Here is a 72,089-nt window from a genome sequence, read left to right as displayed (position 1 = left end):
ATAGTGTTCGGAGGCAACAGAACATGCCTCTGCATGTCAGGATCATACCATATCTGGAGAGAGCAGGTTTGTACCACTTGGCGAGGCTCAACGCCAGATGGTTCTGGTTGGACGAGCCCTTAGTCAGTGCTTTCATTGAGTGGCGGCTTCCTGATACGCATACCTTTTATATGCTCTTTGGAGAGTGCACTATCATGCTGCAGAGAGGCTCTTTGGTTTCTGTCGCCAGATTCCTTGATTACCGATCCTAGGGCCGAGCCGATCTCACAGGATGTTGTTCAGAGAGGGTTGTCACAGGCTCCTCCGAGGGTACCCATGCCAGACGTGCCAGATAACAGGCGCGTCGAGTGTCGACGACGCGTTGGTACCCGTGCTACAGACCAGAAATGGCGATGGCTGGATGACATGATTCAGGATGACAGATCCGGTGGCGACGGCGGCAGACATGCCGATCACCGTGTCCGCCGTGGCCGTCCTCAGCATCAGGGTCATTCATTAGGGAGCACATCTGCTGGTCCTAGTGATACACCCACTGGGCATGCAGTGGCGGAGTCCCAGGAGGTTCCTCTTACACATGTTTCCAGCTTCCAGATATACCACGACATCGATAGCCAAATGTATGATGATCCGGCGGGTCCGACTTTCACGATGGATATGGACCACAAGGTTGGGAGTTCACAGTTCTATTCTGACTTTGCAGATCTCATCCAGGATGATGGCCCTCCAGATTTTCATCAGCAGACCCCACAGGATCAGGTGCCTGAGACCCAGCCCCAGATGGACGTTGTGCAATGCTACCGCCCAGACATGGATGATTTGCAGCGGTACTAGCCACAGATGTCTGACCCTTATGGATTCCAGCCCCAACTACATGTAGACCTGAATGAGCCTGCTGCAGCCCGTATGACAGTTGGTTGGGCATGGGTGGGACGCCTGCATCTGCATATGGGACAGGGTCGCATCTCCTGGGCGCATTTGGATATGACTCTGCTGATGAGGATGAGGATAGGTAGGGGCCGTAGCTTACTATTTTATGTTTCCATTGATGATACCTATGTGTGTCGGATTTACCATGTACTTTTGTATTATATGTGTTTGTACTTAGTTTATTTCTATTGAATTAGGTGTATGTAATGTATGTTTTTTGTTAACCTCATACTTTGTTTTATGTTTAACATAAATAATTATAGTAATGCATAAACCGCTACACCCCCTATTGCGATTTATGCACAATTCACGCATACACGTAAACCGCGACACCTCTATCGCGGTTTATGACCAGTTCTGCTTGCACATAATCTGCGACACCCCTATAGCAGATTACGTGTATTCTCTAAACCGCGAGACCCCTATTGCGATTTATATTAATTATGCAAAAAATGCATTTTGGTATCCATTTTTTATTTTGTGCATTCTGGTAAAATTGATTTGTATTTTATTTATTATAGTAAATTGTACTAAAATCTTACATGATTATAACTCCTACATATAATCATATAATAATAAATTAATAATAAAATATTTAAAATTTAATACCTTTTTCTTCACTATAAAGGAACTCCTTCGAGTTTGGAAATAAGTAATAAATGTGTTTAATAATTCAATTTTTTAAAATATTATTATTTTAATTGAAAAATAAAATTAGAGTAATACTAAAAAGCTAACACTTTAATAGTCAATTTCAATTAATATTATAACAAATTGTTAAATAAATATTTGTTAAATTTTAAATGTTCTAAATTTTAAAAATGTAAAAATTTTAATATTAAATATTGACTGTCATGTTAGTTGTGTAATGTTTATTCTACATATTTTGTAACAGGTCTGCTACACATACAAGTCTTTTTGGCTTACAAGCTATACAAGTTGGTCCAAGTCTAAGAAAAAACACGCACACCACTCTTTTAGAATCGAGCGTCCAACACACGCGCCTTAATCACCATTCCACAACACGTTCACTCTTCCTCTTCTTCCTCAATCAAAACGCAAACTATCAAGATTCAAGCGATATTTGAAACAAACTACGATTCTGCAGAAACGTTTCAACTCCTCGTGAAGAGTAGAAGAAATCAAGAAGAAAAGATACAAATTTCCATAAAAAATCACCAGAAAAAACGAAGAAACATTATTCAAGGTACTGTTTTACTGTTCTTCTAGGTTTTTTTGCTAGATTGTCTCTGCCATGTGCCTCATCCTTAACCAGCAAAACATTAAAAGATTTCAAAAAGAAATATACTGTCTCCCCCATATTTTGGGTGTATTTCTTAAATCCTTTGGGTGTATTTCTGTAACCGTTTGGGTGTATTTCTGTAATCCTTTCTGTAACTATTTGGGTGTATTTTTGTAATCGTTTGGGTGTATTTCTGAAGTTCTATTATCTTCAAAACGATTTCAAAGCTTGATTTCAGAAATCATGAAAATAAAAAAATGAAGCAAGAATATAGAGAGAGAAAAAGCACGTAAATGACGAAGAAGAAACCAGTGATAAACGCAGGTAAAATAACGAATGAAAAGGCAAAGAGAGAACGCACGAAGGAGATCTAACAAATTTGACAAGAAACTCGAAAAAAGAAATGAAATCTTTTGAAAAATGGAAGTTATATATTGGCGCGTTAATTGATTTGAATTAATTTAAAAGTCTGTTAAATAGGCACGTAACATAAGCAGCACGTTTAATGGGTTTCGTTTTCTTCATGCTTGTAAAGCTTGTAATCGCAAAACACTTGTATGTAGAGATTTTCTCATTTTGTAAATCTCATTCTCTTATAAATAAATCACAAACCAATTAATCTTCTTTGAATAAACATAGTAATCATTGATAATACTGAGATCGCAACAGTAATTAATAGACCGAAGTGCCTAAAGATTCCTTAAACCTCAATAAAATAAACTGCAAAAGAAATGACAGGAACTGACTCACAGGGAGTGAATCTTCTCACTTTTTTCTTTAATTGTTTAATAAAATATACTTTTTTATTATTTAATATTTTTAATATATTTTTTATTTAAAAATAAAAAATAAAAAATGATATTTTATTAAATAATTAAAAAATTGAGAAGATGTATTCATCTTAAGACAAACGGTATAGGCCTATAGGCCAAGACCAACAATGAGGATCCGCCATACCTATATGTCAGTGTGGGTCCCAATATCACAGATCTTCAACTTCTTGCGTCTTACATGTCATGATCTCATTGGCTAAGAGCCACAGGCCCCACATCACTAACCGTGCGCCGCCCTGCACCCACCCCCTCAGCAAACCGTGACGTTCATATATTTGCTACTACTATAGTTATCAAACCCGGCTCGACCCGGCCGGTTCGACCGGAAACCCAGTCACTCGGTCACCTGGCTGGACCGAGTCACACGTTGAACCGGCCATGCAATAGACCCGGTGAAACCCGGTTCAACCCGACGGGTTTTGATGAAAATCGGTGGTCCGGCCGGGTGATTTGATCCGGTCCGGGTGGTGCAATATTTTTTTTAATCCTATATGGCGTCGTTCTAATGATTCCCCCCTTCGTTGAAACTGAAATGAAACCCTAGCCTATCCCCCCTTCCCCCATTGCCTCACATCTCCCTAATGGCATCTGAGACAGATCTCTTGAGAGTTGAGTGTCTCAGACTCTGAGTTCATCAATCTGCCTCACCAGTCACCGCCGAACCCTCACCAGTCTCTGCCGATACCCCGCTCCCCCAGCTAACCTTGTCTCTCCGTCGGTAGTCCCTCACCCTCACCCTCACGGCCTCACCGTCGTCACTCTGTCGTCACCCAATCTCGGCCTCACGTCGTCGTCTCGGCCTCACATCGTCGTCACTCTCAGTCTCGAGTGGTCCTCGTCAGCGGTAGAAAGTGTTCATCAAAAAGCTCAGAAAGCTCATAACGCTTCTGCGGCCTCACCTCTCCGTCACTCTCAGTCTCTGCTCCCTCGGGTCATTTGGTGGAAGTGGTGATCGTCAGAAAGCTCAGAAAGTACTCATCTTCTGCCTCAGTGCCTCTGCTCCCTCAGGTCAGTGCCTTTGCTATTGATCTATTGTTATGGAATCTGTTGATAAATTTGATTTTTAGAGTAGTTGTTGAAGCTGGTCAAATTTTAGTTAAAATTGTTCTTGAATTGTATTGTTGCTGGTTGCTGGTTGGTATATTAGTTAAAATCTGTTGTATTGTTGCTGGTTAAAATCTGTTGAATTGTTGCTGGTTGCTGTATTTTCCTTGTTTGTTGCTAGTTGCTGCTATTGCTGGTTGCTGTGTTGGTAATTTGGTATATAGTTTTTTAGTTGCTGGTTGCTGCTATTGTATTTTACTGTGGTTTTTTTAGAGCTGTTGTTGTTTATTGCTGGTTTGTTTAGAGTTTCTGTTAGTTGAATCAGGGAACTTTGGTGAAATGGTGGTGGTTGTTGTGTTGCTTAAAAACTGATTTAAGCAAATCCTTTGTTGCTGAAAATATTTTTGTTTTCTTTGCTAGAATTTTAAAAATGGCTTCATCTCAAACACCATCAGAAACGCCACCATCTCAAGAACAAGCATCATCAGCAACTCCTACCCCTGATCTTACCACTAAAAGAGTTTATAATAATAGAGGAAAGATTGATCCAGCTTAGGGTCATTGTAAACAAATTTTGGAAAAAACAGGAAAAATTACTATGATGTGCATATATTGTGACAAACCTGTTAGGAGAGGTGGATTAATCGATTTAAGTATCACTTGGCTGGAAAAGGAGGAGATGTTGAGAAGTGCAAAAAGGTTCCACCTGCTGTTGCCCATCAATTTGGGCAAAATATTGAAGAATTTATGAATAAGAAAAGGAAAACTCAAGAAAATTATGTAGAAAGTTATGGAGCATGTGATGATGTTGAAAGAGAATTTGATAGAATGGAAGAGCTTGAAGCACGACAGCAACAAAAAACTAGGAAAGGGAAAAAAACTACTGGAATAGAGACTTTTTTCCCATCTTCAACAACACCTGGAGCCCAACCAACGATAAAAAGTGTATTACAAAGTAAAGAAATTGTGAAAAAATGTGACATTGCCATTGCAAAGTGGATGGTTGATGCTTCTGTGCCATTTAATGCAGTTAATTCAGCATATTACCAACCAATGATTGATGCTATTGCAAACTTGGGTGCATGATATAAAGGTCCAAACTTTGGTAGAGTTCGTGGGTATTTGTTGAGTAAGTTGGTGGAGGATGTGAAAAAGATGATTGAACAGTATCGTGAAATTCGGAAGCGAACTGGATGTACTATCATGGCTGATGGATGGACTGATCGTTGTAGGCGCACTTTAATTAACTTCTTGGTTTATTGTCCTAAAGGAACTATCTTCCTAGAGTCTGTTGATGCTTCTCATGCCTCCAAGACTACTGAATTATTGTTTAAGCTTTTTAAGGATGTTGTCAACTTTGTCGGTCCTGAAAATGTTGTTCATATAGTGACGGACAATGCTGCAAATTATGTTGCTGCAAATTATGTTGCTGCTGGAAGGTTGTTGGAAGCTGAATTCCCTAAGTTGTATTGGTCTCCTTGTGCTGTGCATTGTATTAATTTGATGTTGCAAGATATTGGAAAGTTGAATGAAGTCAGTGAGACAGTTTCACATGCTTCAAAGATTACTAAATACATATATAATCATTGTCATCCACTGTATCTTATGAGGAAGTTTACCAGTGGACGAGAAATACTTCGTCCAGCTCCAACTTGCTTTGCTACCAATTTCATAGCTTTACAGAGTATTCTGGCTCAAAAAGATGCATTAAGAGCTATGGTAACTTCTAAAGAATGGACAATCTCAGCCTACTCCAAAGAAGCTAAAGCTAAAGCATTTGTGGATCAAGTTTTAGACTCTAAGTTTTGGAATCAATGTACAGATGTTGTCAAGCTTACTGAGCCACTTGTTCGTGTGCTTCGTATTGTGGATAGTGAAGATAAAGCTGCAATGGGTTTTCTTTATCAAGCTTTTAATATGGCTAGAGAAGAGATGGTGAAGAGGTTTCGACGAAGAAAGAAGATTGTGGAGCCTTACTTGAAGATTTTGGATACTCGTTGGGATTCACAACTTAAAAAAAATCTTCATGTTGCTGGCTATTGGTTAAACCTTGCTTTTCGATTCAACGCTGCTAAATTTGAAAAACATAAGCAAACCACTTCTGGCCTACTAGATGTAATTGAGAAATATTCATATGATGATCCAGAATTGAATACTAAGTTGACAAGTGAGAAGAGAATATATTCTAATGCTGAAGATGATTTTGGAAGACAATATGCACTGCGTGAACGAAGCATAGTGATGCCAGGTAAATATTTTATTTAGTTTTATCTTTCTTTAGCTTTTTTAAATAAATAAACGAATAAAGAAAGATAAAACTAAATAAAATATTTACCTGGCATCACTGTGCTTTGTTCACACAATGCAGATTGTCTTCCAAAATCATCTTCAGCATTAGAATATATTCTCTTTACTTGGCATCACTGATGATGCTTGTTCTTGAGATGGTGACCTTTCTGATGGTGTTTAAGATGAAGCCATTTTTAAAATTCTAGCAAAGAAAATAAAAATATTTTCAACAACAAAGGATTTTCTTAAATCAGTTTTTAAGCAACACAACAACCACCACCATTTCACCAAAGTTTCCTAATTCAGCTAACAACAACTCTAAACAAACCAGCAATAAACAACAACAACTCTAAAAAAACCACAGTAAAATACAATAGCAGCAACCAACAACTAAAAAATTATATACCAAATTACCAACACAGCAACCAGCAATAGCAGCAACCAGCAACAAACAGGGAAAATACAGCAACCAGCAACAATTCAACAGATTTTAACTAGCAACAATACAACAGATTTTAACTAATATACCAACCAGCTACTAGCAACAATACAATTCAAGAACAATTTTAACTAAAATTCGACCAGCTTCAACAACTACTCTAAAAAATCAAATTTATCAACAGATGAGGCACTAACCTGAGGGAGCAGAGGCACTGAGGCAGAAGATGAGTGCTTTCTGAGCTTTCTAACAACCACCACTTCCACCCAAATGACCCGAGGGAACAGAGACTGAGAGTGACGGAGAGGTGAGGCCGCAGAAGCGTTATGAGCTTTCTGAGCTTTTTGATGAACACTTTCTGCCGCTGACGAGGACCACCTGAGACTGAGAGTGACGACGAGGTGAGGCCGAGACGACGACGTGAGGCTGAGATTGGGTGACAATAGAGTGACGATGGTGAGGCCGTGAGGGTGAGGGTGAGGGACTACCGACAGAGAGACAAGGTTGGCTGGGGGGCGGGGTATCGGCGGTGACTGGTGAGGGTTCGACGGTGACTGGTGAGGCCGATTGATGAACTCAGAGTCTGAGACACTCAACTCTCAAGAGATCTATCTCAGATGCCATTAGGGAGATGTGAGGCAATAGAGGAAGGGGGGATAGGCTAGGGTTACATTTCATTTTCAACGAAGGGGTGGGGAATGATTAGAATGACGCCGTATAGGATTAAAAAAAAATTGCACTACCCGGACCGAGTCAAATCACCCGGCTGGGTCACTGATTTTCATCAAAACCCGTCGGATTGAACCGGGTTCCACCGGGTCCATTGCATGGCCGGTTCAATGTGTGGCTCGGCCTGGCCAGGTGACCGGGTGACCGGATTTTCGGTCAAACCAGCCAGATCGAGCCGGAATTGATAACTATGGATTAGTTAATGAAGCCAGGTATTGAAAATATTTACTTAGCTGGATGCCTGGATGTGATGCTCTATTTTTATAATTTTCTTAGAATGGATTTGGGAATTTTTTATTTAAATAAATATTTTTAAAAATTATTACAAAAAATGTAGGATAACTTATATAAACGAGATAAATTTATACATATTTTGTTTATACTATAAACGAGATAAAACAATGCAAGTGACATGTGTGTGTAAACGAGATACGTGTAAACTTATTTTATTTACACTGTAAACAAGATAAGATTAGGTGAGATATATATATATATATATATATATATATATATATATATATATATATATATATATATATATTTGGTTCCATTTCTAACATTTTCACCACATTTTTCTCTCTTCTATCCTTTTCTAACCATATTATTGAATAAGATGAAGATGGCGCGCGTAGATGTACGTAATCCGAAAATTAATTGATTGAACGCGACATGGCATGTTGTCGGAACAGCTAACTTTACGGTTAGTTTTGTTATCTTGATGTTTATGTTATCTCATATATCTATAACCATAGTTAAGATACTTGTGAAGAACTAGAATATAATTTATGGTTTAGGTGGCTAAATGTATCGTTAGTAACAGATTACTGATAGGGTATAATTTCAAGAATGTAGTTCTGATTTTTTTGTAATTAAATTTTTAAATACATAATTATTAATTTAGATATTAAATGTCAGAATAGATGTTTTTCATCCCTTGCAGTTAATTTGTTAGTTTTATATTTCTTAATTTATTAATTTAGTTATTAATTATCCAAGTTAAGTGAACAATTATATAATTTTGTGTTTACCTAAATTAAATTATTAAGTAAAAATTTATTAATTAGATTATTAATTACTTTAGTCAATATTTTTATTTTAAGTAACGTATTAAGAAAATTTTTATTAATTAACGAAGTAAATATTAACGTAGAAAGTTTTATTTACATAAATTCAGTTAGTACATATGTGTAAATTCCTGTTAAATAAATATATATAACAGTTAATTCAGTTTGTTATGTCAATGCACGTATACAATATTTTTTTAATTGTGATCATTTATTTTTTTTGTCAGAGGTCTTGCTTACTTCTGCCTCGACGAGTAAGGCACACACTTCCACCACCGGTAGGGGTGGCAACGGGGCGGGTAAGGTCAGATTTTTGCTCTACCCGACCCTGCCCCGCCGTACAACAACCCGCATAGAACCGGCCCCGCTTCTACCTGCGAGTAGTAAAACGTTGAACCCTAACCCGCCTCGCCCCTACTCCCCCTATAATTATTAAAATCCAATAAATAAAATAAAATTTCAAAATTTATATAACCATCATCACATACATAATATAAATTAAAGTAAAAATTTAAATATGATACAAAATTATTAATCATTTACTAATTATTTTACATATATTATACATATTATATATTAAAATTATATATATTATATATATAGCGGGGCGGGTAGGGGCAGGTATTACCTAAACCCGACCCGCCCCGCCCCCCCAAGAACCCGCCCTGAGTGGGTAGGGGAGGGGTGGGTACCCGCGGGTTCGGGTGGTATTGCCATCCCTAACCACCGGATGCCATCGTCCCATATTTGAGGGAGGCTGTGTAATAATCTTACTATCAGAATGCCACGCTTTCGGCTGCACCACTCTAATAGTGAGAATGTTACAACGACTCTCATATATATAATAATAATAAGATATGAGCCTTTAAATTAAAATCGTATCGCTGTTCTCTTTGAAAAATCAAAAATACTTTTTCTTTCAATCAAACAAGCATATATAACCCAATTTAAATCACCATTCTCATATATATACAAAACTATTCTTATACAAGTAACTTACAAATATACATACATACATATCATTACAACTCCTATCCCTCTTACAAATATAATAATAAAGGCAAAGAAAAACTATAACTGTATATACAATAATATAGAATACAGTCAAATGCTCTAAAGAACTCATTAAACTCGTCGTCCATCCTGAAAAGATAATTCTGTAGGGGTGAAAATATCGTCCTCGCTGATTCTCAGTACAAGGTTTTTAAAAATGGTCATAAGAGGATACGTATAAGAAAAGAATTTATTTCACTACAGTGATTATAGCTCATCTTATGAATCTATTCAAAACGTTAATAATTAATAATCCAAAAATTTAAAATTCACTTCTTTAGTTAAAAGAATTTCAAAAATCAATTAATATTTCATAACATAATCAATTTCAAACTTCGACTCAACATATAATCAAATCTCGTTACGATTTTTGGCCCAAATTAAATCAACTCGGCCTCCAGACCAAATTATAAATAGTCACAATACGGCCTTCGGCCCAACTCAAATCAAATCACCATTGGTGCGAGAATTTAGTACTCGCACAACTGAACTGGCAAGTGCACCGAGTCGTCTAAGTAATACTTCAGGTGAGTAAGGGTCGAATCTCACAAGGATTGCTGGATTGTGCAAGCTGTGGTTATCCTGCAGGTCTTAGTCAGGCGAATAGAAAGTTAATTGTTTGTTGTAGGCGCATAAACAAGCAATAACAAAAGCGATAAATAATTAAGATAGAGATAGTAACGAGAAGTAGGGGTGGCAAAGCGGGCCGGTCCGCCCCAACCCGCCCCGCCCCGCCTAGGCCCGCTCCATAAATGGGGCGGGCCGGTCCGCCCTGCCAACTAAGATGGGTTCAAAATGCTAGCCCTCCCCGCTTCAGGTGAGTAAGGGTCGAATCTCACAAGGATTGCTGGATTGTGCAAGCTGTGGTTATCCTGCAGGTCTTAGTCAGGCGAATAGAAAGTTAATTGTTTGTTGTAGGCGCATAAACAAGCAATAACAAAAGCGATAAATAATTAAGATAGAGATAGTAACGAGAAGTAGGGGTGGCAAAGCGGGCCGGTCCGCCCCAACCCGCCCCGCCCCGCCTAGGCCCGCTCCATAAATGGGGCGGGCCGGTCCGCCCTGCCAACTAAGATGGGTTCAAAATGCTAGCCCTCCCCGCTTTATGGCGGATTAGCGGGTCGGCGGGTTAGCGGCGCTTAACTCTTTTTTTTTTTTTGAAAATAAAATTCATTAAAATTAACCAAAAAATAATAATTAAAAAATTAAATACAAATAAAAAATAGTCAAATTATAATCTAGTTTTTTTATTATTTTTTTAATTTTTAACTTCAATAAAATTGTTCAAAATAATATTTGTCAAGAAAAGTATAGAACCATGTTTATTTTAAAAAATAAGTAAAATAATTTGAGTATATATACGAAATTATAAAATAAAATAAATAAAGTTAATAACTAAAAGAAGAATAAAAACAAAAAATGAAAAGAAAATATTTGAAAATTCTATAATTATTAATTTTATAATAGTAATCACTCTTTTATTTAATAAAAAAAGAAAAATAAAAACCTTTGACCTGGCAGATCGGCCCGCCCCACCCCGCCAATTTGACAGTGCGGGTTTGGCGAATTTTTTTAATTTGGCGGACTCCAAATCCTAGCCTGACCCGCCCTTTTTAGTGGGTTAAGCGGATCGGCCCAACAGGTTCGAAGAGTTTTGCCACCCCTAATGAGAAGTTAGTTAAGGCTTCGAAGATGCTTCTTCTTCTAGATTAACACGTCATACTCACTACTTCAATGATGAATGATTCCTTCAATGGCAAAGCTGTAAGTGATTAAGCCATTGGTCGTGGTTATTAATCTCCTCAGGTCCAGACCAAATATCCGAACGGACTAGATCAATCTGGAAGAGGGTGAAGCGCGCGCAATTCAATCTCTTTGATGATCCTACTCAAAACGCTACAAATAAGGTCAAATCTTTCGGATCAGAGACTGATGCTCTTATGGTTCTAGCCCTTAGAGACACAGGAACCTCAATTACCCTTGACTAACGAGGTTTTATGTTACATACCACAATTAGCCCAGATAACTTGTTGGAACCTGTGATGCATTCTCAAGCTGTAGCTCAATACTATCTGGGTCAGGACTCATAAGAAACTCATGTAGAATCGAGATTCATATGGATGAAGAATGACAATGCATCATAGAATAGAATCAAACATAGATTGAAGTAGAAAAGTAATTGTATTAATCCATAGGAATCAACAGAGCTCCTAACCTTAACCTAGGAGGTTTAGTTGCTCATACTGTACAGAGAATAAAGTGTAATGTTCGAATGTGGTGAAGGAGATCCTAACATGAGTGATATTCCTTCTATATATACTAATTCTAAAACTAGAATAATAATAAGAATTACAAAAGTGAAATGAACTAAGCAGAAAGGTGCAAAAATCTACTTCTGGGCCCACTTGGTGAGTGTTTGGGCTGAGCTTGGCTTCTGACTTGAAGGAGTGAGCATTGGACGCCCACTAGGGAGTGTCCATGCTGCTTCCGTGCTCCATTGGTGGCTTTGAACGCCATGTTTGGGCGTTCAATGCTGGCTTCAGTCCTCTTGGAGCGTTGAAGCCCCCACTAGAGGGTAGTTTGGGAGTTCAACACCCGTTTTGGGCTGTCCAATCCAAAGAAAAGTATAAACCATTATATATTGCTAGAAATCTCTGGAAGTTAGATTTCCAACACCGTTGAGAACCCGTCATTTGGATCATTGTAGCTCCAGAAATGCTCTTTTGAATGCACGGAGGTCAGAATCTGACAGCATCTGTTATGCTTTTCTTGCCTCTGAATCAGACTTTGCCAAAACTTGCCAAATTCACCCAAAATTCACCTAAAATCATAAGAAAAACACAAAAGCTTAAAGTAGCATCCAAAAGTAAATTTTTCATTAAAACCTACTAAAACATAATAAAACTTAACAAAACATACTGAAAACACTAAGAAAATAGCATAAAAAAGCGTATAAAATATCCGCTCATCAGAACACCAAATTTAAACTGTTGCTTGTCCTCAAGCAACCAAAAACAAGTAGGACTAAAAAGAAGAGAAAGATGCAATAAGTCTTAAAGTTTTCAATGAAGCTTAGTTCCAAATGATGAGCGGGGCTAAAAGCTCTTTACTTCTGAACAGTTTTGGCATCTCACTTTCCCTTGAAGTTCAGAAATATTGACATCTCTTGGAACTAGAATCCGGATGATATTATTGATTTTCTTAGTTTAGTTCTTCTTGATTCTTGAACACAGCTTCTTTTGGTGCTTTGCACCTTTTTGAGCCTAGCTGTGACTCTAAGCGTTTTTTTCCCGTATTACCACCGGATACACAAATGCCACATGCACTTAACTGGGGAAATCCTTTGGATTCAAATTTAGCTTTGCTTAAATTCCCAGTTAGTGGTGCCCAGAGTTCTTAAGTATACTCTTTTGCTTTGGATCACGACTTTAACTGCTCAGTTTCAAGCTTTTCACTTGACACCTTCACACCACAAGCATTTAGTTAGGATAGCAACTCATTTGAGCCTTTTAGGCTGATTTTTGGCCCTCCTAACCATTGATGCTCAAAGCCTTGGATCCTTGCTCTTTTGATTTTTTCTTCGCTTTTTTTAAGAGCATTCTTTTTTTTTTCTTTTTCTGTTGCTTTTTCTTGCTTCAAGAATCAATATTTTTAATTTTTTAGAGAGTCAATAATACTTTTCTAAATCCTTTGTTCTTTGAAGAGCCAATATTCTCAATTCTAATGTCAATTATGCACTGTTAATTTCATACATTGAGAAAGTAAATGCAAGGCCAGCACATCAAAATAATTGGAATAACTCATGATGTACTTAAAACTTATGTGTCTCACTGTTTCTTTTTCTTTTAAGCATGGTGATGATATAATGGATATCTTATAACCAAATTAAAACAAGACATAAAACTAGAAAAAGGCAAAGGACTACTTGTGATCATGAACTTAGAAAAGAAAATAGACAACAACTTAAAAGTACCGTGAAAATAGAATAAAACAGAGATGGGGATAATGGGACTCAACAACCTCAATGATGGCGACTGCTGCTTCTCCTTGAGAATCCAATGGACCATTTGAGCTCCTCTATATCACGCCCTTACCTCAGCTGCTCCTTTATCATCCTTCTCTGATCTTCTCTCATTCCAAGGAGGGTGGTGGCGTGCTCAGTGTGTTCCTCCCTCAGTTGCTCCACGTTTGAGCTCAGCTCTCCTATTGAGGTATTCAATTGAATTAATATTGCCTTATGTTTTGTTGGATTGTTTTGAACGGTCGATTCAGTTTATGCTAGAAGGAGAAAATGGAGCAGTGATAGCTGAGGGGTATTACCTGAACTCTGTAATGGTGCACTGTAGTGGGGAGGAGTGTCAGGGTTATATCTTGTTAACTGCTAATGCTAATGCGTTGGGCGATGCCCAGAACTTAGATCAGATTCCGGTGGTTAGAGACTTTTCGGAGGTATTCCCAGAAGATATCCCTGAGTTTCCACCTCAAAGGGAGATTGAATTTGCAATTGAATTGGTGCCGGGAGCCGGACCAGTGTCGATTGTGCCGTATAGGATGGCTCCGATAGAGCTGGCTGAATTAAAGGCTCAGTTGGAGGAGCTTCTGAACAAGAGGTTCATTCGACTGAGTGTATCACCGTGGGGAGCGCCAATTTTATTGGTAAAGAAGAAGGATGGAGGAATGCGATTGTGTGTGGATTACCGACAGTTGAACAAAGTGACTATGAAGAATAAGTACCCGCTGCCAAGGATAGATGACTTGATGGATTAACTACAAGGAGCTGGAGTATTTTCCAAGATCGATTTGAGATCCGGTTACCATCAAATAAGGGTGGAAGAGGATGATATCCCTAAAACTACATTTAGGACGCGCTATGGACACTACGAGTTTGCGGTGATGTCCTTTGGGTTAACGAATGTACCTGCTATTTTCATGGATTACATGAACAGAGTCTTTCGTCCCTTTTTGGACAAATTCATGGTGGTTTTCATAGACGACATCTTGGTCTACTCTAAGACGGTGGAGGAGCATGAGGAACACTTGAGGATTTTGTTGCAAATCTTAAAGGAGCGGAAGTTGTACACTAAGTTGTTGAAGTGTGAGTTCTGGAAGGAGGAAGTAAAGTTCCTAGGTCACGTGGTGAGCAAGGGAGGAATAGCGGTAGATCCTTCTAAAGTAGAAGCGGTGATGGAATGGAAAAGACCAACGACGGTGACGGAAGTCCGAAGTTTCTTGGGTTTAGACGGATATTACCGGAGATTTATTGAAGAATTTTCCCAGATTGCGCTACCGATGATGAAATTAACAAGGAAAAAGGTGCCGTTTGTGTGGATGTCGCAGTGTGAAGAGAGTTTTCAAAATTTGAAGCAAAAGTTAACTTCAGCACATGTTCTAATCTTATTGGAACCTCATGAACCGTTTGAAGTATATTGTGATGCGTCACTGAAGGGTTTAGGTTGCGTGTTGATGCAACACCGGAATGTGGTGGCTTACGCATTGTGTCAGTTGAGACCGCATGAGGTAAGTTACCCAACTTATGACTTGGAATTAGCGGCAATTGTGTTTGTCCTGAAGATTTAGAGACACCACTTGTACAGAGTGAGGTTTAGCATCTTTTCTGATCATAAGAGTCATAAGTACATCTTTGATCAGAAAGAGCTTAATATGCATCAGAGGAGATGGATGGAGTTGCTTAAGGACTACGATTTTGAACCGAGTTATCACCCTGGAAAGGCAAATGTGGTAGCAGATGCTTTGAGTCGGAAGTCCTTGACAATAGCTTAGATGAGGATTAAGGAAGAAGAGCTAGTGGATAAGTTTGTGGATCTTAAGCTAGATATTAGTGAAGTTGCCAGAAGAGCTTGCTTGAATCAGTTGCAGATCTCGAGTACCTTTAAAACAGAAATTTAGAAGGCTCAGCAAGATGAGCAGAAGCTTCAGCAATTGTTTCAACTAGTTGGTGATAAGAAGCGTGAAGAATTCACTAAAGATGATGAAGGATTGTGGAGGTATAAGGGGAGAATTTGTATATCGGATGTTGGGAGTTTGAGACAAGACTTATTATCGGAAGCTCATCACAGTAGGTTTTCTATTCATCTCAAAAGTACAAAGATGTACTATGACTTAAAGAAGATGTTCTGGTGGCCCGGGATGAAAGGTGTACAGTAGTATCCAAGTGCCTGACATGTCAGAAGGTGAAGATAGAGCATTAGAAACCGTCGGGAATGCTACAGCCACTCAAAATTCCTCAGTGGAAGTGGGAAGGAATTGCGATGGACTTTGTGACTGGTTTACCGAGGACTAGGTCGAGATTTGATGCGATTTGGGTGATCGTGGATCGTTTAACCAAATTCACTCATTTTCTGCCTATTCGAGTGAATTGTTCTATGGAGGAGTTAGCAAGGTTGTACATAAAGGAGATGTAAGGTTGCACGGTGTGTCATCGAGCATAGTGTCGGACTAAGATCCCTGATTCACATCAAGGTTTTGGCGAGCTTTCCAAAGAGCCTTCGGTACGAAGCTGTGTCTTAGTACCGTATATCATCCACAAACGGATGGACAGTCAAAAAGGACTATTCAGACGTTAGAAGATATGCTAAGGGCATGTGTGTTGGATCAACCCGGAAGCTGGGATCGCTACATGCCACTGGTGGAGTTTGCGTACAACAATAGCTTCCATACGAGCATTGGGATGGCTCCGTATGAGGCCTTGTATGAATCGGGTGAAGTAAGTGTTTTGGGTCCTGATTTGATAGCCGAGACTACTGAGAAGATCAAGAAGATTTGGGAGAGAATTTTAATTGCTCAGAGTCGACAGAAAAGTTACGCAGATCAGAGAAGAAAATCGTTAGAGTTTGAAGTGGGAGAACATATATTTTTGAGAGTTACACCAACAACTGGGATTGGAAGAGCGATTAAGACCAAGAAGTTGAATCCGAGGTATATAGGACTGTTTGAGATTCTGAGGCGATTCGAGCCGGTGGCGTATCAAGTGGCTTTGCCACCTCACTTGTCTAACTTGCATGACATTCCACGTGTCACAGTTCCACAAGTACACGTCGGATGCGACTCATGTGTTAGAGCCTGAGTCAGTCGAGTTGAGAGAGAACTTAACATTTCAAGTAACATCAGTGAGAATCGATGACACTAGTGTGAAGAAGCTATGAGGAAAAGAAGTTCAGCTGGTTAAAATTGCTCGGAAGCGAGCAGGAGTTGAAGAGCATACTTAGGAATTGGAGTCTGAGATGCGGAAGGATTATCCCGAGCTTTGTTGGGGGGTAGGGTTTGTAAGAACTGCAACTAATCAACCGGTTAATTAAGTAATTAATATTGCCCAAATTAGAATCCAAAAAGTTAGAACAAGAATAAGAGGATTTAAATATGATTTTTGCACTCAGTAGGTCTTTCTGAGTCAAAAAATGTGTTTTCTGCGAAAAACCGTAAAAAATTGCGAACCGATAGTCGAACCGGTTCAAGTCTGCTCGGTGTTGTGCGAGAAAAAGTGAAAACTGTCAAAAACCTTAGAAAAATGTTAGAAATGGAAAACTAGGAGTTAATTTTAAAGATTTGGCGCGAAGTTAGGCCAAACGGGCTAAAAACGCTAACGGGTTGGACCGGGCTCAAGTTGGACCCAAGCTCAACATATATAAAGGTTCATTAATGAACCCTTCACCTCATAAACACACACCCAGCAGAAAAGAAGAAGAGGGAAAGGAGAAGAGAGAAACACTATTCACTATTCACTTCAATCTACGATATCTCGAGTTACGGTGCTCCGATTTGCGTGCCGTCAGTGGTTACGCGAAGCTCTCGCCGAGGCCGTCCTTTCTATCTAAGTATTGTGGTAAGTGAAGAAGTTTCCCTACCTAGTTTTCGTGCCTTTGAGAAATTCAAGTTTGAGGGTTTGGTTTTGAGTGAAATCTTGTGTTTTGGATGTTTAGGTACATTCTAGCACTTGATTGCTTGTGGTTTTGGCTTCCAAAACTTTTGGTTAAGGTAAGTTACTCTTGAACCCTTGTGAAATTTCAATTTTTATGAGCCATAGGTTGATTTGTGATGATTTATGCATATATAGCTTGATTATTATGAGTTTGAAGGCTTTTGGTGATTGTTAGAGCTTGTTGGAGTTACTTTGGAAACTTGGATTGTGTTGGAAAGCTTGTTGGCGATTATTGTGTGCTCAATTTGGGTTAAGGACATATTGGGAATCGGCCAAGGTATGGTTTTGGTTTCCTCTATGTAGTATATAATATTCATGGACACTTAGGCTAGTGACCTATAAGATAGGTTTGATTTGATGTGGTTGTTGATGTTGATTGGTTGAATGAGATTTGATGAATTAATATTGGTAATGTTGTTAATTAATGATGTTGAGATATGATGTATTATGAGTTTGGATGAATAAATATTATTGAGTATTAATATAAAGCATGAATGAATTTGATGATGGAGATTGATAGTGATATAATGAGGGTGGATGCATGTGATGGTGGGAAAATTATTTGTGATATATATGTTTGATAACTGAGATTGAAAATGATGAAGTGTGGTGAAAAATTTGATATGAATGGTAAATTGTAACCCAAGAGGGTAGACTGTGTTGAAAATGGGAGTTTGCTATTGTTTTGGTTGGATGTGGTTTGAGAATTTTGGAAAATTTGGTAAATTGTAATTTTTGGTAAAAGTTAGTTTTTGGTGAACTTTGTGTGATCATAACTTATGCATCGGTTTTCAAAATTGGTCAAAAATTGTATGAAATTAAAGCTTATTGAAAACTCTTCAAATCGATATAAAGATTGTAAGATTTGGATTTTTATAGAGGAAGTTATGATCATTCAAAGATTGGTGTAAAAATCTGAAATTCTGCAAAGTTGCAGAATTTTGTGATTTCTGGTATGTGCGCACGCACAACTCTGCAAAAATTTTAACCTGTGCGCACGCACACGCAGAGGCAGGCAGTCTGCTCACAGCATTAGCACAACTTGTGCGCGCACATACCCAAGGAGGAATTGCAACCTGTTCGTACGCACAGCCCTGTGCGCGCGCACAAGTAGGAAAGTGGAGTTTGTTGAGGGCGTTAGCACACCCTGTGCGAGTGAACAGACCTTGTAAATTTTGGTACCTGTGCGTACGCACACCCTTATGCGTACGCACACTTTTAAAAATCTTCCTAGGCATGCGCACGCACACCCCTGTGTGTACGCACACGCCCTGTTTCTCAAATTTAAAATTGTTTTCAACTATTTCACCTTCCCAACAAGGTTATAAGCTTCTATGACACAATTTTGAGACTTTTGGGCTAAATTTTGGGCATGAGAACATGGGAAATAACCTAAGGAATTTAGTTGATGATTATTATGAAAAATTAGAAAAACGGAGGTTTAGATTTCGGGTGTACGAAGGATGTGTGACGGTATGTGAAGAATGATTGATATATGAGATGAGAACTGATGAGTCGAGGACTTGGAATTGGAAATGTGAATTGACAGTAGTTGTGATGAGTCGAGGACTCGGAAATGGAAATATTAATGTGACAGTGGTTGAGATGAGTCGAGGACTCGAATGTGCAATGATGAATCATTGTTGTATTGAAAATGTTTTATGAAAAACCACTGAACTACTATTTTAAATTGAGATTATGAGACGCTATGCGCCCGGCAGGAACGGTGGTTAGATCCTGCATGTCGAGGTAGCGGCAGCGGCAACGGCGTAAGGACGATGGTTAAATCCCGCTTACGTTGAGATGTGAGGTCTGAGGCAAGAGTATCCCGCTCGCATCTCTTCGGATCAATAGAGCGTGCATGCGCAAAACCCTGGACAGTGATCCGAGCACTATATCTCAGGGGTTCCCATTGATGATTCCAAAGGGAAACGTCTCCATGGAGATGTGTCGGGTTGGCAGTTGAACCAACAATGTGATATCACAGCCAATAGGGCACGCATTCATCATATGCATTTTTTTATCTGTTTGTTTGCTTTGCCGACTTGTAATTGTATACCTATTTGTATAACATGTCTAATTGCTACTTGAGTTACTTGCTTTATATGCTTCTACTTGTGATTTACTTGCATTGTATATAACTGTGATTTCTACTGGGATTGAGGAGGTTCGGAAGGCGGTGGCAATGAGATCGCATGGAGGGTAGGTTGGTGAAGGCTGTGGGACAGCAGTGTTTGGCTAGAATAGAAATCCCTTAAGATAGAATACCATGTTTATTTATATTAATATTTATATAATCATGCTTATCTATTTTAGTATGCCTTAAGATTGAATCTTGTGATGGATATGAATTCTAGGATTGCCTTTGGCGTCTCGGGGTCTTATATCCTACCTCTGGTTCTCATACCATATTTCTGTTGTGTTTTTCAGATGCAGGTCGCAACCCACCTTGGTGAGTTGCTTGGATGGTGATAGAAGCGGAGGATCCGGATACCTTTTGGAGTCTTTTTTGTTTATTTTGTTTATACACCTCTCATTTTGTATTTTGCTTTGGCCTAGAGGCATATATTGAGAGAACAAAACTTGTATAAGCTGTTTTTACTGTCTGGTTCTGTATATCTGTATATGGCTAGCTGGCTTAAACTCCGCGAGCCGTGGCTTGATTCTTATGAAACTATACTATTACATTTTGATATATTTGTATCTATTTCTTGTGCTTTAAGTGGTAGCTTCGTTAGTACGTTTTGCGCTTTTTAAATCTTGTTTTTGAGCTATATTCTTCATCGGGCTTTTAGATTATATTAATTCTTTCTATATATATTATATGTATGAGCTTAGAACTATCGTAACCTTTGGTTAACCCTTGCTTTACAATGCGAGGTAAAGCTTAGGCTAATTAGGGTGTTACAGGGTTCGGTTGGATGGGAGGGAAAAATGGGTGGGAATGGTTTGAATTTGAAATGAGTGGGGTTGATGGGAATTGAATGATGGAAATTATGATGAGGGGTTTTGGGAAAAGAAAAAGGTGATGTGGATGTGATTGGTGAGTTTGTATAGGAAAAAGGGAAAGTGGGGTGTGAGTTTCAAGGTTTAGAAAGTAGGAGAGAGAAAGAAAAGGTGGGGTAGGTAGAGATTCTGTGGGACCCACTTAGCTGAGAAAGTTGTAGAACTCAAGCTGCCTGCCCCCTACCTAGCATTTAACGCCAGGAATGGGCGTTGAACTCCCATATGGGGGTAAATGGTTAGGGCTGGCTGCCCCCTGTAGGGCATTGAACCCCCAGCCTTACTCTCTAGCTGGCGTTCAACGCCAAGACATGCTCCCTTTTGGGGGTTGAACACCCAGGATGCTCCCTTCCTGGCGTTCAACGCCAGCTCCATACTCCATAAGGGGCGTTGAATGCGCATCTTCCTCCTTGTCTGGTGTTCAACACCAGCAAGGGGGTTTCCCCAGGGTGTTCTGTTTTTAGTTTTGCATGCTTCTGTTACTGTTCTAAGTGTTGTACATAATCACAAATATAAAAAGGCAAGAGAAAAATGAAACGGAATAAACTAAAACAAAATCAAATGAGAATAAAGAAAACAACATTACTCTAACCATGGTTGGGTTGCCTCCCGACAAGCTCTTCTTTACCGTTATTAGCTTGACAGACAGCTCTATTACGGAGGTAAGTATGGGCTCAGATCTTCACCCTTTACAGTGAATTTTCATCCTGTGCTCTCATGGACGAGCTCTACATGTTCTAGAGATAGGATTCTACTCACTGTGTGTGAAAGGACTGGACTTTTGGTGAGGACAACTCCCATGCCAGGTGAGAGGCCTTCAGTGGGGATCTTCTTATCCCTCCAGCCTTTAGGTACCTTCTTCTTAGTACATTCCTTCTCAGTGCTTGATGATAGTTGCCCAACACCAACTTTGTCAGAAGGAGACTGAGGATTGGATATCTTGAACAAGATACAATCCTCATATAGTCTTATGACTAGCTCTCCTCTTTCCACATCAATAATGGCCTTAGCAGTGGCTAGGAAAGGCCTTCCAAGGATGATGGATTCATCTCTGTCCTCTCTAGTATCTAGGATCATGAAATCTACAGGGATGTAAAAGTCCTCAACCTTTACTAGGACATCCTCCACCATACCATACGCCCTTTTTAGGGTCTTGTCTACCATCTCTAATGAGATTTTGGCACTCTACACCTCTAGAATTCCTAGCTTCCTCATCACAGACAGAGGCATCAAATTGATACTTGAGCCAAGGTCACATAGTGCATTCTCAAAAGTGATGGTCCCTATAGTACAGGGAATCATGGTCCCTATAGTACAGGAAATCAGGAAGCTGCATCTTTTGAGGGAGCTTCTTCTAAACTAAGGCACTGCATTTCTTGGCCAGTACCACAGGCTCATCTTCCTCCTCTAACTCCTCTGTGTGAGAGGAGTTGGCTTTCAGTTTCCTGAGGATTGCCAGATACCAAGCAATTGCTCTTCCTTGGACTCCTTATCATCTTCTGAAGAAGATTATTCTTTAGATTTCTCTCCCAGCAAAGGAACGTGTATGGTGACATTATCTGTCTCCTTATGAGCTCTGATTTTCTTGAGCTCATCAACAACAGGCTCCTCTTTAGGTTCAGTCACAACCTCTACCATGAGGGCCTTGCACTCTTCCTTTGGATTCACATCTGTGTTGCTTGGAAGAGTGTTAGATAGGATATCTCGGATCCTTTTGCTTAGCTGGCCAACCTGTATCTCCAAGTAATACCTTACGTGAGTAAGGGTCGATCCCACGGAGATTGTTGGCTTGAAGCAATCTATGGTTATCTTATACCTCTTAGTCAGGAAGACAATAAAATAATTCACTTATCAAATATGATTGCAAGGAGAAAAAGGGCAGAACACAAATTATACTTGTATGCAATAATGGAGAATATGTTGGAGTTTTGGAGATGCTTTGTCTTCTGAAATTCTGCTTTCCTCTGTTTTCTGATTCACGCATGCACGTCCTCCTATGGCAAGCTGTGTGTAGGTGGATCACCGTTGTCAATGGCTACCATCCATCCTTCCAGTGAAAAGGGTCCAAATGCGCTGTCACCGCACGACTAATCATCTGCAGGTTCTCAATCGTACCGGAATAGGATTTACTATCCTTTTGCGGCTGTCACTACGCCCAGCACTCGTGAGTTTGAAGTTCGTCACAGCCATTCAATCCCAGAATCCTACTCGGAATACCACAGACAAGGTTTAGACTTTTCGGATTCTCATGAATGCTGCCATCAATCTAGCTTATACCACGGAGATTCTGATTAAGGAATCTAAGAGATATTCATTCAATCTGATGTAGAACACAGGTGATTGTCAGACACACGTTCATGGAGTGAGGAAGGTGATGAGTGTCACTGATCATCACCTTCTCCATAGTTAGGCGCGAATGGATATCTTAGATAGGAACACGCATGTTTGAATAGAAAACAGAATTACTTGCATTAATTCATCAGGACACAGCAGAGCTCCTCACCCCCAACAATGGAGTTTAGAGACTCATGCCGTCAAAGAGTACAAAATTCAGATCTAAAATGTCATGAGATACAAAGTAAGTCCCTAAAAGTTGTTTTTATACTAAACTAGTAACCTAGGTTTACAGAAAATGAATAAACTATAACAGATAGTGCAGAAATATACTTATGGGGCCCACTTGGTGTGTGCTGGGGCTGAGACTAAAGCTTTCACGTGCCTAGGGCTGTTTTGGGTGTTCAACGCCAGCTTTGGATGCTTTTCTGGCGTTGAACTCCAACTTGCAACTTGTTTCTGGCGCTGGACGCCAGAATTGGGCAGAGAGCTGGCGTTGAATGCCAGTTTATGTCGTCTATCCTTGAGCAAAGTATGGATTATTATATATTGCTGGAAAGCCCTGGATGTCTACTTTCCAACGCAATTGGAAGCACGCTATTTGGAGTTCTGTAGCTCCAGAAAATCCATTTTGAGTGCAGGGAGGTTAGAATCCAACAGCATCAGCAGTCCTTTTTCAGCCTGAATCAGATTTTTGCTCAGCTCACTCAATTTCAGCCAGAAAATACCTGAGATTACATAAAAATACAAAAACTCATAGTAAAGTCCAGAAATATGAATTTTGCCTAGAAACTAATGAAAATAAACTAAAAACCAACTAAAACATACTAAAATCTATATGAAATTGACCCCAAAAAGCGTATAAAATATCCGCTCATCACAACACCAAACTTGAACTGTTGCTTGTCCTCAAGCAACTAGACAAATAAAATAGAAGACTAATAAGTCAAGAAGCAATAATATCTCAGAGTTTTTGAGTGAAGCTCAGATTCTAATTAGATGAGCGGGACTAGTAACTTTTTGCTTCCGAACAGTTTTGGCATCTCACTTTATCCATTGAAGCTCAGAGTGATTGGCATCTATAGGAACTTAGAATTCAGATAGTGTTATTGATTCTCCTATTTTAGTATGATGATTCTTGAACACAGCTACTTTATGTGTCTTGGCCGTGACCCTAAGCACTTTGTTTTCCAGTATTACCACCGGATACATAAATGCCACAGACACATAATTGGGTGAACCCTTATAGATTGTGACTCAGCTTTGCTAAAATCCCCAATTAGAGGTGTCCAGGGTTCTTAAGCACACTCTTCTTTTTGCTTTGGACCTTGACTTTAACCGCTCAGTCTCAAGTTTTCACTTGACACCTTCACGCCACAAGCACATGGCTAGGGACAGCCTGGTTTAGCCGCTTAGGCCAGGATTTTATTCCTTTAGGCCCTCCTATAAACTTGGTGCACGAAAATTACTTCACAATGTAATTTCGCACAACTAACCAGCAAGTGCACTGGGTCGTCCAAGTAATACCTTACGTGAGTAAGGGTCGATCCCACGGAGATTGTTGGCTTGAAGAAATCTATGGTTATCTTATACATCTTAGTCAGAAAGACAATAAAATAATTCACTTATCAAATATGATTGCAAGGAGAAAAAGGGCAGAACATAAATTATACTTGTATGCAATAATAGAGAATATGTTGGAGTTTTGGAGATGATTTGTCTTCTGAAATTCTGCTTTCCTCTGTTTTCTGATTCACGCACGCACGTCCTCCTATGGCAAGCTGTGTGTAGGTGGATCACCGTTGTCAATGGCTACCATCCATCCTTCCAGTGAAAAGGGTCCAAATGCGCTGTCACCACACGGCTAATCATCTGCAGGTTCTCAATCGTACATGAATAGGATTTACTATCCCTTTGCGGCTGTCACTACGCCCAGCACTCGTGAGTTTGAAGTTCAAATATATACGAGTAATATAATAATTTTATAAAATATTTGTGATAGAATAACAATTTAGAATTCAAATATAATACTGTAAACATTAATTCTGGAACACGTATAATTTTATTTACTAATTTATCAATGAGTTCAAATAATTATTTTGTAATTTAAATTATAAAATGAACGTATTAATCACAACTTATAAAATACAGTTTAAACTCGAAAGTATCAATTATTCAGATTATATGATATAACTTTTCATTGTTTTTCTATTACCAAAACTTTAATTTCAATTCGTATAAAATAACCAATTATAATAAAAATTGTACTTAAACATTAATTAACTTAAACTTAAAGTATTTATAAAAATCAATTTAATTATTCCTAATAAATTAATCTCTAAGAGCTCAATTTAATAAAATACACCATAATTTATTCATAATGGAAATTACTTGAATTAAATTATATAATGCTTCCATTACTGAATTTTTTAAATTTTTAAATATATAGAATAATCAATTATAAAAATTATACAAGAATATTAATTAACTTAACTCCAAATATTCATAAAACTAATTTAATTACTCTTAATAGATTAGTTTATAAAATAAAGAGTTCAAATTAATAATAAGTCATAACTTATTCATAATAAAAGTTACTTAAATTAAACTATACAATTCTTTCTTAATTTTAAATTACTAAAATTATGCAAAATATTCAATTATAATAAAATTACTTAAGAATCTCAATTGATTTAGAATAAAATTATCTCCAAATTTATTTAATTATTCCTAATAGAAGAATTTCTAAAATTATAAAGTTTAAACTTAATAAGATAAAATCACAATTTATTCATATTTAAATTTTAAAAAATGCAAGATATTACAAGAGACACCCCACCATGGTAAAACCATCCAAACCTCACTTCTTTTTTTATCATTCTTATAAATACTTCTCTTCTTTGCTAGCTTAATTTATAGATTTTTAATGTTAATTGCATGTTTGAATGATATCAATAGTTTATGCAGTTTAATTTTGATGCATTAACAGTGTAAAGCATTTTACACAGTTGTGTAATCACATCTGTTGTTTTGGATGACTATTCATGCGGTTAATGTGAAATGTAGTTATTTTTACTGATATGGTATTATGTAATTGAATGCACGTATAAAACTACTTTACACTGACAATGTATTAAAATTAAATTTATAGTTTGAGGATAAAAACCTTGTTAGAGGTCAAACTTATTGAAAAAAATTCTTTTGTTAATCGTTTTTTCATATTTGGATATTTTTTTCCATTGAATTTGTTTGAGTTTTTGGTTACTTTATCTAATTTGGAGTTGAAATTTGACTTTAGAATATAAAAATATAGCTTAAAGAACCTTTTTATGCTTAGGAACCTTAAAGAAAAAAGATTTGGTCTGCGCATAACGCTATGTATGCACACAACACAAGCATTCTTGCCCCTGATTTGTAGGGAGTGGATCCTCTCCAGTGGAAAAAAAACTGGATGGTATCCAGTGGAAGATCTCACCCTTCATTGCATTCTCTCTCTTATTTATTTTCGATCCCACTTGTAGAATTAAAGGTGGGAGATTACACTTTATTCTCTCCAGTGACAAAAAAAATGGAGAGGATCCATTTCCCTGATTTGTATGCACACGTTGAGCTGTGAACTAGACCCTAAATTGGTTTGATTCATTTTTTGGATCGTTTAGAAATGAGAACCGATAAAAATCGGTCAAATTTGATGAGAACCGACAAAAATTGATCCAATCGAACTGGTTTGGTAACACCGAGTACTCTATAGTGCTTATAACTCTGCTTATTCACCTTTGATCCAATGCAGAATGTGCGCGCTATGGTGATCCAGCCTCCAGCCTCCAGCCTCCAGCCTCCAGCCTCCAGCGCTCGACTTGTGATCAGCATGTGTTATTTTAAAATTTTGAATAGAGATAGGATTCAAACAAGGAACATCATGATTGCAGCACCTTCTAATTACCATTCTGCCATCATGCTTTTGAATATTATGTATGATAAAAACTAATTACATAGTAAACCTTAAATTAAATAATTTTATGGATATCTAATTTAATTTTTAATTTTGTATTCTCTATTTTTCAAATTAATTATATTTTTAATTATGTACCATTATTAATAAAAATATAAACTTTGCTAAAAATTTATTAATCATCTTGATCTACACTGTAGTATTGTGATTAAAGTGATCTATTATTCTATTTTAATGCTAGTTTTAAAATTTATTGATATTATGGTTAGATAATTGGATTTGTAAATTAATTAAGCGATGTATTAATGTAATTGTTATTCTTATTGTGTCAATTAAGATATTATTATAATAGTACTGACAAATTTTATGTTTATTTTTGTATAAGTTATTTTTAGAATTTGAGATTTGATTATTCTTAAATATTAGTAAAAAAATATATTTTAAATTTTTATTATTTTATATTTTATATTTTATATTTTATATTTTTTATTTACGTAGATTGAATCAACCGATTTAACTAACAGGCTTGCTACACATACAAGTTTTTTTTGACATACAAGTTTATACAAGTTAGCCCAAATCTAACAAAAATAACCCTCAGTTTAGATTGCGTGTAAACACATGCTTTCCCAACTCTTGAATAGTGCAAAAATCACTATGACAAACGGTTCTTCTCCCTCAATCAAAACTGCAACACTCAAAATTCAAACAAGGATCAAAATCTCTCAAAAATCGTCGCGAAAAGTGAAGGAAGTTTTGAAACTGAATTCAAAAAGAATTATGAGAAAATGAAATAAGAAGATGAGGAAGAAAAAGCAGCAGAAGAGGAGGAAGAGGAAGAGGAAGAGTTTTAAATTATGCAAAACTTATCAGTACAAAAATACTGAAAATTCTTAAACAATACACATAAATATCTTAGTTTTACACCGAAATTTGCTACAAATACACAACAATGTTTCCTTTAATACTGCATTTTTTCTTCTTCTTCTTCTTTTTATTTCTTTCTTTCTTTTATTTGACTGAATGTAAATTCACCCTCTTTCAAGTAATTTTGTAGCATTATGTATTTCTTCTTTTTCTTTGTTTGATTTTTTTGTTTTTATTCTTGTTAAGAGAGTAAAACAAGAAGAAATTTGAGAAGGTAAAACAAGAAGGAAAAAATGAATAAGAAAAAAAGAAGAAGAAGAAGATGGTGATGATGGTGAAAAAAGAAAAAGCAGCAGCAGAAGATGAGGAGGAGGAAGAAGAAGAGTTTTGAATTATGCAGAACTTATCAATATAAAAACACCAAAAATTCTTAAACAATGCACATAAATATCTTAGTTTTACACTGAAATTGGCTGCAAGTACACAAAAATATTTCTTTTAATGTTGCATTTTTTCTTCTTTTTTTCCTTATTTCTTTCTTTCTTTTTCTCCTCTTCCAAGTAATTTTACAACATTATGTGTTTCTTCTTCTTTATTTGATTTTTTTGTTTTTATTCTTGATAAAAGAATAAAACAAGAAGAAACTTGAGAAGGTAAAACAAGAAGAAAAAGATGTATAAGAAAAAAAAGATGAAGAAGATGATGATGATGAAAAAGAAGAAGAAGAAGCAGCAAAAGATGAAGAGGAGAGAGAAGAAGAGTTTTGAATTATGTAGTACTTATCAGTATACATACACCGAAAATTCTTAAACAATATACATAAATATCTTAGTTTTACACCGAAATTTGTTGTAAATACACAAAAATATTTCTTTTAATGCTACATTTTTTCCTTCTTCTTTTTTTCTTATTTCTTTCTTTCTTTTAGTTGAATGAATGTAAGTTCATCATCTTCAAAGTAGTTTTGCAGCATTATGTGTTTCTTCTTCTTCTTTGTTTGATTTTTTTTGTTTTTGTTCTTGTTAAGAGAGTAAAACAAGAAGAAACTTGAGAAGGTAAAACAAGAAGAAAAAGATGAATAAAAAAATGATAATGATAAAAAAGAAGAAGAAAAAGTAGCAGAAGATGAGAAGGAGGAGAAGAAGAGTTTTGAATTATCCAGAACTTATCAGCACACATAGACTGAAAATTCTTAAATAATAAACATAAATATCTTAGTTTTATATCGAAATTTGCTGTAAATACACAAAAATATTTTCTTTAATGCAGAACTCCTACATTACATTCAATTCAAACTATCAACGATGAATAGCAATTTTTACAAACAAAAATAATATTATTCACCTACAGAATCATAAACTACTAACGAAAATATTAACTAGAATCGAACCACATTTCAGCCACAGGATTGGATTCAAAACAATAATCCACTTTGCTCTGGTTCAATTGACAATCTGAACTTGAATCATTCATTATCTTCAACAACGAGATAATTGTTTAAAACTGATTTCAGAGCTTGATTTTAAAAACACAAAGAACAAAGAAAATTGTGAAAAACGAAAAAACAGAACGCAGAGAATGAACGAAGAGAAACGAGAGAACACAGAGATGGAAGAGAACGTAGATAGAAAACGCTGAAAAAAATTAAAAAATAAAAATGAAATCCTTTCGAAAAAAGCAGTTATATATTCGTGTGTTGATTGAAAAGTTGGTTAGATAGTGACGCGTGAGGTGAAATTAGGTTAAAGAGACTTGTATGAACTTGTATAAAAAATTGACTTGTATATGGAGAATATTTGTCGCTGCAAATACACAATAATGTTTTCTTTAATGCAGAACTCTTACATTACATTTAATTTAAACCGTCAATGATGAATATCAATTTTCACAAACAAAAATAATATTATTTCACCTGCAGAATCATAAACAAATAACGAAAATATTAACTAGAATCGAACCACAACTCAGTCATTGGATTAGATTCAAAACAATAATCCACTTCACTCTTGCTCAATTAACAATCTGAACTTGAGTCATGCATTATCTTCAACAACGAGATAATTGTTCAAAAATGATTTCAGAGGTTGATTTAAAAGACATAGAGAACGAAGAAGATCGCAAAAAACGAAAAAAGAGAACGCAGAGAAATTAGAGAACGCAGAGATGAAAGAGAATGTTGATCGAAAATGCTGAAAAAAAATTTGAAAATGGAAACGAAATTCTTTCGAAAAAAGCAGTTATATATTCGCATGTTAACTGAAAAGTTGGTTAGAAAGTAACACGCGAAGTAAATTAAATTAAAGAGACTTATATGAACTTGTATCGAAAAAATGAGTTATATGCAATGTTCTAAAAACCGGACCGGATCAGCCGGTCGAACAAATTCAACCGTGAACCAGCAACATTAACGGTCCGGTCAAGTATGTAAACCGGTAAAAACCGGAAAAAATTATTGAACCGAAGAGAACCGGCCGGTTGGACCGAACTGAAACCCGGCCGGTTTACACAAAAAAGAAGCTCCTTCGTTTCTTTCTCCCTTTCTCCCTTTCTTTCTTTCATTCAGAGAAATCACACAAACCCAACCACAAAACCCTGTAAGCCTACACCACCGCCGCAAGGAGTGGCATGCCGCCGTCTGTCCGTCGCACTCAAAGTTCGCCATCCGTCATCTAGCTTCCCTCGTGCTCCAAGTCTTCAACCCCTGTTCGCTGTCACCGATCGCGGCTGGTTCCTCGAGCTCGGCGTCCGTCGTCTTTGTCTGCTCAGCTGCGCTTCCGTCGCTGCTTGTTTGCCGTTCACGTTCGCGTTCTTCGCCGTTCACGTTCGCTTGGCGTTCACCGTTCGCGTTCAATCGCTGTTCACCGTTCGGGTTCGCGTTCATTTGGAAGCCACGTTGCTCTGCTTCAAACTCTGCGACCAACCCGTGCGCTCCATCCAGCCGTCGAACTGCTCTCTTTTTTCGCCGCCGTGAGTTCCCTAAACCCGCCACCAGACGATACACTCACACAACACCAATACTCTGCTTCAAACTCTGCAACTTCTGATTTCTATTACAATAAGTAATTATTTGATTTGGTAGTGGTTTGGATTTTTTCATAGACTGAATTTAAGTTACAAACTTACGATAGTTATGTTCTCTTCTCTATCACATTGAAATTAAGCTTTGAATTCTCTTATTTCGTTTTAATTTTACCGCACTCACCATGTTTGATGAAATGCTTTAACCATATTTTTGGTTGGTTTTATAATTTCTAGCTTTTAGAAACTTAGTAAGTTGATTGCATGTGAAATTCTAATAATTGGATCATAGTAATTAGGAAATTTTAGCTGCACAAATAGCATCTTTGCAGAAAACATATTAGCATGATTATTCCACTTGCATTAGTGTTCTTCTGGTAAATTTTAACTATTATTGGGAACTTGTTAATTTGCTAATTGTTCTTGTACTTGTTAAGTTGATAATTTGCTAAATTGTTGGGCTGCTGTTGTTTTAATTTGCCAAATTGTTAGCTTGCTGCAACTTAATTTGTTGGATTTTCTATTTAGGTCTTATTCTTGTTTATTTGCTAAATTGTTGTTGTGTATTTATTGTTTATTTGCTGGATATTGGTGATCATTGTCTTTGAGATTATTTACTATGCAGGTTTAGTGTCATCATTGTTTTGGAATGTTTTATAATGTACTAATGTTTGTTGCTGTTTTGTAATTGCTAGTTGCAGGTTTAGTGTCATCACCACAGAACCACCACTGGCTGCCTTCTTCTTCTTCCTCGCCCTTTTTCTTCTTCATCTTCTTCTCTGTTCTTCGGCCTCACCACCATATCCATCACCATCATCGTCGAACCGCTGCACCACCCTCACTGGCCACCACCTCTGACCCCCCTCTTTCATTTCTTTTCCACGCCACCCATCACTGTGAACCACTTCAACTGAAGCGTTCTTTTTCAAACTCCCTCCTTCGCTGTTTCTGCCGCCGGCAGCCCTAGCTCCGCCGCGCCTCTCTCTCCCCTTTTCTTCCCCTCTCTCGTCTTCTCTCCCTAACCCAACCTCCCTCTGTCTCTCTCCCAAAACACAGAACCTACAGTTCGCAGAATCAGAACAGAGCAGCATTGCTTCTTCTTCCGGCGAGAACCAGCCGCCGGCAACCACTTCCATCCATCAGAGCTGCCGGCGCTACCACTAGCAGTGCCGCTGCAACATCACTGCCTCCCCTGTCCCTGCATTTTCTTTCTCCGTCTTCAAGTAGGTTCTTAAGTCAATTCTCTTTAAATTTGTTTTCTGTTTTGGTTAATTTAGGAATAGTAGTATTTTAATTTCTCATTAGTAAGTGGATTTGGTTAGGATGATTTGCTGCTGTAAGGTTGATTTAGATTAAATCAGGATTATCTTATTAGGATTTGTCTCGGTTCATAGGTAATTAATTATGCTATTATGCTCCTTGAGTTTGAATTTCAATTTGTTTGGATTGATTGATTGATATTCTGCTGAACCAGTGCAATATGTTGCTGATTTGTGTCATTGATGCTGAATTTTGTGAATTGATGTTGAAAGAATGTTTGTTAGTGTTATTTTGTGTTGTTTATGTCTTTGCACGTCAAGTGTTCGATAATATGTCTCTATGACTAATTTGGATTTTAAATTGCATATTGTAGCTACCATGTGATTTGAATTAATGATTCATGTTTAGGTGATTAATTAAGAATGATGTATTTATTACTTGGTGATACTTGTTCATATAGATTATTGCTTTGATTACCAAGTTTGTGCATTTATGCCTTGTTGACATACTAGAATCTAAATTGTTTGAATGTTTGTACTTCACATAGTTCTTAAGAAAGAAAAACTCACTTTTTTTTATCTGAGGAATTATCTTGAGAAGCTCTTCCTGCTCCCAGAAAAGAGTGAGCTTTTTTCTCTTAAGACATGCCAAAGAAAAAACAAACAATTTTGTTGTAGTGAACCATAACCTGAGAAATAATTTCAGAATGTTGTTGTTGACAGTTGACTAGAGTCTAGAGTCTGTCTTTTTTATTAGGCTTGAGTTATGGGCTTCACTGTTCAAGGTCCAATAAAAAGGATAAATTCTAGACCCTAATCAACTGTCAATAACGATGTTTTGAAATTGTTTCTCAGGTTATGTTTCACTATAACAAAATTGCTTCTTCTCTTTCTTTGGCAGTTCTTAAGAGAAGAAAAGCTCACTCTTTTTTGGTGGCAGAAGGAGCTTTTCAAGGTAATTTCTCAGCTAAAATTTGAACTTTTACTTCTTTCCTATTTTATATTCTTATGTTCCTTAGTTTCATCCATGATGCATTTTCGCTGTAAAGGGGTAAAGGGTGTATTTTTTTTAGTACAGTGTGCGTAGAACTTGGTTGGCTATTCGATGATGGTATGAATTTGAGCTTCTTTTCATCCAAAAGTCGTAACCTTTTGGCTCGAGCTTTTCATGCTGGTAAGCGTTTCTTAAACCCAAGTTCTGGAGATATTGTTTTCAAAGCTATTTGTGTTAACTTAAAGCGTAAGAGATGGAGTGTGTTGGAGCGACTATCCCCTAAGCTCACCAGCTCCTTGGTGAGCCAAGTTGTTTGCGAGTTCCAAAACTCGCCACAGTTGGCTTTAGATTTTTATAACTGGGTTGGAGGGTTGTTCCCTCACTCATTAGATTCCTGTTGCACTTTGGTTCATGTGCTAGTGAAGTCAAGAAGATTTCATGAGGCCCTGTTTCTTCTGAGAAACTTGATTGCTGAAGATGGTACTTCTCCATTGGTTGTGTTGGAAGTATTGATAGAGAGTTATCAAAGATGTTGCTCTAGTATTGCGGCTTTTGATTCATTGGTGAGGGCTTGTACTCAGGTTGGGGCTACTGAAGGTGCTTATGATGTCATCTATAATTTAAGGAGCCGGGGTTGTTTCATTACTATTCATGCTTGGAATAATTTCCTAAATCACTTGTTGCAATTGAATGAAATTGATAGGTTTTGGAATTTGTATAGAGGAATGGGTTCTTTTGGTTACATAGAAAATGTGAATACTTTTAATTTGGTTATCTATGCTCTGTGTAAGGAGTGCCGACTAGTGGAAGCTATTTCAGTGTTATATAGGATGATGAAGGGTGGAATTTTCCCCAATGTAGTCTCGTTTAACATAATCATAGACGCGGCGTGCAGGATTGGCAACTTGGGTCTTTCCTTGAAACTTTTTAAAAGGATGACTATGATATCAGGGGATTTTGTTTGGCCCAATTCTGTTACTTACAACTGCATAATCAATGGGTTCTGCAAGACTGGGAAATTATTACTTGCAGAAGAAATGCTTCATAAAATGGCCAAGGCAGGTAAAAAGCCGAGTGTTCGGGCATATGCTACTTTGATAGATGGGTATGCTAGGTGGGGAAGTCTGGAGGAGGCACTGAGGCTCTGTGATGTAATGGTGGAAAGGGGATTGGTCCTTAATAATGTTGTTTACAATTCGATTTTATACTGGCTTTATCGTGAAGGAGGGATTGAGGAAGCTTCTTTGCTGCTATCTGACATGATTGATAAGCATATATGGCCTGATCAGTACTCATATGCAATCCTTACCAAAGGCCTTTGCAGAAATGGAAATCTGACTGAAGCTCTTAAGCTTCATAGCCAGATTTTAGAACATAATCTAATACATGATTCTTTTTCTCACAACATACTTCTTAACTATATATGCAAAAGGAAAAACATGGCAGTAGCTAAGCGACTATTGGGCAACATGATTACCCGTGGCCTTGCTTTTGATGTTCATACATACGGAACTATGATTGATGGATACTGTAAACTAGGTAACACTAACGACGCTCTCCAAGTTTTTGATTGGATGATAAAGATGGGTGAGAAGCCCAACTTGACAATATACAATTCTGTCATTAATGGTCTGTGTAAAATGGCTTCAACAGATGCTGCAGAATACATAGTTGATGAATTACGAAAGAGAAGATTATTTGATGCAACGACCTTTAATACCTTGATTAGTGGATATTGCACTGGTGGACAGATTGATAAAGTGTTTAATTTGACGATGGAAATGAAGAGCTTGGGAATTTCTGCGAATAGAGTAACATATAATACACTGATAAACCTTCTCTGCAAGTGTGGTTGCGAGGAGGAAGCAAAAGAATTGATGAAGATGATGATTGTCCAGGGTATTTGTCCTGATTTTGTAACATACACTACACTTGTTACTCACTTCAAGAAATGTAGTCCTGATGAGGTGATTGCATTGCATGACTACATGATTCTAAAGGGAGTAGTCCCTGATCAGAAAACATATGATATCATTGTAACACCACTTCTTTTAGAAGAAGGATGAAAGAAAAAGTCATAATACGACATGTATAGTAGTCTAAAAGGTTGTCCGGTCTCAGTTTGTCACTTTTCTATTTTTTTCTTTAATACTAACAGATCATACCATTCAGTCTTTAGTGTACCAATCATATTCCTGTCAATTCAAATTACTTTATTTTAATTTTGATATCGTACATTAGCTTATCTTTTCTTAATTATATATTGTACACTGGAAGTGCATTTTGCTTATTTTTTGTACACAAATTGATATGCAGCTTGACCTATTTTGCATGATTTATAAATAAGAATATATTTTTTGAATAGCCTTAATAAACCAATTGAGGTAACGAAACTCTTATTGCTGGATTTTGATTCTTGAATAACATCATAACTTTTGGTTTTAGCCATTCATTAATATAAAGAACTTTCTATATTTATGCGCTCAACTAGAGGATTATGAGCCACTTTACTTTCTGTGGAAAAAATATAGATGTTTGCTTCGGTACAAAAACATGGATAAATTAAAACACGATGATAAATTCGTATGATGATAAATTCAGATGTACTGGTATAACAAAAACATGGATAAATTAAAACACGATGATAAATTCGTATGATGATAAATTTAGATGTACTGGTATAACAAAAACATGGATAAATTAAAACACGATACATAGATTATTACGTAAATAATTGATTTTTCTTTTTTTAAATATATATCATATCATTATCTTATTAAAACATCCGTATAATTTAATAAAAATAAAAAATATTTTTTATTTAGTTTTACAAAAAGATTTAAATAGCTTTTCTCTTTTTATGTTGGATAAAAACTACTCTTAATTTGGTCAAAATTTAAAATTTAATTAATCCTAGTTTTATATTTTTAAATTTTAAACAATTTAAAAAAAAACAAAAAAACATCTAAAAAATAAAAAAAATAAGAAAAGTTATTTATCTTCTCTAGGATTCAGTGTTCTTCTTCTGCTCTCTCTGGCAAAGAAGAAGAAGCTCTCTTCCAGTTTCTCCACGATACCCTGTCAAAATTTCTGAATTAATATAGGATAAGAGAAAATCGAAGATGTCCCGGTGTATGTGCTCTGCTACCCATCGGAGGAGTTCTTGCTGGTTGCCGGAGCCTTCACCGGCAAGAGTCTCGGCCTCTTCTGCTCCAAGGAAGATGACGCCCAAGCCCAGCTCCGCAAAGTTTTCACGGTCGACCCTCGCATGCGTGGCGGCTCCAAAGTTGTTCCCGTTGCGCTCAACAAGGTTCCCTAATTTTTTCATTGCATTCTCGTTCCTGTCGTTGAATTTCAATTTCATCCATTCTGGTATTTATCTTAAAATTACTGTTTCTGACAGGTTTTTCAGCTGAAGGTGAATGGCATGGCATTTAGATTGATACCTGAGCAATCTCAAGTAAAGAATAACCTGCGAGTGAGTTCTATTTTGTTCTCAGTATTATGTATTGATGTTCAATTTCCTTACGTTGATATAACTTTTTAATAGCCCTGTTTGGGCTGTTACTTGTGGTTCAAGTTATGAAGTAATGATTTATGCTTTGTGCATTACATAGGTGAGGGAGAAATCTGGCTCTGCTGCCAATAGCTTTCCTGGTGTTCCTGTTTTCCAGGTTCTCCTCTCAGTTGCCTTAAATCTGGATATCTCATTTGAGTTTTTGTTTAGAGTGTTGTAAGAAAGTTACAACAACAATTCACTGTATGGATTTTAGGCAAAAGTTGAGGAATAGCGAAGTGCACATAGAAAAACCAGACAGTAATTAGAGATGAGTAGTAGTTGTATGCGTCTACAATGAAAATGGTGGTAATACTCATCAATGTTGGAAGTTTAAAGGACTTAAAAACTATTCTAAATATTTAAATATGTAATAATAGTCAGTTGATTTATCTTTTTTGTTTATGATTTATGAAGTCGAAAAAAAAAGGTTGATGTCATATATAAAGTTAGAGACCTTTTGAACTAGATTTGTTCAACTTTTTTAGAAATGTACTTAGAATGATGATGCATATAAGATTGTTAGCATAACTTGTTTGTCATTACTTTATCTCTTAAGATCTGGAAACTAAGAATTCTGTTGGTTCTTACTTGTAACTTTGAATGCTTAGTTAATCTATAGAGAGTTTACTTTTTAGTTTGTAGCTGTCTTTCAAAAGATAGCTTTGATTAATCTTGATTTTCCAAGTTCTGCAATCTGAATCACTTTCTTGCTTGATTATGCAATTTTTAATTACATTATTGTTTCATTGTTAACAAAAAAAGGAAAGGAGTGATAGTTAGGTAGTTAGAATTACCGAAATAGTCTCTTTGCAAATTGCAACAGCTGGTTAAGGAAGAGTGATGTATAGTGTAACTCATTGTAGAGAGAAAGCTATGATTCTGATTTCTTCTTTTATGATCAATGACAAATCACAAAACTTAATTCCTTTTTTCTATAGTTTATTGCTTTCTATCTTTTTGATTCAAGAAAGTTCCACTCAGCTTTCTTGCCAAACCTGATAAGCAGCAGCTCCATGTCCTGCAAGTTGTATATATATATATATATTTATCATTAAGGAAATCATTATAATAAAATAATAATGAAACAGATATATAAAAAGTTGGTACTATATATGCAGACTACAGTACCAAAAAATTTGGATGATTGAATAAAGCAAAGTATAAATGGATGTGTTAAGGAGTTTTGCACATATTCTCTGTCTCTACGAATTCGTTTAGAATAAGCATTTTTTTAAGGACTAAATTTGTGTATATGAAAACACTAAAATTTTCAATGTCCTTTGTATTAAAAAAATGGAGAAGCAAATTAAATGGAACTTTTTAATAACTAAGAAGAAGCTAAGAAATTACAAGTTCCCATTTTGGCCGAAATATGTGCAGTAGTGTGTGGAACTGTGGATAGCTTCTTCGAAAGCATATGTATGCAGAATTGGGTGATTGAGCTGAGGTCAATTTCTATGAAATTCTCAAATTAAAGTACTTAGTAATTAATTGATGCTTGTGATTTAGCTGACATTTTGAATTGGTTCAAGTCAATTTATTGCTTAATTATGTGCTAATTTTTTCCCTTTTTAATGTTCATCTCAGGTGCAAGATTTTTACTTTATTATTCCTGATTATTTCATTTAAGTGTGGTAGTAATACACTCTCTTTCTTATCAGCAGGTTAGTATTATGTACATTAAGATCACACATTCATGTATATTCTGATATACTAGATCTTTATTAGGCATATATATCTTCACATTGTTATGCTCCTAGCTAATAAGATCATTTTTATCTGAATGCGTTGTATTCTTGTTTTCAAAAAAAAGAATGTAGAAAGCTAATAAGTCAGATAATTTTTTCCCTGTAACTCTTGGTTGCCAAAATAATAACATTCTTATGCACTAATAACTCTTAGCTTTCATAGAATTTGATTGACTAATTATTTAGTCATAAAAAACGGAATTCATTTTGATTATTTCATTCTTCTAGCATTTATTTAGTAGTTTACAGTATCAATGTTGTTAAATTTCTAAGTTCAGTCATGGATGATGATGACAGAGTCGTATAAGGATGGTGATCACACTAAGGATTTATATTTTGAGTACGAGTGTAGTTCCGATGAAAGTGATGATATCGTGGATGTAACGGTAGATATGGTAGAGGCAGATACAATTAATATTGATGATTTTGAAAAGTTGATAACTGATTTAACCATCGAAGACATACGAGGATTGGTGTTTGATACGGAATCTCAAATGATCAAATTATTAATTTCGGTTTCAAATGATATATATATATATATATATAATTTTAAGGTTGTGCAAGGATGATCCATGACAGTAAGTTTTCTTCATAATTGATTTCATGTTATAATCTCTCGCATTATATTTTATGAAAGCTAAAAAGTTGCGATGTTATCTTTGGCTGCGGTGAGTTTTGCAATGTGGTGTGCAAGATCCATATATATTCCCAAGAAGAAGTGGAGAAGATGACAATTGGGATAATCAACGATGAAACTAATAGCAGTTTGGAAGAGGCATCAATGATTATGGAGCCTTCAAAGTCCTCCTCAGTGGGTCAACCAAATTATTTTTCTCCTACAGTTCTCAAAGTCTAAAGTTTCAGGGCTGTAATTGAGATGAATCATTTATGTTATGTTAGCCTTGTTTCTATCTTATTAACTGCATGCACTTTGATGCTATTTGTGTTATGATAATTTATCTTATGAACTCTTCCTAAGCACAGAAAAATCTGAACTATACTATTAGCATTGTCTAACCTGTAACTGCTTGAGTTACATACTTTATGAAATGATGGTGATCATTTCTAAATTTCATGCCATGGTTCCGTGTTGTGCAATATATTTACTTGGTATTGTTATGAATGTGTTTGGTGGTGTGATCATTTTTCAGCTTCAGAAATTAACTACAAATAACAAATGAAACATTTTTGGTAAAAATAGCTTTCCTTTATTAATGATGGATTCTCATTACTAATTTTATTCCCTTTGATGAATGAACATTTACTGTTACATAATGAACATTTCACTACTGCTCCTTGAAGAGTTCACGTCCAATAATCATTCTTCTGATCTCACTAGTTCCTGCACCAATCTCATATAGTTTGGTATCTCTCAGAAGACGATCAGTTGGATACTCATTCATATATCCATTTCCTCCCAAACATTGTTTTGCCTACAAATTTTGAAGGCTAATTATAAGCATAATAACACAGAAAACAGCGAAGTTGCGACAAGAAGCCAGTAACCAGCCTTTTATATTTGATAAAATTACTGCTTTAATATTTATTTTCAAGAAATAACTGAACTTTAAGCTTGAAATGCAGACACTTTAGTACACTTTAAATTTGACTAGGTTCACTATAAGTACCCCGGCATTCCCTTATCGATGATGAATGTAGTGATTCCTTTTGACCCAGCTGTTATGTCTGTCTTTGCATAGACAACTTGATTCAGTTCAATATATCAAATGTGCTATACATTCTCAGCATCTGTGTAGACTATTAATCAAATGTGCTATAATTAGCATTTTCATTGACAATTTGAGGAAACATTGCCCTTCTACGTTTATAAAGGCAAATTAAACAAGCGCAAAGTCAATCCAAAAAGGATGGGAAAATGCAAAAACGATTGAAGACACATACCAATGTTTGAGCGACTGGACCATTAGTACACCACATCTTGTTTCCATTAAGTACGTAGCCACCATCAACACGATCAGTGGTGCGGATTTTGTAACCACACTACTAACCGGCAAGTGCACCGGGTCGTACCAAGTAATACCTTACGTGAGTAAGGGTCGATCCCACGAGGATTGATGGATTAAACAACAATAGCATTTGATAGGATTAGTTAGACAAACAGAAAATAGTGTTGGAAGTTCAAAAAGCATTAAAAAGTAAATTCAAGAATTTCAGAAAACAAGCAGCAAATGAGTTGTGAAATATATATGGGGAAAACAGTTAAGGCTTTAGAGTTATCTATTTTCTGGATTGACTTTTCTTATTAACTATTCTAATCATGCAAGATTTAATTTATGGCAAACTATCTGTGACTAGACCCTAATTCCTTAGACCTTCCTAGTCTCCTCTAAAATTCATCAACTGCCAATTCCTTGGTCAATTAATTCCAATTAGAGGGTGATGATTAAATTCCAGTTTATATGCCACAAGAAACCTAATTGTCCAAAAATAAAGGGATTATATGTCACGTATCCCGTTAAATACAAACAATTAGAAATTCAGGATAATATGTTTTCAAGCTATTGTTCAAGTAAAGAGCTTTTCCAAGTTTTACAAGAACTCAAATAGAATATGGGTCATACTTCCGTTCCACCCAAATTCATAAAATAAAGAACGAAAACAATTATTGAAATATAAATCAAAACATGAATTAAAATAGAAAAATAATATTATCAATCCATACAATAGACAGAGCTCCTAACCTTAACAATGGAGGATTAGTTCTCATGGAATATGAAATGTAAATTTGTATGGAATAATGTTGTGGAATATGTTGTTCTGGAACTACCCTGTTGGGATCCCTTTTATAACTAATCCTAATAATTTTAAAAATCAAATATCTAAAATTAAAATTAAAATAATATCTTTTCCTAATTTTAAGATTTGAATTTAAATTTGAATTAATTTAAATAATCAAGTCTTCAATGGATGGATGGAGACCACTTGTTTCATCCATTCTGCAGCTTCTAATCTGTGTTTTCTGGGCTGAAAACTGGGTCAAAACAGCCCAGAAATCGCCCTCAACGTTTTCTGCATTTTTCTGCACGTGGCGCATGTGACGCGTTCGCGTCATTTGTGCAGATTCCAGTTCACGCGTTCGCGTTAGGCACGCGATCGCGTCATTGCGATTTCCTCCATTCCACGCGGTCGCGTGAGCCATGCGTCCGCGTCGGTATTCGCTGGTAATCTCCTTGGTTTCTTCTCTTTCTCTGCAGAAACTTCATCAAATCCATCTGAATGCTACCTAAAATAAATAAAATTGTACAAAACTCAAAATAGCATCCATAGTGGCTAAAATGTAATTAATTCTTAATTAAACTCAATAAATTAGATGCAAATTCACTAGGAAAAGATAGAAAAGATGCTCACGCATCACAACACCAAACTTAAACTGTTGCTTGTCCTCAAGCAACCAAAAACTAATATAAGCTTAGGATGTAAATTTGCATGAGAATGAGAATTCGATTAAGCTCATGTCTCTTCTTATAGTGGGGTTTACAATTGTAATCCGGAATAGTTTTGGCATCTCACTTTATCCTTTGAAATTCAGAATGATTGGCATCCATAGAAACTCAGAATTCAGATAGTGTTATTGATTCTCCTAGTTCAGTATGTTGATTCTTGAACACAGTTACTTTATGAGTCTTGGCCGTGACCCTAAGCATTTTGTTTTCCAGTATTACCACCGGATACATAAATGCCATAGACACATAACTGGGTGAACCTTTTCAGATTGTGACTCAGCTTTGCTAGAGTCCCCAGTTAGAGGTGCCCAGAGCTCTTAAGCACACTCTTTTTGCTTTGGACCACGACTTTAACCGCTCAGTCTCAAGCTTTTCACTTGACACCTTCACGCCACAAGCATATGGTTAGGGACAGCTTGATTTTAGCCGCTTAGGCCAGGATTTTATTCCTTTGGGCCCTCCTATCCATTAATGCTCAAAGCCTTGGATTTTTATTTTTATTTTTATTTTTATTTTTTTCGCAAGCTTCGTGTTTTTCACTGCTTTCTCTTGCTTCAAGAATCAATTTTATGATTTTTCAGATTATCAATAACATTTCTCTTTTTTCATCATTCTTTCAAGAGCCAACAATTTTAACATTCATAAACTTCACTATAAAAAATATGCACTGTTCATGTCATGCATTCAGAGTCACAGAAAATACCACCACATCTAAGTGAATAAGGCTACCCTTAAAATTTACTCAATTTCTCATGCAATATATCACTTCTGTATTTTTTTATTTGAATTCAAGCTTAGTGAGTAATACATGAGACATCTTTTCAGAATTAAGGCAAGTAAGAGAAAACTAAACTAGTCCTAGGATTCTAACTAATAAAGGATCATGCAACAAACATAGCAAAATAGCAGAAAACCGGAACATAACATAGAAAAAGAGGGAGGAAAAAATGAAAGGAACTCAACCACCTTAATTATCCTAGCGGTCGCTTTATTCTTCAGGTTGTGCTCCTCCGTGATGATGATTTGCCTCCCTTTTGGTGCTATAGGAATAAAAAGAAAACTTCTAAGCGAAGCGTCAACACCAAACTTAAAGGTTTGCTTGTCCTCAAGCAAAGAAGAACTGAAAATAGAAAGAGATAAATTATTATGTAGAAAGAAAAAGAAATAAAAGGATAAAAGAACAAGAGAGAATTAGGATTGGGAGAGGGAGTAAAAAAAAAATTAAAAACTGGCGGTGAACTGGTGGAGGTGTGCGGCGCAAGCGGCGCGGACGCGTGAGTCACGCAATCGAGCGCTTAGCGCGCTATTGAAGTGACGCGAACGCGTGGGGGACGCGATCGCGTGGATGACCGATATGTGCAACTGACGCGAACGTGTGGGGTACGCGTTCGCGTGACCAAAATTGTGCTTTTAGCACACTTCTTGCCCCAAGCCAGCACAACTCTCTGTCCAAACACTCTTTTACGTCAATTCTGCAGGTCACGCGTTCGCGTGAGTGACGCGGACGTGTGGGAGGCCGTTTTTCCACATGACGCGGGTGCGTCATCGACGCGGTCGTGTGGACAATTTGTGCCAAAGGCACTATTCCAGCGCCACTCCCTCACAAATCTCTGTCAAATTTATTTTTTCACACACACCCATCTGACGCGGACGCGTCAGCGACGCGTGCGCGTCGTGTGCGCTTTTTTTTTTCAAATAGCTTGAGGTGTTCAGTTCCTGTGATAGAATAGCTGCATGATCAGAAAATTAGTAAGAATTTAATAAAAACCAAACAAGTAAGAAAACTACTACTACGAAAAATAACTAAGGATATGAAATTATCGGGTTGCCTCCCGACAAGCGCTTCTTTAACGTCACTGGCTTGACGGTCAGTTCTGCTAGTTCAGCAGATGAGTGGACCTCTGGCGATCGATCTCGCCTCCAAGGTAGTGCTTCAGCCTCTGGCCATTCACTGTAAACTTCCTGTCAGAATTCTCTTCCTGTATTTCCACATGACCGTACGGTGAAGCTCTGGTAACCACAAATGGTCCTGACCACCGGGATTTCAGCTTCCCAAGAAAGAATTTGAGCCTTGAATTGTATAGAAGCACTCTCTGTCCTGGCTCAAAGACTCTGATGGCTATCTTCTTGTCATGCAATAGCTTAGTTCTCTCCTTATAGAGCTTGGCATTCTCATGGGCTGAGTATCTGAATTCATCAAGCTCATTCAACTGAAGCATTCGCTTAATTCCTGCAGCTTCTGAATTAAGGTTCAGGTACCTGATTTCCCAGTAAGCTTTATGCTCCAGTTCGACTGGCAAGTGACAGGCTTTGCCATAGACCAACTGATAAGGGGACATGCCAATAGGAGTCTTGTACGCTGTCCGGTATGCCCAGAGAGCATCATTAAGCTTCCTTGACCAGTCCTTTCTTGAAACACTGACGGTCTTCTCTAGAATCCTCTTAAGTTCCCTGTTGGAAACTTCAACCTGTCCACTTGTCTGAGGATGATAGGGAGTTGCCACCTTATGACGGACTCCATATCTATGCAGAAGAGAGTCCATCTGTCTGTTACAGAAGTGACTTCCTCCATCACTAATGAGTGTCCTTAGGACACCAAACCGGCTGAAGATATATCTCTGAAGAAAGCTCATTACCACCTTGGCATCATTGGTGGGCAAAGCCACAGCTTCCACCCACTTGGACATATAGTCGACTGCCACTAGAATATAGTTGTTTGAATGTGAGGGTGGGAAAGGTCCCATGAAATCAATACCCCACACATCAAACAACTCAACCTCAAGAATCCCCTACTGTGGCATTTTGTGATTGATAGGGAGATTTGTGGCTTTTGCACATCTGTCACAGTGCTTCACAAATTTTCTTGAATCTCTGAAGAGAGTAGGCCAGTAGAATCCGCTCTGAAGGACCTTTGTAGCTGTCCTTTCACCACCAAAGTGGCCTCCATACTCAGAACCATGACAGTGCCAAAGAATCTGCTGTTTTTCTTCATCTGGGACACACCTCCGGATAATTCCATCTGAACACCTTTTAAAAAGGTATGGTTCCTCCCAAATGTAGTACTTTGCATCAGTCAATAGCTTCTTCACTTGTTGCCTACTGTACTCCCTTGGGATAAAATTCATGGCCTTATAATTTTCAATGTCTGCAAACCATGGAGCCTGCTGAATGAGGAATAATTGCTCATCCGGAAATGTCTCAGTTACAACTGTGGGTGGTTGTACTCCTGCTTCAGGCTCAATTCTGGAGAGATGGTCAGCTACTTGATTTTCTGACCCTTTTCTATCTTTTATCTCAATATCAAACTCCTGAAGGAGCAACACCCATCTAATTAATCTTGGTTTAGAATCCTGCTTGGTTAGAAGGTACTTCAAAGCAGCATGGTCAGTATAAACAATAACCTTAGAACCAAGCAAATAGGACCTAAACTTATCAACAGCATACACAACAGCTAATAATTCCTTTTCTGTAGTTGTGTAATTCTTTTGAGCATCATTTAACACACGACTGGCATAATAAATAACATGTACAAGCTTACCATGCCTCTGTCCTAAAACAGCTCCTATAGCAAAATCACTAGCATCACACATTAATTCAAATGGTAAATCCCAGTCAGGGGGAGCTATAATAGGAGCAGAGGTAAGGTTTGCTTTCAGAGTTTCAAAAGCATGCAGACAATCAGAATCAAAGACAAAAGGAATATCAACAACCAACAGGTTGCTCAATGGTTTAGCAATTTTAGAAAAATCCTTTATAAATCTTCTATAAAATTCTGCATGACCCAAGAAACTCCTGATTGCCTTAACATTGGTTGGTGGTGGTAATTTTTCAATTACCTCCACTTTTGCTCTGTCAACCTCAATCCCCTTACTTGAAATCCGGTGTCCAAGAACAATGGCTTTTGTAACCATAAAATGGTATTTTTCCCAATTTAAAACAAGGTTTGATTCTTGACACCGTTTCAAGACAAGAGATAAATGTTTAAGACAGGATTCAAAAGAATTATCAAAAACAGAAAAGTCATCCATAAATATCTCAATAAACTTTTCAACCATATCAGAAAAAATTGAAAGCATACACCTCTGAAAAGTTGCTGGAGCATTGCAAAGTCCAAATGGCATTCTCCTATAGGCAAATACTCCAAAGGGGCATGTGAATGCTGTCTTCTCTTGATCTTGAGGGTCCACTGCAATTTGATTATATCCAGAATATCCATCTAGAAAATAATAAAAAGCATGACCAGCTAACCTCTCAAGCATCTGATCAATGAAAGGGAGGGAGAAATGATCCTTCCTTGTAGCAGTGTTGAGTCTCCTGTAATCTATGCACATTCTCCATCCTGTGACTGTTCTTATAGGAATAAGCTCATCTTTTCATTCTTGATCACTGTCATCCCTCCTTTCTTGGGAACTACCTGCACAGGACTTACCCAAGGACTGTCAGAAATAGGGTAAATAATACCTGCTTCCCATAACTTCATTACCTCTTTTTGGACCACCTCTTTCATAGTTGGATTGATTCTCCTTTGTGGTTGCACAATTGGTTTGGCATCATCTTCAAGGAGGATCTTGTGCATACACTTGGTTGGACTAATCCCTTTTAAGTCACTAATGGTCTACCCAAGAGCTGTTTTATGGCTCTTGAGCACTGAAACAAGCGCCTCTTCCTCTTCAGGCTTCAGGGAAGAGCTAATAATTACTGGATATGAATCATTTCCACCCAAGAACACATATTTCAGAGAAGGGGGTAAAGGTTTGAGCTCAAGCTTGGGGGCTTCCTCCTCCTTGATTGGCGTGTTCATAATCTCCTTTTGGGGTGGTGAATCGTCAACTTCAACTAATTCACACTCAGAATTAGGATCCAAAACATCATCAAGTACCTCAGTTTCCAGTACTTCTTGAACAAGTTGTTCAATAACATCTATTTTCATACACCCCTCAGAATCATTGGGGTGCTTGAGGGCTTCAAAAACATTTAGGACCACCTGTTCTTCATTGACCCTCAGGGTTAATTCACCCTTTTGCACATCAATCAGAGCTCTACCTATAGCTAAAAAGGGTCTACCAAGTATAATAGAGGATTTTACCTCCTCTTCCATGTCTAATATAACAAAATCAACAGGGAAAATAAATGGTCCTACTTTAACAAGTAAATCTTCAACTACACCCACAGGTAATTTAATAGAAAGATCAGCAAGTTGAAGAGAAATACGAGTGGGTTTTACCTCCTCAATTTGAAGCTTTTTCATCACTGAAAGTGGCATGAGGTTGATGCTAGCTCCAAGATCACATAAAGCTCTCTGAATGCCGACTTCTCCAATGGTGCAAGGAATGACAAAGCTCCCTGGGTCTGGCATCTTCTCAGGAAGGGTGTGTTGAATAATAGCACTGCATTCCTTGGTTAGCACCACTGTTTCTTGTTCCTTCCAATTCCTCTTGTGGTTCAACAATTCTTTCATAAATTTAGCATAGAGAGGCATTTGCTCCAGAGCCTCTGCAAAAGGGATGTTGATCTGCAGCTTCTTGAAGACATCTAAAAATTTAGAGAATTGCTTTTCTTTGGACGCCTTCTGAAGCCTCTGAAGATATGGCATTTTTGGCTTGTATTCAGGGGCCTTTGGTAAGGTGGGATAAGTGTCAAGAGAGTCAGGAAATGGGTTGTCTGCACGTTTAGGAGGGGCGTGCTCTACTTCTTCCTTCTTCTCCTCTGGAGCTTCCTTTTCAACTAGATCTTCATTGACCTTAGTCTCAGAACCAGCTACCTTACCACTCCTCAATTGAATAGCCTTGCAATATTCTCTTGGGTTCACTACTGTATCACCAGGAAATGTATTTGAAGACCTTTCAGGTAATTGCTTGCTCATTTGACCCATTTGAACCTCTAAGTTTCTAATGGAGGCTCTGGTTTCTTGCACGAAACTCATCATCATCTCCCACTTAGAATCTTCTTGGGATTTAGAATTTGCTTGCTGAGGTGATTGTTGTTGCTGAGACTGAAATTGGCGGTTATTATAGTTGTTCTGTTGAAAACCACCCTGAGAACTATTGTTGAAGTTTTGAGGTCTCTGAGGTTGATCTCTCCACCCAAAATTTGGGTGATTTCTCCATCCCTGGTTGTATGTCTTAGAATATGGATCATTGTTGGGATTCCTAGGACCACTCCCCATGTAATTCACCTGTTCAGAAGAAGGTTGAGCATAATCATAATTATCATTTTGCACAAAGTTACCTGCCATGTCATATGAGGTATCTTGGGGTGAATTTTGAGTGTTGATAGCTGAGACTTGCATGCCACCCATCTGTTGAGTAAGTAGATTTATCTGCTGAGACATAAGCTTGTTCTGAGCAAGAAGAGCATTAACAGCTTCTACTTCCAACACACCTCTCTTTTGAGAGGTCTCAGAGTTCACATGATTCTTGTTAGATGAGTAGAGATATTGGTTGCTTGCAACTAATTCAATCAGCTCAATAGTCTCCTCTGGTGTCTTCTTCTTGTGCAATGAACCGCCTGCAGAAGTATCTAAGCTCATCTTGGACATCTCACCCAAGCCTTCATAAAAGATATCCTGTTGGGTCCATTTGGAGAACATGTCCGGAGGGCATTGCCTAGTCAGTAGCTTGTATCTCTCCCAAGCTTCATAAAGAGTTTTATCCTCCTTCTGTCTGAAAGTCTGAACCTCTAACCTAAGCTTAGTCAGCTTCTTTGGTGGAAAAAATTTAGTGAGAAACTCTGTAACAACCTTGTCCCAAGTATTCAGACTCTCCTTTGATTGTGAATCTAGCCATAGCTTTGCTTTATCCCTCAGAACAAACGGGAAAAGCATGAGTTTGTACACCTCTGGGTTCACTCCATTTGTCTTCACAGTATCACATATCTGCAGAAAATCAGATATAAACTGATTTGGATCTTCATGAGGAAGCCTATGATACTGGCAGTTCTGTTGCACCAGGGTGACCAATTGTGGCTTCAACTCAAAGTTGTTTGCAGTTATAGGAGGCACCACAATACTTTTTCCATAAAGATCCGCAGTAGGGGCAGAATAAGAGCCAAGCACTCTCCTCTGTTGATCATCCCCATTCGGATTTACCACATTGGCATTAGCGTTATTATTTGTCATAGTGGATTCTGCAGTCTCGCAAAATCTTGCTTGTTGTAAACGTCGCCTGAAAGTTCTTTCAAGTTCAGGATCAAAGTCTAAGAGATGTTCTTTGTCTCTGTTCCTGCGCATACACAAGCAGAAAACAAGAAAAAATGGGACTCTCTACGTCAGAGTGCAGAGAAGTCCCTATGAGGTAACCTGTGTAAAATGATAAAATAAAAATACTAAATAAATAAATAAATAAATAAAAATTTGAAAATTTAAAAGAAAAAATAAACAAAAAAAAAATTATCTGGATAACACCAAACTTAAATTTAGAAATAAAATAAAAAAAATAAATTTTAGTGCAATTTTATTTATTTAAATATTTTTTTTAATTTAATTTTATTTAATTTTATTTTTTTAAATTTTTTTTTCAAATAATAAAAGTAAAATAAAAATAAAAAAGAAAAGGTTACGGTATAAAAAAAGAGGGGGTAAACGAAAAAGAAAAGGAAAAAAAAAGAATTAACGTAAAGAAAAAAGGAAAAAAGTAACGTAAAAAAAATGCAAAATAAAAAAAATTAATAATAAAAAATTTAAAAAAATTATCTAATCTAAGCTATCAAACAACGAATAGTTGTTAATCACTTTCAATCCCCGGTAACGGCGCCAAAAACTTGGTGCGAATTTTGTAACCACACTACTAACCGGCAAGTGCACCGGGTCGTACCAAGTAATACTTTACGTGAGTAAGGGTCGATCCCACGAGGATTGATGGATTAAACAACAATAGCGTTTGATAGGATTAGTTAGACAAACAGAAAATAGTGTTGGAAGTTCAAAAAGCATTAAAAAGTAAATTCAAGAATTTCCGAAAACAAGCAGCAAATGAGTTGTGAAATATATATGGGGAAAACAGTTAAGGCTTTAGAGTTATCTATTTTCTGGATTGACTTTTCTTATTAACTATTCTAATCATGCAAGATTTAATTTATGGCAAACTATCTGTGACTAGACCTTAATTTCTTAGACCTTCCTAGTCTCCTCTAAAATTCATCAACTGCCAATTCCTTGGTCAATTAATTCCAATTAGAGGGTGATGATTAAATTCCAGTTTATATGCCACAAGAATTCTAATTGTCCAAAAATAAAGGGATTATATGTCACGTATCCCGTTAAATACAAACAATTAGAAATTCAGGATAATATGTTTTCAAGCTATTGTTCAAGTAAAGAGCTTTTCCAAGTTTTACAAGAACTCAAATAGAACATGGGTCATACTTTCGTTCCACCCAAATTCATAAAATAAAGAACAAAAACAATTATTGAAATATAAATCAAAACATGAATTAAAATAGAAAAATAATATTATCAATCCATACAATAGACAGAGCTCCTAACCTTAACAATGGAGGATTAGTTCTCATGGAATATGAAATGTAAATTTGTATGGAATAATGTTGTGGAATATGTTGTTCTAGAACCACCCTGTTGGAATCCCTTTTATAACTAATCCTAATAATTTTAAAAATAAAATATCTAAAATTAAAATTAAAATAATATCTTTTCCTAATTTTAAGATTTGAATTTAAATTTGAATTAATTTAAATAATCAAGTCTTCAATGGATGGATGGGGACCACTTGTTTCGTCATTCTGCAGCTTCTAATCTGTGTTTTCTGGGCTGAAAACTGGGTCAAAACAGCCCAGAAATCGCCCCAGCGTTTTTTGTATTTTTCTGCACGTGGCGTATGTGACGCGTTGGCGTCATTTGTGCAGATTCCAGTTCACGCGTTCGCGTCAGGCACGCGATCGCGTCATTGCGATTTCCTCCATTCCGCGCGGTCGCGTGAGCCATGCGTCGGCGTTGGTATTCGCTGGTCATCTCCTTGGTTTCTTCTCTTTCTCTACAGAAACTTCATCAAATCCATCCGAATGCTACCTAAAATAAATAAAATTGCACAAAACTCAAAATAGCATCCATAGTGGCTAAAATGTAATTAATTCTTAATTAAACTCAATAAATTAGATGCAAATTCACTAGGAAAAGATAGAAAAAATGCTCACGCATCAATCAGGGTTGCATTTTATGCTGACAACATTAGAACCAGCTGCACGAAAAGATCAATTCGCTCTATGGAATCCTTGGAATATCTTAAAAGATGCAATACACTCCCTATAAATTAATTAAGCATTCAAAGTTACAAGTATGAACCAATAGAGTTCTTAGTTTCCAATATCTTAAGAGATAAAAGCAATGACAAACAACACATTCGCCAACATATTGTTACGAAGAAACAAATACATAATGCTTGAGAACTGCTACACATACAAGTCTTTTTGACTTATAAGTTCATTCAAGTTGGTCCAAGTCCAACAAAAACAACCCTCACATTACGAGCGTGTAAACACGCACTCACTCAACCGTTTCAATATCGCGCTCAGATTATGAAAGACGCTTCCTCTTCTTCCTCGATCAAAACACTAACCCTGAAGATTCAAACGACGCTTGAAATCTCTCAAGAAACTGCCAAAATCGTCGCAAAAACTCAAGAAAATCTACAAGAGAAGTTCAAAATCTACATAAAAAAACACAGAAATAAAAAACAAAAGATTATTCAAGGTACTGTTTCACTAATCGTCCAGTTTTTTCACTTTTCTCTTTCTCATTTTGATCGCGAAATACTAGATAGTCATATTTCTATTTATTAAGTAGATTCATTATGTATTCTTGGTTTAAAATACATATTACTGTTCTCATTATACTGTTCAATCGGTGATAACTGTTTTATATTGTTCTTGAACTGGGTTTGTCTCTAGGAACTGAGTTTGTATAAATAGAAACTTTTGCTGTATTTCAAGTAAATTCGCGTGTAATTGATGCTGTTATTTTTGAATATTGTTCTTGTACTTCTTGTGTCATTTTATGAATGTTTGGTTAACTTCAATATCATTTTGAACTTATATTATGTCATGTAATCTAAAAAATAATAGAGATGTATATGGCTGGTATTTCAGTGTATTTCAAGTGAATTCGAGTATAACTGGTGCTGTTGTCCTATCCCTAGTGTAACTAGTAAAAGAATATATCCTTGTGCTTCTTGTGTTATTTTATGCATGTTTGGTTGACCTGAATATCATTTTGAGCTCATATTATGTCATGTAATCTAAAAAATAATAGAGGTGTATATGGCTGATATTTCGGTGTATTTCAAGTAAATTCGAGTGTAATTGGTGATGTTGTTATCTATTAACCTTATTTTTTATTCTTTACAGTAAAAATGGCAAGCAAGAACCCTACTGCACCAAAATATAATATAAGCACATATATCTTAGACCAACTCAATTTTTTCTTGTATAAATATAGTTTATTTAAATGATTCTTATTTGCTTACAGAAAACTCATGATTTGAGATGTTCGACAAGACTCCTACATGATAAATTCCAAAACATGAGCAACGGAAAAAAGGTCATCGTCCAGGAATTGGGATTTGATGGTTTGATGCACATCCCTCCAATGAATGTGCTGCATAAGCTCCTGAATGAGTTGGCATATTCTTTTGATTTGATAAGAAACACATTGGACACCCGGTATGGTGTATTGAGAATCAACCAGGAAAATATAAGAGCTGCCCTTGGCTTGAATGCATCTGGTAATTAACTTATTATATAAACTGTTATACTTGCATTCTTTGTAATATATTCTTTCGAACTCATATTATGTCATGTAATAAAAAAAATAATAGAGGTGTATATAGCTGGTATTTTGGTGTATTTGAAGTGAACTGGAGTGTAATTGGTGATGTTATTTTGCTATTTTTACAGGGGCGCTCTTTCTAGGAAAAGTTAATTTTAAAGAGCTCAGTGAAGAAGACAAGGAAGTTTATAGAAACTTCCAAGAAAAAATATTAAAGCAATTGACAGACTCCACGATGGAGACCGGTGTTGACGGTGACAAAGATCAGCTTAGGTTCAAGAGGACGTTCATACTCTACATTCAAATGCTGTTTTTGTTGCCGACAATAATAAACAAGGTTTCTCCCGTCCACATGCCACTGATTTTTCGTGTGGACACCATACGTGAGTGGAATTAGGGTGATCATATCCTCGACTTCCTCATCAAGGGCATAAGTGAGCACATATTGAAAAAGAAAAAATTCGTTGATGGCTGCCTCTATGCTCTAACGATTGTATACTTTCATGAATCCAAACACAAAAACAAGCCGGCGGATACAATCTATGGACTACCGTGGTTGTAGCACTTGACTAAGGAATTGCTGCTTGAGAGGATAGAAGCTGAAATTAAGGGTAATATGGTAACTCAACAAAATTTTTTCTTTAATTTTGGTGTATTTGTTTTAAATATATGATGTAAACTAATGTTTTACCTATTTTAGGACATCGTCAAGAGGACACAGCTGAAAGAGAAATTGACGAGAATGAAAGAAGAAGAAAAGAAGGAGAAAAAGAAGAAGACACAAAAGAAGAAGGACACTTTTTCAGAAAGTAATAGTGGTACTGACTCCGAGTCTGATTCTGAACAAGACTAAAAGGAGGCACCAAAAACAAGAAAACAACTAACAAAAAAAGTAAAAAAATAAGTATTATTTTTCAGTGCATTTTGTCATTTTTACTGTGTTTATTGCCTCATGATTGTTTGCTGTCCAGGATGGAATTCAAAAAGAGGAAGCACATTGTTCAGGATTCATCTTCGAAAAGCCAAACTGAATCTAATGATGAGTAAGATTTTGAAATTATCATTGGAATGCTATGTTTTCTTTTTATATCAAAATTTTATGTATTAACAGAATGTTTCTAATTTATTGTTAGAAGTAAAGAATTGGAGCGAATAATAAAAAGGAAAATTGAAGAAAAAAGTTTACAGTCCTACAAAAAAGTATGCATTACTTTCAGGAGTATTTTATCAATTTTGTTGTGTTTGTTTGCTTGATAATTTTTTGCTTATTAAGATGCAATCCAAAAAAAAAAAAAATCACATTATTGAGGAATTTTCTTCTAAAAAAGAAATTGAATCCGATGATGAGTAAGATACATGATAAAGCTATCTTTTCTTTTTCATCAAAATTTTGTTTGTTAACATAATCTTTTGCATGTACTGTCAGAACTGAACAAAGACAAGAATTTTTAAGAGAAGCAAAAAAAAAAAAAGAAAACAAATGACAAGCCTGTAGAAAGGTATGTCGCTTTTTGGTGTATTTTGACAATTTTTTTGTGTTTTTATTGGCTAATGATTATTTGCTTTCTCAGGATGCAGGAAAAAAGAACAGATATACCAGAAGGTTGGCTCCGCCCCACAGAAACTCACTATGATTCTTCGCAAACCTAAGATCCTTTATTTGATAAAATTTTCTAAATCCTGATGTAATTAATTACTCTAGTTTTACTGAATAACATTTATTTTGTCCTTAGAATGCCAGATGTGAACTTGGCAAGTGAAAATGATCCTGTCTTTCAAACACAAACAGATCAGAGCAGTGTAAATAAGCCAAGTGATAACATGTAATTTCTGTTTCTATTGCCATTTTCTTAATTCTTATGTTACCATGTTCTGCTTTTGATTCTATATGTATGTGTATATATATATTAGAAAGAAAGCCTTTTAATGATTTATTCAAGAACAAAAAGAGAAAAAAAAAAAAAAGAAAAAACTGCAACTATGTAAGTTTTCATAAAACAGAGGTTGTATTTCTATTCAATGCTTGATGTGTATTCTGAGATGATTTTAGTGTATTTCAGGTTGGGGGAATAAGAAGAACCGTTCAATGAACCAGCTCAAGAAAAAAAATTGTTCTTCAGAAAGAGACCCATTCAAATCCGAACCGCTAGACATGTGAGTTTTCCAATTTACTTTCAATCTTCTATTCTTCTATTTTATGAATGTTTATTAAGTTTTTATTTTTGTCTTCGTTAGACTTCCACTTCAAATATGTGCACCTCCATCAGAGACAACAACATCAAGCCCTCTACAAAATCAACCAACGCCTGCAAAGTCTCCCAGAGAGGAATTTAAAGAAGAAACAATTAATGTGTAAGGAATAATACTTTTGATGCATTTGGTTTGTCTTTGGGTGTATTGTGCATGGTTTAATAGGTTACATGTCTTTTATATAGAGGTGTATTTGGTTCTTATTTCGGTGTGTTTCTTGTGAATTGAAGTGCAATTATTTTTTTTTAATTTTAATTCCTTTTCTGTAATTCTGCAGCACTCCACAACCCCATAAACCTGCTGAAAACACACCAACAGAGCCAGCAGCTCCTTCTAATTGCCATAGTTGTGGATTAAGGACAATTATACTCACTTGACTTACTCTTGATGTTAAGGATTGACTAAGTGAGATTATCATGCAGATGCATCATTGGTAGTTTTACATATTATTTTTAGTAGCTTTTAATTTGTTTTTTTGTATTTTCATTATCAATAAACAAACAATTGAATGATTTATTTCTAGATGCTTTGATGCATCAAGTACTAGTTGAATAATGGTCATTTCATGAAAATAATATAAGAAGATGATATTGCTTTTAAATGAATGAAATGTCTTCTGATCATTCATGGAATGGCAAACTTTGATGCAATTGTTGTGGTTGATGACAGGTGAAGAAGCAAGGGCGTTGGCAACGTCAAGATATAAAGGCGTTGCCTTGGCCAACGCCAACTACAAAGAAGAATTCAAAAGAATTTGCAACCTTGACCCCTCATACTCCATCAATGATAACTTGAGCTACAAAGCTTCAAATGAAGTGATTCCAGTGGCATTGGAAAGTAGGAATCAAGAGATTTCCAACCATATATGGTACTACATGATGGACACTAAATCTGTGGGAGAAAACTTACCCCGAAAGTGCAAAGATGAACATAGTATCAACATGTAGTAAGGCCAGCAGACCTCTTCACATTCCATGGAATATAACTCGAGGTGTAAAGCTTCAAATGATGCGCTTTTAAGTGCATTGGAAAGTAGACATCTAGAGCTTTCCAACCATATATAATAGTCTATAGTGGGCATGAAAGTTGAGTACAAACAACAGGCATCTTTGAAACCCCAAAAGCAAGCTGGCGTTGGGAACGCCCATAATCAAAGGCGTTGTTCACAATAACGCCAGCGACCCCTGGCAGCCTGACCTTGTCCTCTTTAAAGGAGCATAACTTGAGCTACAGAGGTTCAAACGATGTGCTTCTAGTTGCGTTAGAAATTTGACATTTAGAGCTTTCTAACGATTAATAATAGTCTATGGTGAGAACGAAATTGTAGCTCAGACAATAGGCATCTTTAAGCCCTAAAAACACTCAACAAAGAAAACGAAGGAATTGGCAACTTGATTGTGGTGTTAGCAACGCCTTTTTTTTCCCAACATGAAGATTGAAAATCAAGCATAAATAAGGCATTGGCAACTTGATTTTTGAGGTATCAATGCCTTCCTTCTCTCAACGTCAAGGCTAAAGAGCAAGCATAATAAAGGCATTGGCAACTGGATCCTAGCATTAAAAACGCCTTCATTCTCTCCTTTAGCAACTGCAACCTTGAAGGATGACAAATGGCATTGGAAACTTAACCCTGAGAGTTAACAACACCTTCCCTTCTCTCAGCATCAAGGGCATTTCCAACTTGAAGTTTGCGTTAACAACGCCTTCCCTTCTCTCAGCATCAAGGGTGTTGCCAACTTGAAATTTATGTTAGCAATGCCATCTTATGCTCCATTAACTTTAACTCCTGGAAGCTTTACAAAGGAGTTGGCAATGCCACATCCCAAAGGCGTTTCCCCAACAACGCCAACTCTAGCTACTGGAAGGAAAATCCTAGCGTTGGCAATGCCAGGCTTATGAAGGCATTATCCTCGATTACGTTCACGATAAGTAGAGTTGGAAATTCTGAATTTGTGCGTATGCACACCCTATCATGGGTACACACAATGAGAAATCAGGCACGCATGCATACGCAAGAGGCAGAAAGCGTACGCACAGGGGGATTTGTTGCAATTATGAGTACGCACGAGTGAACATTGGTACGCATGGAAGGAATTTGTTAGTGCCAGAGCTCTCAGAGCTTCAAGTCCAACGAAGCCCATCCTGAAAGCATGATTTAAAACCATCTAAAGTGCTTGAGAATTAGTATAAATAGGTGGTACTTTTTTTCGTATCAAGTTTTTGGTGCCGTTGCCGAGGATTGATATAGATTGACAATGATTAAGTTGGTGGATACCTAGATTAAGCATTTTTTTTTCTTATTTTGTTTAGCACACTAACTGTTTGATATTTGGTTTAACCCAATTCTAGCTTCACTCTTTCACTAGAGTGACCATATTTTTTAGTTTTTTTTTGGTTTGTTTGTGTTTTGTGTATGCCAGGAAGAAAAAATGGTGAATCCACTTCTTTTGACCCTAACCCAGAAAGAACATTTTTGAGATTGAGAAGAGAAGCAAGAGGTAAGAGGGTTATTGGTGAAAAGGAATTGGAAGAAGATCAAGATCAAGTCATGGAGGATGAGATGCACCATCAGCATGAAGAGGTTGCCAACAATAATGGTCAACCTGCTAGAAGGGTGTTAGGCTCTTACACTATTCCCAACCCCAGAAATTGTGGGAGCAGCATACTCACTCCTAGTGTGCGTGCAAAAAACTTTGAACTTAAACCTCAGTTCATCACTCTAGTCCAGAACAATTGCCAATATGGAGGAGGTCCCTTGGAAGATCCCAATCAACACTTGTCTATTTTTTTGAGAATATGTGATACGGTCAAGGAAAATGGGGTGCATCTAGACATATACAAGTTGCTTCTATTCTCCTTTTCTCTAAGAGACAAGGCATCTCAATGGCTAGAAACCTTTCCCAAGGAAAGCATCACCAATTGGGATGATTTGGTTAACAAGTTTTTAGCTAAATTTTTCCCACCTCAAAGAATTATCAAGTTGAAAACAGAGGTGCAAACCTTCAGGCAAATGGAGGGAGAGTCCCTTTATGAGGCTTGGGAGAGATACAAAGCATTAATAAGGGGGTGCCCACCAGATATGTTCAGTGAGTGTGTACAACTTCAAAACTTCTATGAAGGTCTCTCTCCAAAAGCAAGAAAAGCACTAGATTATTCCTCAGGAGGCTCACTTCAGATGTTGAAAACTCCTTAAGAAGCACAAGACCTTATTGACATAGTGGCAAATAATCAATATTTCTACTCTTCAGAGAGGCACACAACTCCAAAGAGGGGAGTTGATAAACCACTATTTTACGATTTATTTTGTATTTAATTGAGTGGATTTTATCCATTATTCTCATACTTATTCATATAAATCGCATTTTTTACATTTCCCTTCCTAATTCTGTGCTAAGATTGAAAACATGCTTCTTTGGCCTTAAATTTGCTAATTTTAATTCTCTCTTATTACCATTTGATGCCGTAATAGGTTTGTTAAGTGTTTACAGGGTTTATAGGGCAGGAATGGCTTAGAGGATGGAAAGGAAGCATGCAAAAGTGGATGATGCATACGCGAGACCAGGAATTTGTTCGGCGACACGTACGCGTGGCTGACGCGTATGCGTCATAGAGCGTCACATGCTGCATTAAACAGAAAATGCTAGGGGCAATTTCTGGGTTGCTTTTGACCCAGTTTCAAGCCTAAAAGTGAAGATTAGAGGCTGCAGAGTGGAGCTGGAAGGGAGAATGAATGATTCACAACATTCATTCACATTAGTTAGGTTTTAGATGTAGTTTTTCTAGAGAGAGAGGTTGATAAACCCATATTTTATGATGTATTTTGTGCCCAATTCAAGTGATTTATTCAATCCCTCACCCACTTATTCATGTATATTGCATGGTTTCACTTTCCCTTCCTTATTATGTGATATATGTGAAAAACGTGTTTCCTATGCTTTAAAAATATTAATTTTAATTACCCTTTATTACCATTCGATGCCGTGATTTATGTGTTAAGCATTTTTCATATCTCCTAAGGCAGCAATGGCTTAAAGAACAGAAAGGAAACATACAAAAATGGAAGGAAAGCACAAAAATAGAGTCTTGAAGAAAAAGGCAGCGACGCGAACGCATGGAAGACGTAGCCGCGTGCCTAGCGCGAAAAGGCAGCGACGCGAACGCGTGACCGACGCGAACGCGTGCCTTGAGCAGAACGCAAATGACGCGTACGTGTGACCAACGCGACTGCGTGGAAGAGCATAACTCCAGATGACGCGACCGCGTGACCCACGCAGACGTGTGACAGACGCCACGTGCAGAATCTGCAGAAAACGCCCCCAGCGATTTTTGGACGCTTTTTTGGCCTAATTCTGAATCCAGAAACACAGAATATAAGCCAGAGAATGGAGGAATCAAAAGGGGAGATCAGACATTCATAATTTTAGGATTAGATGTAGTTTTTAGAGAGAGAGAGGTTCTCTCCTCTCTCTTAGGTTTTAGGATTAGGATTCCTCGTAAAGGATTTAGGATTTCAACTTCCTCTCAGGTTTAATATTCCTTTTATATTTTTATTTATTCTAGTGCTTTTATTCGTCTCTGACTTATGTTACCAATTTGGCTCATGAACTCTTTATATTTAGATTGATTTTCTTTTATTAATGCAATTGAGGTATTTCAGATTTATCTTTAGCCTTTTTATATTCTTGGCTTTAATTGATTAATTAGAGACTCTTGAGTTATCAAACTCATCGTGATTGAGAATTGTTATTTTTGCTAATTGAATTGAATCCCACTAACTCTAGTCCTTTCTTAGGAATTGATTAGGACTTGAGGATCAAACTAATTAGTCCACTTGACTTTCCTTTGTTCTAGTAAAGGTTAACTAAGTGGGATTAAAACTCAAATTCTCATCACCATCGATAAGGATAACTAGGATAGGACTTCCGAATTTTCGAACCTTGCCAAGAGTTTTATTAATTATTAATTTATTTTCCCTGCCATTTAAATTACTTGTTCTTTATTTTAAAAACCCAAAATTCTATCTTTTCCATAGCTAATAATAAGAACACCTCCCTGCAATTACTTGAGAAGACGACCCGAGGTTTGAATACTTCGGTTTATAAATTTATTTGGGTTTTGTTACTTGTGACAACCAAAACGTTTGTACGAAAAGATTTTCTGTTGGTTTAGAAGCTATACTTGCAACGCGATAATATATTTGTGAACTTCTTTACCGATAGGAAAACCGGATCGTCAAAATGGCGCCGTTGCCGGGGATCGAACCCGGGTCGTCCGCGTGACAGGCGGAAATACTTACCACTATATGTGATAAACCCATATTTTATGATGTATTTTGTGCCCAATTCAAGTGATTTATTTAATCCCTCACCCACTTATTCATGTAAATTGCATGGTTTCACTTTTCCTTCCTTATTATGTGATATATGTGAAAAACGTGTTTCCTATGCTTTAAAAATATTAATTTTAATTACCCTTTATTACCATTCGATGCTGTGATTTGTGTGTTAAACATTTTTCAGATCTCCTAAGGCAGGAATAGCTTAGAGGACAGAAAGGAAACATTAAAAAATGGAAGGAAAGTACAAAAATGGAGTCTTGAAGAAAAAGACAGCGACGCGAACGCATGGACGACGCAGCCGCGTGCCTAGCGCGAAAAGGCAGCGACGCGAACGCGTGACTGACGCGGACGCGTGCGTTGAGCAGAACGCAAATTACGCGTACGCGTGACCAACGCGACCGCGTGGAAGAGCAGAACTCCAGATGATGCGACCGCGTGATCCACGCGGACGCGTGACAGACGTTACGTGGAGAATCTGCAGAAAACACCCCCAGCAATTTCTAGACCCTTTTCGGCCCAATTCTGAATCCAGAAACACAAAATATAAGCCAGAGAATGGAGGAATCAAAAGGAGAGATCAGACATTCATAATTTTTAGGATTAGATGTAGTTTTTAGAGAGAGAGGTTCTCTCATCTCTCTTAGGTTTTAGGATTAGGATTCCTCTTAAAGGATTTAGGATTTCAACTTCCTCTCAGGTTCAATATTCCTTTTATATTTTTATTTATTCTAGTGCTTTTATTCGTATCTGACTTATGTTACCAATTTGGCTCATGAACTCTTTATATTTAGATTGATTTTCTTTTATTAATGCAATTGAGCTATTTCAGATTTATCTTTAGCCTTTTTATATTCTTGGCTTTAATTGATTAATTGGAGACTCTTGAGTTATCAAACTCAACATAATTGAGAATTGTTATTTTTGCTAATTGAATTGAATCCCACTAACTCTAGTCCTTTCTTAGGAATTGATTAGGACTTGAGGAACAAACTAATTAGTCCACTTGACTTTCCTTTTTCCTGGTAAAGGTTAACTAAGTGGGATTAAAACTCAAATTCTCATCACCATCGATAAGGATAACTAGGATAGGACTTCCAAATTTTCGAACCTTGCCAAGAGTTTTATTAATTATTAATTTATTTTCCCTGCCATTTAAATTACTTGTTCTTTATTTTAAAAACCCAAAATTCTACCTTTTCCATAGCTAATAGTAAGAACACCTCCCTGCAATTCCTTGGGAAGACGACCCGTCATTTGAATACTTCGGTTTATAAATTTATTTGGGTTTTGTTACTTGTGACAACCAAAACATTTGTACGAAAGGATTTTCTGTTGGTTTAGAAGCTATACGTGCAACGCGATAATATATTTGTGAATTTCTTTACCGATAGGAAAATCAGATCGTCAAAATGGCACCGTTGCCGGGGAATTGCAAACGTGTGTCTTATTATTGGTTATTGTAAATATTTTTTTTCTGCTTGTTTATTTGTTTCTGTTTTTATTTTTAATTCTTATTAGCTACCATGAGTTCTCACCCCTCTCGCTTTGAGTTTGGTTCTAATATTGTTGAAGGGATGCATCAAGGTCAGAGCAGTCAAGGATGGATATAGCCACGAGGACTTGATCAACCCTTTAGGCAACAACACCCTCCACAGTATCACAGACGACGACCATTCTACAATGCATGCCAAGGAAATAGATACGGTGGATCCCGTTGTAGTTACCAACGAGTTCCACCTTGTGCTTATGAACTACCCTGTCAACATAGCTTTGAACCACCCCACTCACAAGTTCCTTTTCACCATTCACCACCATATGACCCTTATGCACCATAATTCCAATCCAATTACTCCCAAGAACCACCACATTCTTATTATGAACCCTCCCAACCAATGAACCCTCATATCCATTCCAACCTCCAATGGATGACAAACTTCGTGTTCTTCTTCAAGGGCAAGCGAAGATGCAAAGGGACGTAGTGGAACTCACTACTGCCTTAACCGAGGTGGTAAAGAAATTAGCTTCCCAACATCTGAGCACTCAGAGTACTCCCATGGCTACATGTGGAGAATCAAAAGAAGAGTGTAGCATGAAGGAGACACTAGAAACTTCGATGGACAATGAGGAGCATGGCTTTGTATTGGAGCAAGTGGAGGAAGCCATAATAATTATAGAGGAAGAAGTGGTTGAAGATTTAGGAGATGATGAACGTCCATGGGAATCGAGAACTGTAAAGGATTCCGTCGAGAAGTTCGAATTTGATGCCAAGGAGGATAGTGCACAACCTCCAAAGCATATACCTTGTGAAAAATTGGACGGAACAGACCAAGAAATTGATTTCTTAAGCAGTGATGATCATGAATCAACCTCTCCTAGTCATGAACTTGCATCTGCAACTGAACTCCTTGAGCCTAAAGAACTTTATCCAAGTGAATACGAAGATGATGTCGAAGTAGATTTCTCTCAACCTCCAGCTTATGACTTGAGTAACGAGGAAGACATAGAAGACTTTGATCAAGACGCAATTGCAGTTGAAGAATTTTGCAAAGAAGTGGAGGAATTCACAGAAGAATACAAGGGAGTAGAGCTTACAGAACCACTGGAAACACGTATCCCAAGGCCAGTACCACCTAATACAAGCTTCAAGTGGGTACAATATTTAACCTTTATCTATACTTTTCCACTTGAATATGGTTTGCTTGAAACAGATGGCCAGCTTAGAGCTCTCTGCGGCTTTAAGAGTAAGAGGGAAATGGCTCGTACTCAGAGCTGGTGTGCAAGATTCAATAAGGTTCCACGCTTCAATTCGAAGTGCAAGGATTGGTATCAAGTCCAATTGAATGGGTCTCGGAAGACATTTGGTCATCTTGGTGAGAATACAATTTCTAAACCGCCTGGATGGAAGAATATAGATCAAGACAAAGGCGGATTTAAAAGCAAAGTTTGGGATCCTAGAATCTATTCTGACATTCGTCACCCCGGGAGCCTGAGAATCTGTTTGAAGCTGCTCAAAAGCTTTACATGCCTAGTTTGGGACCCCGGAGGCTGCTGATATTCCAAACATTGGTGGAGATTTCTGGATGAATTGAAGCACAAGCCACCATAACAGGAAGCTCATCAAATGTCCAACTTAAGGACTTTAACTAAAAGTGCTAGGTGGGAGACAACCCACCATAGTACGATAGTTTCTTTTTCAATTTTATTTCATGTTGTTTGTTTTTATTTTATTTTATTTTCATTGAACCTGGAAGTATTCATAGCATCTACATTAGCACTTCATATTGCATACTGCATAATTGCATATATAAAAAAAAGAGAGATCACCTGATGAGCGGATAATTTATATGCTTTTTGGCATTGTTTTTAGTATGTTTTTAGTAGGATCTAGTTACTTTTAGGGATGTTTTCATTAGTTTTTATGTTAAATTCACATTTCTGGACTTTACTATGAGTTTGTGTGTTTTTCTATGATTTCAGGTATTTTCTGGCTGAAATTGAGGGACTTGAGCAAAAATCAGATTCAGAGGTTGAAGAAGGACTGCTGATGCTGTTGGATTCTGACCTCCCTGCACTCAAAGTGAATTTTCTGGAGCTAAAGAACTCAAAATGGTGCGCTTCCAATTTCGTTGGAAAGTAGACATCTAGAGCTTTCCAGAAATATATAATAGTCTATACTTTGCTCGAGTTTAGATGATGCAAAAGGGCGTTGAACGCCAGTTCTACGCTGCAGTCTGGAGTTAAACGCCAGAAACACGTCACGAACCAGAGTTGAACGCCAAAAACACGTTACAACTTGGCGTTCAACTCCAAAAGAAGCCTCTGCACGTGGAAAGCTAAAGTTCAGTCCAAGCACACACCAAGTGGGCCCCGGAAGTGGATTTATGCATCAATTACTTACTTCTGTAAACCCTAGTAACTAGTTTAGTATAAATAGGACTTTTTACTATTGTATTAGACATTTTATGATTTTTAGTTCATCTTTGAATCATATTGATCACGTTTTGGGGGCTGGCCTCTCGGCCATGCCTGAACCTTCCACTTATGTATTTTTAACGGTAGAGTTTCTACACTCCATAGATTAAGGTGTGGAGCTCTGCTGTTCCTCATGATTTAATGCAAAGTACTACTGTTTTATATTCAATTTAACTTATTTCGCTTCTAAGATATTCATTCGCACTTCAACATGAATGTGATGAACGTGACAATCATCATCATTCCCTATGAACGCGTGCCTGACAACCACTTCCGTTCTACCTTCGATTGAATGCGTATCTCTTGGATCTCTTAATCAGAATCTTCATGGTATAAGCTAGATTGATGGCGGCATTCATGAGAGTTCGGAAAGTCTAAACCTTGTCTGTGGTATTCCGAGTAGGACTCTGGGATTGAATGACTGTGACGAACTTCAAACTCGCGAGTGCTGGGCGTAGTGACAAACGCAAAAGGAGGGTTAATCCTATTCCAGTATGATCGAGAACCTCAGATGATTAGCCGTGCTGTGACAGAGCATTTGGACCATTTTCACAAGAGGATAGGATGCAGCCATTGACCACGGTGATGCCTCCAGATGATTAGCCATGCAGTGACAGCGCATCGGACCATTTTCACAGAGAGGATGAAAAGTAGCCATTGACAATGGTGATATCCTTACATAAAGCCAGCCATGGAAAGGAGTAAGACTGATTGGATGAAGACAGCAGGAAAGCAGAAGTTCAGAGGGACGAAAGCATCTCTATACGTTTATCTGAAATTCTCACCAATGATATACATAAGTATTTCTATCTTTATTATCTGTTTATTTATTATTATTTTCGAAAACTCCATAACCATTTGATATCTGCCTGACTGAGATCTACAAGATGACCATAGCTTGCTTCATACCAACAATCTCCGTGGGATCGACCCTTACTCACGTAAGGTTTATTACTTGGACAACCCAGTGCACTTGCTGGTTAGTTGTATCGAAGTTGTGAATGAAAAACGATTTATTAAGACGCGCGTACAGAGTTTTTGGCGCCGTTGCCTGAGATCACAATTTCGTGCACCAAGTTTTTGGCGCCGTTGCCGGGGATTGTTCGAGTTTGGACAACTGACGGTTCATCTTGTTGCTCAGATTAGGTAATTTTCTTTTTGTTTTATTTCCAAAAATTTTTCAAAATTTTTCAAAAATCTTTCAAAAAAATTTCTCATCTGTTTTCGAAAATTATTCTAAATTTTTAAGAATGAATTCTAGTGTTTCATGAAGCATGTTGAAGCCTGACTGGCTGTAAAGCCATGTCTAAATTCATTTGGACTGGGCTTCCAACCCAACATTATCAAGAGCAAGCTAGTTGTTGCTAATCCACCTGCTGCTGTTCCAGATCCACCTGATTTACATCCTAAAGCTGACTGGCTATTAAGCCATGTTTAACCCTCAGATTGGAGCTTTAGACTAAGAGTGCAAGATTCCTGGAAATCATATTAAAAAAATTTTTTAGAATCCTTATTTTTCTTTTTCATAAATAATTTTCAAAAAATCCAAAAAAATTAGAAAATCATAAAAATAAAAAAAATATTTCATGTTTCTTGTTTGAGTCTTGAGTCAATTTTTAAGTTTGGTGTCAATTGCATACTCATCTTGCATTTTTCGAAAATTGCATTCATGCATTGCATTCATCATGATCTTCAAGTTGTTCTTGATAAACCTTCTTGATTGATCTTCATATTTTATTGTTTTGCATCTTTTCTTGTTTTTCATGTGCATTTTTGCATTCATAGTGTCTGAACATGAAAGATTTCTAAGTTTGGTGTCTTGCATGTTTTCTTTGCATATAAAAATTTTCAAAAATATGTTCTTGATGTTCATCATGATCTTCAAAGTGTTCTTGGTGTTCATCTTGACATTCATAGCATTCTTGCATGCATTCATTGTTTTGATCTAAAATTTCCATGCATTGAACATTTTTAGTATTTTTCTCTCTCATCATAAAAATTCAAAAAATCAAAAAAATATCTTTCCTTTTTTCTCTCATAAATTTCGAAAATTTGATTGACTTTTTCAAAAAAATTTTAAAAATCTAGTTGCTTTTATGAGTCAAATCAAATTTTCAATTTAAAAATCTTATATTTTTCAAAATCTTTTTCAAAAATCAAATCTTTTTCATTTTTCTTATTTATTTTCGAAAATTATAAAAATATTTTTCAAAAATATTTTTCTTCATTCTATCTCATAATTTTCGAAAATATCATCAACAATTAATGTTTTGATTAAAAAATTTCAAGTTTGTTACTTACTTGTTAAGAAAGATTCAAACTTTAAGTTCTAGAATAATATCTTGTGATTTCTTGTGAATCAAGTCATTAATTGTGATTTTAAAAATCAAATCTTTTTCAAAACTAATTTCAATCATATCTTTTCAAAAATATCTTTTTATCTTTTTTCAAAATCATATCTCTTTAATCATATCTTTTTAAAACATATCTTTTTCAAAAATTTGATTTTAAAATATCTTTTCTAACTTCTTATCTTCTCAAAAATTGATTTTCAAAATTTGTTTCAACTAACTAACTAACTTTTTGTTTGTTTCTTATCTTTTTCAAAACTACCAAACTAACTCTCTCTCTCTCTAATTTTCGAAAATATCTCCCTCTTTTTCAAAAATTCTTTTTAATTAACTAATTGTTTCAAAATTCAATTTTAATTTATTTCTTTTTTAATTTTCGAAAATCACTAACCATTTTTCAAAAATAATTTTCGAAAATCCTTCTCTCTCATCTCCTTCTATTTATTTATTCATCTACTAACACTTATCTCCCATCCAAAAATTCGAACACTACCTCCCTCTCTGTGTTCGAGTTTTTCCTCTTCTCTTCTTTACATTACATTCTTTTCTTTTTCTACTCACACAGGGGAACCTCTATACCTGGGTAAAAAGGATCCCTATTATTATTATTTTTCTGTTCCCTCTTTTTCATATGAGCAGGAGCAAGGACAAGAACATTCTTGTTGAAGCAGACCTTGAACCTGAAAGGACTCTGAAGAGGAAACTAAAAGAAGCTAAATTACAACAATCCAGCAAGCACCTTTCAGACATTTTCGAACAGGAAGAGGAGATGGCAGCCGAAAATAATAATAATGCAAGGAGGATGCTTGGTGACTTTACTGCACCTAATTCCAATTTACATGGAAGAAGCATCTCCATCCCCACCATTCGAGCAAACAATTTTGAGCTGAAACCTCAATTAGTTTCTCTGATGCAGCAGAATTGCAAGTTCCATGGACTTCCATCTGAAGATCCTTTTCAGTTCTTAACTGAATTTTTGCAGATCTGTGATACTGTTAAGACTAATGGAGTAGATCCTGAAGTCTACAGGCTCATGCTTTTCCCTTTTGCTGTGAGAGACAGAGCTAGAATATGGTTGGATTCTCAACCTAAAGATAGCCTGAACTCTTGGGATAAACTGGTCAAGGCTTTCTTAGCCAAGTTTTTTCCTCTTCAAAAGCTGAGTAAGCTTAGAGTAGATGTTCAAACCTTCAGACAGAAAGAAGGTGAATCCCTCTATGAAGCTTGGGAGAGATACAAGGAACTGACCAAAAAGTGTCCTTCTGACATGCTTTCAGAATAGACCATCCTGGATATATTCTATGATGGTCTATCTGAATTAGCTAAGATGTCATTGGATACTTCTGCAGGTGGATCCATTCACCTAAAGAAAACGCCTGCAGAAGCTCAAGAACTCATTGACATGGTTGCTAATAACCAGTTCATGTACACTTATGAGAGGAATCCTGTGAGTAATGGGACGCCTCAGAAGAAGGGAGTTCTTGAAATTGATACTCTGAATGCCATATTGGCTCAGAATAAAATATTGACTCAGCAAGTCAATATGATTTCTCAGAGTCTGAATGGAATGCAAGCTGCATCCAACAGTACTCAAGAGGCATCTTCTGAAGAAGAAGCTTATGATCCTGAGAACCCTGCAATAGCAGAGGTGAATTACATGGGTGAACCATATGGAAACACCTATAATCCCTCATGGAGAAATCACCCAAATCTCTCATGGAAGGATCAACAAAAGCCTCAACAAGGCTTTAATAATGGTGGAAGAAACAGGTTTAGCAATAGCAAGCCTTTTCCATCATCCACTCAGCAACAGACAGAGAATTCTGAACAAAATACCTCTAATTTAGCAAACTTAGTCTATGATCTGTCCAAGGCCACTGTAAGTTTCATGAATGAAACAAGGTCCTCAATTAGAAATTTAGAGGCACAAGTGGGCCAGCTGAGTAAGAAGATCATTGAAACTCCTCCTAGTGCTCTCCCAAGTAATACAGAAGAAAATCCAAAAGGAGAGTGCAAGGCCATTGAATTGACTATCATGGCCGAACCCACAAGAGAGGAGGAGGACGTGAATCCCAAGGAGGAAGACCTCCTGGAACGTCCAGTGATCAATAAGGAGTTTCCCTCTGAGGAACCAAAGGACTCTGAGGTTCATCTAGAGACCATAGAGATTCCATTGAACCTCCTTATGCCCTTCATGAGTTCTGATGAGTATTCTTCTTCTGAAGAGAATGAGGATGTCACTGAAGAACAAGTTGCCAAGTTCCTTGGTGCAATCATGAAGCTGAATGCCAATTTGTTTGGTAATGAGACTTGGGGAGATGAACCTCCCCTGTTCACCAATGAACTAAATGCATTGGATCAACTGAGATTGCCTCAGAAGAAACAGGATCCTGGAAAGTTCCTAGTACCTTGTACCATAGGCACCATGACCTTTGAGAAGGCTCTATGTGACCTTGGGTCAGGAATAAACCTCATGCCACTCTCTGTAATGGAGAAACTGGAAATCTTTGAGGTACAAGCTGCTAAAATCTCATTAGAGATGGCAGACAATTCTAGAAAACAGGCTTATGGACAAGTAGAGGACATGTTAGTAAAGGTTGAAGGCCTTTACATCCCTCCTGATTTCATAATCCTAGATACTGGGAAGGATGAGGATGAATCCATCATCCTTGGAAGACCCTTCCTAGCCACAGCAAGAGCTGTGATTGATGTTGACAGAGGTGAACTAGTCCTTCAAGTGAATGAGGACTCCCTTGTATTTCAAACTCAAGGTTATCCTTCTGTGAATATGGAAAAGAGGCACAGTAAGCTTCTCTCAAAACAGAGTCAACCAGAGCCCCCACAGTCAAACTTTAAGTTTGGTATTGGGAGGCCACAACCAAACTCTAAGTTTGGTGTTGAACTCCCATATCCAAACTCTAAGTTTGGTGTTGGGAAGTCTCAACAAAGCTCTGAACATCTGTGAGGCTCCATGAGAGCCAACTGTCAAGCTATTGACATTAAAGAAGTGCTTGTTGGGAGGCAACTCAATTTTTATTTATCTAATTTATTTTCATTCTTGTTGTTCTTTCATGTTTTATTAGGTTCATGATCATGTGGAGTCACAAAATAAATAGAAAAATTGAAAACAGAATCAAAAACAGCAGAAGAAAAATCACACCCTGGAGAAGGATCTTACTGGCGTTTAAACGCCAGTAAGGAGCATCTGTCTGGCGCTCAACGCCATAACAGAGCATGTTTCTGGCGTTGAACGCCAAAAACAAGCAGCATCCTGGCGTTCAGACGCCAGAAATGCACAGTGAGAAAAGCTGGCGCTGAACGCCAGAAACAAGCATCTGGCTGGCGTTCAACGCCAGAAATATGCTGCATCTGGGCGCTGAACACCCAGAACAAGCATCAATTCGGCGTTTAAATTCCAGAATTGTATGCAAAGGCGTTTTACATGCCTAATGGGTGTAGGGATGTAAATCTTTGACACCTCAGGTCTGTGGACACCACAGGATCATCTCAGGATCTGTGAATCTCACAGGATCCCCACCCACCTCACCCTCTCTCTCTCTCCATTTATGGTCATCCCTTCTGTTTTCCATTCACCACTCACATCCATACACACATCCCTCCATCTCCTCCATATCTTCTTCTTCTTCTTCTATTCTTTCTTCTTTTGCTCGAGGGCGAGCAACATTCTAAGTTTTGTGTGGTAAAAGCATAAGCTTTTTGTTTTTTCCATTACCATTGATGGCACCTAAGACCGGAGAAATCTCTAGAAAAGGGGAAGGGAAGACCAAGGCTTCCACCTCCGAGTCATCGGAGATGGAAAGATTCATCTCAAGGGTCTATAGCTCAGTGGTAGAACATGTGGCTGCAAATCAAGAGATCCCTAAGATACCTCAGGGGATGCACTTCCCTCCACATAATTATTGGAAGCAACTGAGGATAGGAATACCAAAAATCACTAGGGATCAAGCCACAAAGGCAAGGAAGAGACATAGAAGAGCTCAAGGACATCATTGGTTCCTCAAGAAGGAAACGCCACCATCACTAAGGTGGACTCATTCCTTGTTCTTACTTTCTCTGTTTTTTGTTTTCTTTATGTTAAATGCTTATCTATGTTTGTGTCTTATTACATGATCATTAGTATTTAGTAACTATGTCTTAAAGTTATGAATGTCCTATGAATCCATCACCTCTCTTAAATAAAAATATATTTTAATTCAAAAGAACAAGAAGTACATGAGTTTCGAATTTATCCTTGAACTTAGTCTAATTATATTGATGTGGTGACAATACTTTTTGTTTTCTGAATGAATGCTTGAACAGTGCGTATGTCTTTTGAAGTTGTTGTTTAAGAATGTTAAATATGTTGGCTCTTGAAAGAATGATGACAAGGAGACATGTTATTTGATAATCTGAAAAATCATAAAAATGATTCTTGAAGCAAGAAAAAGCAGCAAAGAACAAAGCTTGCAGAAAATATATATATATATATATATATATATATATATATATATATATATATATATATATATATATATATATATATATATATATATATATATAGCGAAAAAAAAAAGAGAAAAAGCAAGCAGAAAAAGCCAAAGCTCTTAAAATCAAAAGGCAAGAGCAAAAAGCCAATAGCCCTTAAAACCAAAAGGCAAGGATAATAAAAAGGATCCAAGGCTTTGAGCATCAGTGGATAGGAGGGCCAAAAAGGAATAAAATCCTGGCCTAAGTGGCTAAACCAAGCTGTCCCTAACCATGTGCTAGTGGCGTGAAGGTGTCAAGTGAAAACTTGAGACTGAGTGGTTAAAGTCAAGGTCCAAAGCAAAAGAAGAGTGTGCTTAAGAACCCTAGACACCTCTAATTGGGAACTTTAGCAAAGCTGAGTCACAATCTGAAAAGGTTCACCCAGTTATGTGTCTGTGGCATTTATGTATCCGGTGGTAATACTGGAAAACAAAGTGGTTAGGGCCACGACCAAGACTCATAAAGTAGCTGTGTTCAAGAATCAACATACTGAACTAGGAGAATCAATAACACTATCTGAACTCTGAGTTCCTAATAGATGCCAATCATTCTGATCCTCAATGGATAAAGTGAGATGCCAAAACTATTCAAGAGGCAAAAAGTTACAAGTCCCGCTCATCTGATTGGAGCTATGTTTCATTGATAGTTTGGAATTTATAGTATATTCTCTTCTTTTTATCCTATTTGATTTTCAATTGCTTGGGGACAAGCAACAATTTAAGTTTGGTGTTGTGATGAGTGGATAATTTATACGCTTTTTGGCATTGTTTTTAGTATGTTTTTAGTAGGATCTAGTTACTTTTAGGGATGTTTTCATTAGTTTTTATGTTAAATTCACATTTCTGGACTTTACTATGAGTTTGTGTATTTTTCTATGATTTCAGGTATTTTCTGGCTGAAATTGAGGGACTTGAGCAAAAATCAGATTTAGAGGTTGAAGAAGGACTGCTGATGTTGTTGGATTCTGACCTCCCTGTACTCAAAGTGGATTTTCTGGAGCTACAGAACTCAAAATGGTGCGCTTCCAATTTCGTTGGAAAGTAGACATCCAGAGCTTTCCAGAAATATATAATAGTCTATACTTTGCTCGAGTTTAGACGATGCAAAAGGGAGTTGAAC

At 37.0% G+C, this 72,089-nt stretch overlaps 2 protein-coding genes and 1 non-coding gene across 9 annotated transcripts; 2 read left to right on the top strand and 1 right to left on the bottom strand.

The window, feature by feature from the left end:
• The first annotated feature begins 30,270 nt into the window (after positions 1-30,270).
• On the top strand, positions 30,271-35,229 carry LOC107618728 (uncharacterized). Of its 7 annotated transcripts, XM_016320866.3 has the most exons (4): positions 30,271-30,680; positions 31,427-31,954; positions 32,892-32,945; positions 33,069-35,229. In XM_016320866.3, the coding sequence occupies exon 4, from the start codon at positions 33,104-33,106 to the stop codon at positions 35,048-35,050; it is 1,947 nt and encodes a 648-aa protein (XP_016176352.1). In that variant the 5' UTR covers positions 30,271-30,680; positions 31,427-31,954; positions 32,892-32,945; positions 33,069-33,103; the 3' UTR covers positions 35,051-35,229. The 7 variants fall into 7 exon arrangements, with proteins under 7 accessions (XP_016176352.1, XP_088356821.1, XP_088356823.1 ...); XM_088500695.1 differs by lacking the exon at positions 32,892-32,945; XM_088500697.1 differs by lacking the exon at positions 32,892-32,945 and having other exon boundaries at positions 30,275-30,680; positions 33,064-35,229.
• Positions 35,230-36,008: 779 nt separating this feature from the next.
• LOC148546115 (protein TIC 22-like, chloroplastic) lies at positions 36,009-39,391 on the top strand. The gene is made up of 3 exons (XM_088497927.1): positions 36,009-36,294; positions 36,388-36,462; positions 36,602-39,391. Exons 1-3 carry the CDS (start codon positions 36,253-36,255, stop codon positions 36,719-36,721), a joined length of 237 nt encoding a protein of 78 aa, XP_088354053.1. The 5' UTR covers positions 36,009-36,252; the 3' UTR covers positions 36,722-39,391.
• Positions 39,392-67,608: 28,217 nt separating this feature from the next.
• On the bottom strand, positions 67,609-67,716 carry LOC148546114 (small nucleolar RNA R71). Its single transcript, XR_015901270.1, has one exon. It is a non-coding gene; the product is annotated as a small nucleolar RNA R71 (small nucleolar RNA).
• Between the last annotated feature and the right edge of the window lie 4,373 nt (positions 67,717-72,089).

This window comes from Arachis ipaensis, chromosome B9 (assembly GCF_059453495.1).
Source record: "Arachis ipaensis isolate K30076 ecotype BB chromosome B9, ASM5945349v1, whole genome shotgun sequence".
NCBI classification, from domain to species: Eukaryota; Viridiplantae; Streptophyta; class Magnoliopsida; order Fabales; family Fabaceae; genus Arachis; species Arachis ipaensis.
This window is presented reverse-complemented; position numbering and strand designations above follow the sequence as displayed.

Coding starts and splice junctions, on each gene's coding strand:
- LOC107618728 (XM_021111514.2), top strand. CDS start 32,849: ATGTTTCACTATAACAAAATTGCTTCTTCTCTTTCTTTGGCAGTTCTT. Junction 32,946..33,068: donor GGCAGAAGGAGCTTTTCAAG/GTAATTTCTCAG, acceptor TTTTTAGTACAG/TGTGCGTAGAACTTGGTTGG.
- LOC148546115 (XM_088497927.1), top strand. CDS start 36,253: ATGCGTGGCGGCTCCAAAGTTGTTCCCGTTGCGCTCAACAAG. Junction 36,295..36,387: donor TTCCCGTTGCGCTCAACAAG/GTTCCCTAATTT, acceptor TGTTTCTGACAG/GTTTTTCAGCTGAAGGTGAA. Junction 36,463..36,601: donor AAGTAAAGAATAACCTGCGA/GTGAGTTCTATT, acceptor TGCATTACATAG/GTGAGGGAGAAATCTGGCTC.